Source organism: Harpia harpyja, chromosome 17 (genome assembly GCF_026419915.1).
Source record: "Harpia harpyja isolate bHarHar1 chromosome 17, bHarHar1 primary haplotype, whole genome shotgun sequence".
Lineage (NCBI taxonomy): Eukaryota > Metazoa > Chordata > Aves > Accipitriformes > Accipitridae > Harpia > Harpia harpyja.
In genome coordinates this window covers 21,059,833-21,120,816 of record NC_068956.1, presented here as the reverse complement: position 1 = coordinate 21,120,816, position 60,984 = coordinate 21,059,833, and the positions used below count along the sequence as shown (strand labels likewise).

The 60,984-nt window shown below is 41.2% G+C and overlaps 1 protein-coding gene and 1 long non-coding RNA gene across 2 annotated transcripts; one reads left to right on the top strand and one right to left on the bottom strand.

Annotated features, from left to right (window-relative positions):
- Nucleotides 1-686: 686 nt before the first annotated feature.
- On the bottom strand, nt 687-45,101 carry ZC3H12C (zinc finger CCCH-type containing 12C). Its single transcript, XM_052812771.1, has 6 exons — nt 44,822-45,101; nt 23,695-24,461; nt 11,138-11,277; nt 8,141-8,375; nt 7,096-7,202; nt 687-6,334 (listed from the first exon to the last, which is right to left on the bottom strand). The coding sequence occupies exons 2-6, from the start codon at nt 24,387-24,389 to the stop codon at nt 4,938-4,940; spliced, it is 2,574 nt and encodes an 857-aa protein (XP_052668731.1). The 5' UTR covers nt 24,390-24,461; nt 44,822-45,101; the 3' UTR covers nt 687-4,937.
- A 701-nt stretch (nt 45,102-45,802) lies between these two features.
- Nucleotides 45,803-54,578, top strand: LOC128153550 (uncharacterized). The gene is made up of 4 exons (XR_008239009.1): nt 45,803-46,169; nt 48,231-48,334; nt 51,816-52,373; nt 52,919-54,578. It is a non-coding gene; the product is annotated as an uncharacterized LOC128153550 (long non-coding RNA).
- Nucleotides 54,579-60,984: the final 6,406 nt, after the last annotated feature.

Below are 60,984 nucleotides of genomic sequence, written 5' to 3'. Positions count from 1 at the left end.
GAGTAGACAGAGTAATAAACACTTCACGCACAAGTTATGACAACCCTTTAAGATCTGAAAATGGAAGCTGGAAAGTTATTTAAAGTATATTTGTAACTATGAACAACACACTGTATTTGATAGTGCCTTTATAAAGATCTCCTACATACTTGACATGTACCAGTGTATTACCTTGTAATGCACTACAAGGAAAACCCAGCATATGGCAGGATGATTCACAGGCAAACAGACATTTCACATGTGATTAGATTACTAGATCACCAGTTTCTGATGAAACTTTAAGATATATGAAAAGTATTCAAAAACATCTAAAGATAAAGTCTGAACATCTCTCACATTACCTAGCAAAAGGTTAGCTAGAACAGTCATTTAACACAGATGATTTTAGGATTAGTTACATGGTTAGTCTAAACAATGTGCATACGCATATTTAATTTGAACAAAAGTCAAACTATACTTCTCTAAAATTTACAAAGTATATAAAACACATGATTTGACATTTATAAAACCTCAGCCCTTTTATAAAAAAACAAAACAAGGCCATAGAATTTTAAGTTTAAATCTATTGTTTTTTCCTCTTGGCAGTTTTAGTTCCTATGATAAATAAAAAATATAAACAGCACTCCACCACAGCCTTATAATGCAAGGAATAAATTAGCAAGAGTCACACTGTAAATCAAAATAAATAACTTCTAAATTATTTTTATTTTTAAAAATGGTCTCTTTAATTGCACAGTATTTTAAATTTTCAGTAGCAATGAAAAGTCAGTTGGGTATTTTTCTAAATGCTCCAGAGAGTATGAAAGCATTGTGTCTCATTTTTCAAGCTTTACACATCGAAAATACCTTGGTCAAACCATCAACTGATAAACGTTTTGGTAGTCTTTTACTGAGGCAAGACGCTGCGGTATCTCTCACCCAAGGCATTTAGTCCTCCGGCGCTCTCCTTGCTGCGGCAAACGTCTCCAGCTTCCGTTCCAAGTGAGGTACTCTGGTTTATACCGATAGCTTTGATTTTTTTGGAAAAGTGTTCACCATTAGCTATGACTTTCACAGCAGATCATCAACAGCTCCACAACAGTCCACATACTTTGAGGCTGCAAAAGTCCCCTTCGAGGGCTTCACCAGACTGGCACGCCTTCTTTTTGGGGCATCACACGAACATATCAGGCTTTTGGCTCTCCCCAGAGCTATTTTGCAGTGAATGACCAAGCTACAATTCAGACATTCCAAAGAAAATAGGACACCTGAAAAGATGTGATCTTACCTCAGACTATTAGCAGTAGTCTTAAACCCACTTGCCAAGTATATGTGTGTGTATATACATATATATGCACACACACCTGTTTAAAAAAAAAAAAAAAAAAAAAAAGACAACAAAGTGATGAATACTGTCATAGCCTGGGCATATTTAGCTCCAAGTTAGGTATCCATGGGACATATTTAAAAACTCTAAATATTGGCAACACGTTGTTGTATACAAAACAGTTGTGGGCAGGTGCCCAATGTAAATGCATTCAAAATACTGTGTATCTATATACTATTACTGATGCAGCTATAATAGCTTGCGATTGTATCTAAAAATACAGAGTTTCTGCTAAGTAACAAAACAACTCTCAAGTACTGAAGATAAGGGAAAGTGTTGCCCTCTTCTTTGCAGTGGGACAGGCCTAACTTGAAGGTACTTAACCCTTCACTGCAATTCTAGCACTCAGCTGGGTCAAAGACAGTGTCACTGACCTACCTTTACTGTTTCAGTAACACAGGATGTTACAGTTCAGTTATTTGCATCAAGGCAATTACATTGACAAATGTAGTATTTGACCAGTATCATTGCATTCATGTTTATTACTGGTGTCCTCTCTAAAGGCTGTTAAATATATAGACTGATCTCTTTATCATGGAGTTCACACACAACTCCACTCTCTCTAAGATCACAGCAAAAACAAAGGAAATATCAAGGCCAATATTTTGTCCACAGTAGATCTGCTTTACCCAACGTAAGAGTGTCTAAGGGGAACTAGCACATCATTGCACAACATTAAAAACCACCAAATTACCCCTGTTCTTGTATTTTTAAAGCATTTTTAGTGCTTGAGTACAAAGCACAGAACCTATTACAGGAATTTTCTAGCAATCAACACACTTTCAGGGATTTAATACTGCATTAAACGTACGCAGAGGCAATCAATACTGATAACCCAGGTCTGGGCGCTGCAGCACACAGTCCCACGCATCTCCTCGCACCGTTTGAACAACGTGGCTAAGCCTGCTGATCCAGTACTCTAGGCCAGACTGCTACATGTACATGGTAGGAAGCATTCTGATGCTCACGTGATAGGGAAAAAGACAAAATGCTTCTATTACATACATGTTTCTGTTCATGCTTAAAGGAATTCAATTTTTGGCAGACCTAAATTCCTACATAAAAAAATAAATGTAGAAACCCATTAAAAACACAAATAGAATAATTGCATTATTAAAACAGCTACATCTACACTATGGTGTAGTACTTAAGTGTAATTCAATTTAAAAAAATCTTAGCGTACAACTAAGATGAGACCCATTTCCCAGTCCAAACCTCAGCGTCAGCGCTGCATCGATCTCTACATTATAACATGCTCTACGGATGGCCACCAACCAAATCCAGGGAAATACTGATGCCACAGGTGAAGAGGTCCTCTCCCTAAACAGACAACGCAGGACAGATGGCGTAGAGCCCCGCCGGTATCGCCGCAGGGACAGGCGACGGCAGATCCCGCAGCACGTCAGCAGTGGAAGCTGCATGAGCACTACGTCCTGAATTGGTTTGCTGAACATGGTTCAGATTATTGGATATGTCTATAAGCACAATGCTCTTTAGAAGCATTTACTGTATACCCAAACCCTACTCGCTGCAACACACGGTGTCACACAAGTAGTGAAAACGTCTTCGTATTCAAAGGTGCTTGGACATCATTTTCAGGCAGCATTTTACCTTTATTTTAGTGAGTTCCCACTACAAAGATTTTAGAAGGAAGAAGATGCCAATAGTTTCCTTTTTCTTTTTAATATGTGAAATCCAGACAGACACCTAAATAAATACCTACTTTTACTTGCCTAAGTCTATTCTATGTCTGAAATCTCTAATTTTTAAATAAGGGATAAAATGTTGCCCAAAAGACTAGTTATAGTTACGCATTTCTGTTTCTACTAAATCTACAAATCAAAATAGTTCTCAGTTAAAAAGATACAATTTGTATCAACTGTAAAAGGTACTTTCTGGTTCTTCAGGGCCTTACTTTAAATTCCAGCAAGTGTACCAAAATTATCAGCAGTAATAGTGTAAACTAGTGATTTTTCTTTTTTTAACACTGAACATTGTTACAATGGATGGAAACCTAAAACTGTTGGCAGTCACATAAGTACATCTGACATCAATTGCAAAATCTATTTCTATTTTTTATATATATATATATATATATATATATAAAAAGTTTACGAGGTGCTAGTAAAACCCATGACTTAAAACCAGAAATATCCCTTACTAATACTAAACCAGACTTGGTTTGTCTGTTTCTAAAACTACACTATTTGTGGCAAGAATCAGGCCTATACGATGCAACAGGCCAAAACCTAACTTCAGGAACACATACAGTATCTTCTCTCCCCGCAACCCTCCCCTCACTAACCAAAACAGAAAGAAAAAAAAAAAAGTTTAAGTTATTATTTTGAGCTACAATATCATTACTATAGTGCAGTTAAAAAAAGTTGCATATCCTCAACACACAAAACCTTTTCAGGCCAGCCTTGATAAATAGCAAGAAAAATCAAACAGTATCTTAAATACAAAACTTGCATTGAGATAATTAAATTCATTTAAAAACAGGTAAATATTTTATGAAAAGCGTATTTTATCCAGTACACTTGTGCAGCAATACAAAGAAGAAACACATGAAACAACTAAACAGGGCCCTACTATTTCAGGCCCCCTTCTACTGACCAGAAATACACAAAGCTGGGTAACAACACACGGGAACTGAAACAGGGTGGCCTGGTTTAGGGACATTCTGAGTGTTTGCAGCTTGTGTTAGGTTCAAAGGGGGCTGCAAATCCTCAGCACCTGGGAAAAGCAGGCAATAAGGCTTTTACCTTATCCATAAGTTAGTTTAAAAAGAAAAAAAAAAAAAAAAAAAGGTTTTTTTCCTCCTCTGATTGCATCTGATCTTCCTAATCGACTGCATCAACAAACATGTAACTATTTAAACAAAACAAAGCAAGCAATGAAAAGTGCCATACTATAAATTACCAATATATTGTTACCCATTTCACTGTTAACTGGTAACTTAATTATTTGTTTAAAAAAAATGAAGTCAGTGCTGTAGTAAATCTTTGTTTCCTATAAATAGATTATAGCACAAAAAAGCTCACAATAACAAACAAACAAACATACATACATACTTATGGTGTTGTAAAAAGTTCAAAAACTTGGCTTGAAAATTGCCTGCCAGAAGTAGCAAAATCCTCTTTCTGCAGGTTGTTTTAATACCATGCAGCCCAAGGACAAACATCCAGCGAGTTAAAAAACGAAACTAAAAATCCCAACATGTAACAAGGATAGAAAGTGCTGCATATAAACCCCTGATGCACCAAAGATTATAACCAGAGACCACAGATTTTTTTTCTATATATATATATATATATATTAATTTAAACTGGAACATTCTCCAGCTGTGAAAATAGCCATTTAAAAATTTTCAAACTAGAACACAAAACATATCTGGTACTTCCGATGCATGGGGCTATACATACAGACTCCATGATACAGTATTTCACATAAATGGATTACTATATAACCTCCTTGCTGAGAAGGAGATCCCAAATGCTATTGTAGCAAACCTCCCTCAGCATTAGAGCTGAGCTGAAAACTACTAGACACCACAAAGATGCATCATCTCTCAATAACCTAGCTGAGATTTTTCCACTAAGATGGCTGCAGCGAGCTGCTGAGCGTCCGTCACGTGAGGGTTCTTCTTCATAACGATCCTCACAAGATCAGGGGGGAAGATGTTGCAGAGGTTAATGTAAACCTTCTCCCGGGTGTCTTGGTGCCTTGGAGGGTCTTGCGGGATTCCACAGTAAGGTACGCGCCAGGTCTGGTCCTGCTGTTCAGGTAAGCTTTGGAAGGCAAACTGCTCGTAACACGGCTGTGTGGGGTTACTTGGCAAGGAGTAGGTCTGGCGGTAGCCATATGCATCCATCCCATAACTCTGCCTATCCCAACTTCCAAGCCCATCTTGGCCAGAATAAGGCTTTCTGTGTCTTAACGGAGAATTATCATATAAACGCGAGTCTGAAATGCTGTCTATTCTCGTGGACACCAGGGCTCTGCCCAGATGCATGGTCTTTGAATGTGATGAACTCTGAGATGTAGAGTAGTCGTTCGGACAACTAGAACGAGCACCGACTGTTGGATGCTGTAGATGCACAGCCATGTACGGAATTGGAGGTTTGTGGTGATGCTTTGGTTCTTCATGACTATAGCTTTGCACTCGTGTGAGAGGCTCGTGGTAGCTCTGTAGGAAGGGCTGGGTGTTAAGGCGGCCATGGGGGTGCATATGTTGGCACTTCAAGTTCTCCTCTAGCTGTGGGTCAGGTGAACTCATGTAAGACCGATCACTGTAACCCACATAGGAATCACTACTGCCACAGCTAACACTCCCTTCGCTGCTGCAGTCGGAAGCTACAGAGCTAATCCTATAATCTGTGTCCACAGAGAAGCGCCTTTCAGGACTACGTGGACCAGATATACTTAGATTTGAATATGCACTCAGCATAGAGTAATACCCTACATCCACAGGAGACTCACATTTTGGATACCGGTCATAAGGCATTGGCGTTCCATGATTTTTGGTTGCCATCATCACTGTAGGATACTGTCCCTGTGGTCTTTGATCCTGAGGTGGGAAGTGAACTCCGGATGGAAGGCCATTAGTTAAAGGTGCAGTACTTTGGGGTTTTGCAGTAGTGGAACTTGGTATACTAACTAAAGAAGGTACAGACCTGGTTTCCAATTTGTTTTTGGTGGGAAGCTTTTCCTCCAAGTCTTGATAGACTTGAGTCCTTATACTAGGATCCGATTGCCTCTTTGGAGCAGCACGCTTCAGCTCAGAAGTGCCATCATTTTTAGTGCTACAGGGAACACTATTGCTTTTTACCAGTCCTCCTTCACTTGTAGTTTTGGCAGCTGTGCTTCTAGACATGGCACGAAGTTCATCAGCTACAGATCGCTGAGGCTGATTTCCTCTTTCTGGATGATAGTATTTGCATTTGTGTCCATAGGTACATTTCTTCCCTATTAATACAAACATAATCAGATAAAAAAACCCTTCAACCAAAATCTGCTAATCATCAAACAATGGAAATGCCCCTCATTTAAAGTTTTACTGATGATTTGAAAGATCTTGCAAATAGTTTTGTGTGATGCAGGGTGAGATTTAAGGTCTCCTCTCTTGTATTGTGGGGAAAAAGAGGCAGTGGTAGTGTGCTGCAGCTAGTGCTCCAGGAAGGCAGACCAACACTACCAGCCACATTTTGAGCTGAACATGACACTGTCAGTGTGTCTGTACACACCTGCTGTATTGGGCCAAGGAGATATACAGGCAGAAAACTTAACAGGAAAGTCCCACAGAGTCGTAAGACCAGCAGGTTTCAGCTCAGTCAAGATGGTGGTGTGCCTGTAGGGATGCTCAGTAGCTAAACTTCTAACAGCTCAGTCAATTTTCTGGAAGAAAACTTTGATGTCTTATGACCAAATCACATTAGAAAAAGGCTTTCTGGAACCTGCAGAATTTAGGTGCTGTTTTGGATCTATTCCTATGAACAATTTATGCTCCTTTAGTTCAGCTAGTAGACAGAAATGTTCTCTAACTAGCACATGAAAAAAAAGCACTTCAGTTTCCACCATCAGTTCATTATTTCAACCATTCTCAGGTTAAGACAACAATGTAAAAACCTCTGTTAAAAGGCTTTTATTTTTGGCAGTGTTAAAGTAAAGCAGGAGCTTGGTTCCCAGTCCCAGCAGTACAGAAAAACTGACAAGTTAAATCAAATTACCGTATGGACATGGTTGCTTCTTATGTTCTGGCACAATAGGCTTCTTCCTAAGAAAATTGTCCAGACTTGGACCATGGCGGCCAAGAGGATCATCAGGAGGCATAAATCTATAAAGCAAAAAAAAAAAAAAAAAAAAAAAAAAGTATCATGGAAGCAAGCAAGCCTTTTTATATTCCTCATGCAATGACCAAGAACCTCATGGCTGTGTCCTACACCATAACCTGCCATGCTGACATTTTTAAGCCTGGGTATTTTGAGAGCTGTTTTGAAAGGCCACCTTTCTGCTACAGGTACTGCCTGAGACATAAGTCATAGAAATAGACTGTGTGGACACTCCTAGTCTGCTTCAGACACCTTTAGTCTAGCTCTGCTGACTGCTCTGCAGCAAACCAGGGCTGCACACAACCCATTCCTAAGTGAAAGTAAGGGCAGCAATACAGGCAGCAATTTCTTAAAATGCCACAACTAACTTTGCAAAACTGTGCTGATTGTCTAGGACTCCTCCATCAGTATTTAGGCACTCAAATACAGGTGTCTGCTTGGCAGAGTACCAAGTCCCTCCCACTACAAGAAGCCATCAGTAGTAACTGCAGTTGATCTGTATGCCAGGGTATGAAGATACCCTAGATGGATCTAAGCAGACAGTTGAACTAGAGATCTCCTGAGGTTCATTCCAACATGGGTTTTTCTATGACTCTAGTATTTAGGAGTCTAACCACAGGCACTCAAAAACCACAGGCTGTCTCAGTATATCAAGAGAATTGGAATATTATACCATAGTATACATCAAATATAGCATATACATTGGCATACACCAAAAGAGTTAAAATTGCATAAAAAATATAAAAATATTGTTATAAAAAAGCTCTAGCAAAAACCAGATTTCGAATACTTTTAATCAGAAGACCAAATTATGATCAACTATTCCTCCTGTTTTCCTACATGTACCTAACAATTTGGGTGTAACATAAGAAATTCATACAAGTCTTCAAACTGTCCTTTCCTCAGTTATTTTAGTGACACATATAAAGATAGAATGACTTACTTGTCATTAACAAATGAATACATCAGCAAGCGTTCATCTATGAACTTCTTCCATTCAGGCTTTTCATTAGCTAGATCCCTGTAGTTATCATTAGAAACAATGATGCCATCTGAATCAAAGGCCAACTTCACTATAAATCGGTCATCGTAGCATACCACCCTTCTCCCTTGCACTCGGCGGGATGGTGTGAACACCAGAATCTTCTCCTTTTCTAATTTACGCAAGATTTCTTGATCTACAAGGAATAAGAATCAAAAGTTAAAAAAGAAAAAGAAAAGAAAAAGATATTAGTTTAATCTCCAAAGATATTAGATTTGGGGAAGAAAATCCAAGCATTTAGGACTAAACAAGTCTTAAATGGTTATAGTCCAGCAGAAGGTGTGTGATATATGATATTTGAAGTTACAGTCAGCAGGCAACTGGCAATACTTTCAAAAAAACCCACAAACAAATCAAAACCTTCTCCACACCATTTCTCTAAGACTAACACAGGGGACCTTGTTCATGTTGCTGTGGTTCAAAAGAAACACTACTTATCAAAATGTCTGTGAAAAGCTCTGTTTGAAGGGGTGGTTTTAAACATTACTGAAGGTTTCAGCGAATAGGACGACTACACCCAAGTACAGCCAAGGGTTTCCCGTAACTGAGCTCCTTGGTAGAGACAGACCTCTTCCACATCTTTGTGGTACCCAGCAAGAAACATCTTTTGAAATAATTCCAGTAGCCCATGTTAATGGGACTGTCTCATAAAGGTCTCTGCCTACCGAGAGAACGGGTTACTACTAGTACCCTCAAGGACTAGAAAACCCACATTCTGTACAAACACTCAAGATCTTCACAAACATTAACAGCATCCCCTAAAAAGACCTCTGATGCCATCTTGTAACCAACAGCAAATGTGGTTTTGGTTTTTGTTTTACCTCCAGTAATAGTTCAGCATGTATCTTTCCTTAAAAGGTTTACAAATTTATATACAAGGTCTTATCAAATCCAAACACATTTCTCTTTAATCCTGATAAATAAGCATGTTTAACATTTTATGTAATTCCTTCTTTTCCTACACAGTCTGTCAATCACCTATCCAAAAGCATTTTCTCTTTCTTTGTGTGGAACCTGGAGATCCCAAGGAGCTTTGAAAGATGGGCTCAGGCTACTAAGGAGGTTGTACCTAGCACTGAGGCACATACCCCTTGTATTGATTCTCCTAAAGCTAAGCAACATCTAAAATGGCAGAAGATGCTTGCGCAGTGAATATGAGTCACGGCTTTTAATAATGGTTGAGATCTCAAATAACTCAACTGTTTTGTAACACAAGAAACTTAACAGGGAACATGTTCCATCTCAAAAAAAAAAAAAGACTCCAACAGGAAGAAATACAGCATTAATATTACATATAAGCAATATATTTGATACAAGCATTTATCTGCTTAGTAGAAAAAGCAAAAGATTTTAAATGAAATCCAACCTTTTTGTATTCACACCCCACCCCCCGCCATGCAGTAAATGATGAGTAGGAGTATGATGGAGGGTGACTTTTTTTCCCCACTAAGAAAGAATAAAAAAATCTGCCATGTAATGATTGGTAGGTAATAATAAGAAAGATGCAGCTGTTGTTTAGTCCAAGAAGCTTCTCATGAATACTGACAGTCTAGAACCATCCTTACATTAGTCATCTAAGACTCTTCCAAAATTCCAGGTGGCCACATATTTCAGGTGTGTATCTCTGGAAATGGAGTGTCAGCACAATGTATTTCTCAAGGCTAGTAGCAAACAGGCTTCCTGCATCCTGATAAGAAAACTGAAGAACCTCTGTGTTACAGAAGATAACCTGCTTTGATCTTCCTCCCATTTTCAGGGTCCATGATGACACACGGCAAACTGATTTTTCATTGCTAGACAACTGGTCAATTCTAAGTCTTGCTACTTTCTTGAAAATCCTTTTGGGGCTTCTAGCCCTGTCCACAGCTCGGAGATGTCACAATTTATTTCTAAATAGCCAAATCTTTACTACTTAGCCAATGCTTTTCTCATACCTCAAACACTAGTACAGTGAAAGAGAAAGGCTCCAAGAGAAAGGCTGCACACTGTCTGTGATGAGGGGAGAACAGCAGCTTTCCAAATATTTTCTTGCATCAACATGATATAGTCTAGTAGCAATCAAGCAAATGAAATGAAGTGTTGTGAAGATCTTTCCAGACACTTGAAAATGCATGTGGTAATCAAAACATGCTTCCATACTCTTTTAGAAGCCATAGCTACTACTCTCAAAAGCTTCCCCTGCTTTCAAGGTAGCCAAGTTAAAAAAAAACCAAAACAAAAACAACCCAAAAAACCCCCAAACCCCAATCCCTTCTCCCTCCCTAAATTCTAGTTTTTTTTTTTTAACCCCAGATTCTCCTCTGCTTCAACTTTAGGGCAGAGGGAGGACGACTCTCCAGCCTTCACAGAGAATCAATTAGTTTGATCAGGAAATAAGTACCTATACACCGATTTTTTTTTCTAGAGAAACACATTCAAAATTAAAATTTTCAAAAGCTGTCTCACTTGTTAATAGTAACGATGAAAAGGGGAACTGTTCCCTTTCTGTCAGGACAATTCCTGTAACCCCATGCGTGGGCAGTGACTCACTGCAGGTGACCAGCAGACAGACTAGTCTGGCAGCATCTGCTCACCACTAGAAAGATCACCCAGTGAACCACTAACTTCAAACCTCTTCGCTGCCAATGCTACATGGGTATAACAGTTTTAAAAAACGGAAATTACATTCTTCAAGAAATAAGTAGCAATGTTAATGGAAAATTTATCAGGCAAGCAGAAAAGGAGGACTTGGAGAGAGCATTGCTTTGTCTTTTTCCTTCCTGAAGATCACAGTGAAGTTACTACACCAAAGATACTTTCTATAATAGTCTTTCATTTCTAAAGATTTATTCATTTGAGCAGTAGCACTCATGCTGTGCAAAGTATCAAACAAACCAGCAAAGGTGGAACAGAGCTTACCTGTGATAAGAGCATCAGGTCTTGACTGTTCTTTCCTCCATGCTGGCACAAACACAGTAACATCCTTGTGGCCTCTTTCCAAAAACCAGTCTACCGCCAATTTGATTCCTCGACATGAAAATACTTCTTTGTTCCCATGGCTGAAACAGACATTAAAATTCCTTATTATAGGACTTTTTTTCTGCTACGATGGTAAGCAGAGCACAGTGAAATGCGGATCTCAAAGCCATGCTCTTCACTTGCTCCTTGGTTTTGAAGGGCAGCTGGGAGTCAGTCTGAGCCTTGCCCAAACATTGCCATCACTTGCAAAATGGTGTGGGAGAGGCATACTAGATCTGCCAAACATTTTTAGCATCTGTACACAGATTTGACAAGTAAGGAAAAATACAAGTAGGGAGTGTTAAAAATCCTCATAGCCCAACCTAAAGTACTGGGTATAACAGGCACCACGGAGACTTGATGAGGGAAAGCAGGAGGCCTGAAATACCAACATGAAAGACTGCAATGTGCAGTCAGATGAGTACTGAGCACTGATGCGCATGGCGGCAGGGGAAGAGGCAGCAGATCCCCGCTACAGGGGCTCTGTGAGGTCCCGTCTGAACAGGGAGAGGAAAAGGTCTCCAAGCCCAAGGGGATAGCAGGCACACTGCAGGACAGACTAGGCAAACTGGAGAGACTGTCCAAAATCAACACGACAAAACTAAGAATTTGCTTAGTACTGCACTTCAGAAGGAAAAATTAATTGTGTATTAAGGAAGCTGTGGAGAGACAGTTAAGCAGAAACTGATCAGACACAAGCAAAACAAAAGATGTGCATCTGTTGTGCAATAACAGTCTGAGGTAAGGCAAGAGACACAATTATGTAATTTTCTAAAGGCAGACGAGTCCTCAGCCAACTTCTACATCCAGTTTCGGGCACGACTTATTACAAAAGACACAGATGAAGTGTAAAGAATCCAAAAGAAAGTGAAACGAGACCTATGGGAAAAGGCTGAAGGAAGTGCATTTAGTTAATCTGGAGAAAAAAGGCAGTGTGTGGAAGAAGAAAACAATCTTCAATATATAGAAGGTAATTAAAATAGAGGACAGCAATCAACCATTGGCTGTCCATAGAAAAGTTTTGGTAGCAGGGGGCTGCAGGGTGGCCTCTGTGAAAAGAGATCAGGGGCTGCCCCATCCCAGGCATGCCCAGCTCTAGCCAGCTCCACAACCGAGGAGAAAGGAATGAGGGAACACCAAGGCTCGAGGAGGAGGAGGTGCTCCATGAGGAGCAGGTACACCCCCAGAGGGACTTGCAGCCTGTGGAGAACAGGAAAAGTGCGAGAAGGAAGGAGCAGCGCAGAAAAACTGCGACGTCCTGGCCCCGACCCCCTGCACTGCTCACTGCCTCTCTGAAGGGACTGAGCGTCACCTGCAGCTCTGACAAGGCGCAGGAGAGGTGTCTGCAGCGGGGCTGTGATGAGGGAGCGGGGAGGACAGGGGTTTGGAGTGAAGCGAGCCTGGGAAAAGGAGAGATGTTTTTCCCCCTAAGTATTTTAATGTTTGTCTTTTTTTGTTTCCCAATACCTGAATCAGTAATTAAGTATTTGTTAACTGGCTATAAATTAAGTTAAATTCCCCAAGCCGAGTCTGTTTGGCATGCAACAGTACTTGGTGAGCGACTTCCCTGTCATTACTTTGACCCATGAATTTTCTTGCTCCTGTTCCTCCTGTTTTCTCCCCCATTCTGCTGGTGGGGGGAGCTGCGGCCGACCCACGATAGTCCCATTGGGTAGGGACAGGAAAGTCCTTAACTAGCGTAAGGAACGGTTAAGTAGTATCTTAGAAAAAGCCTTCTAACTGATCAATGGGCCAGTCTGCGCATGGATTTTGGGATCTCCTCACCAGATACTTTGCAGAACAAGTCGGATGCCTCCTCTGGGGCCAGTCTGGGTTCTTCATGCTCAGGAGGAGACGAGCAACTTTTGTGAGGTCTCTCCCAAGCCCACAGCTCTATGTAGCAGAAGAAACACAGGGGCATCGCAGCAAGCTGTTACTTTTCACTTGGCTGGCTTGTCGTGTATAGCAGGTATGCCATGATCTGCTTTCCACAAAGGTAAAAGACAATTCTTTCACCGTGGAGTGATTTGTGAAGGTGACAGTATGATGATGGACAGCCACAGCGATCCTAAAAGCTCCTACTGGCATGTTTCAAGGTAAACAAAACCACCAGAAAGTTGTTTGTTTTTTTTTTTCCAGTAGGACCATTTTAAAGTACCTACTACTTCCAGCTTTCTAAAACATAGCACTGCTGTACATTCCTTGATACTTTGAGGGAGCTTGAGTAATTCTGCAATGGATGAAGTGCCACAGTAAAAGTGAGAAAAAAATTGAAATAATGTTCAGATTCCAGAAGCATACAAAGGAGGTGGCATACATGTTCACCTGTGTGCACATGTTGAGAGAGAATGAGTCGCAGCTAACACCTCTCACAAAGCATCATCCTCAGCAGAAGCTGTGTTCAAGGTCACAGGCCCCAAGCAAAAAAATAAAATAAAAAAAAAATTAAAAAAAAGAGGGGGGGGAAAGAGCCCACTAACATTATCTGGATTTAAGTGAGGAACTCTACTACTTCCTCTTCTAATGATGCTGAAGAAATGACCTGGGAACATAACCATATACTAAAATATTGCAATTGTTGCTGGCCATAATAATCAAAGTTTGTATATTTTAGCTGGCACAGGGTACTCCAAGGATAGTTTAAGTCCATCTTCGGTGCCTATAGGGCTATAGTAGGAACACTGTCAGAAGCAAGACATCTATGTACCTCAATATCCTGTTTAGCTATGGTTATAGGCCTCTGCAGTAATACATTCCCTGTTTTGTATGATAATGTCATGTAATACACTATTACATTGTAATAACACTGTAATAATAAAACACATAGCGATGTTTTTTCTAGGCATTGTTCTATACTGTACAATTATTCTTGTACTTGTTTGGCTGAAAGAGTAGTATCTTTGTGTATTTCATACCTGCCCAGGAATGGGAAACCAAACCACACACAGATATGTCACATTTAAAATGCACATGCACATATGCATAGGAAAAATGGCCAACAGTATTTCTAGCCATGGCAAGTCTAATTACATCTCCCTGTGACAACACAAAACCAGGACACGTGGTGGGCATTCAGTACCCAGTGAGCAGCCATGAGGCCTCCTTTGCAAAGCCTGATAGAAGAAGTTACTGTTCATGCTATCAGCAGGTCATGTGCAACCATAAACATATTGCAATCCATTTTAAAACAGTCAGGAAGGGCTTGTTCCAGCTACTAAATTCCAGTGAAATCACTGTACTGTTACTACTCTAAACAACCTCCACGGTTTCAAATGGATAAACCCACTTTTCACTCCTGATGGCAAACAAGCGTTTTGTTAGACTACATTTTAGTAACAGTACATTTCTTGCTGTAAGTCTGAGAAATCATTTCTGGAATGAAATCCTGGCCTCCCTGAAAGAAATGGACATTCTTGCCTGTTGCTTTCCATCAGGTTGGAATTCAAGCCACATTTTTAAAGGCAGAGGGAGGACCAGGCAGTTCATCTCCTTAGTTTTCTCTTGCCTAATACAGACTATTAAAATTCTTTCATCCAGCACATAAATTTAAATATACTTAAACTGTATGCAACAGAAATGGGAAATGCATTACAAGGCATATTAGCTTTTCTGCACTGCTGAGCAAGTGGATTTATAGCTTGTATAAATCTTCACATTTTTTTCTGCTCCTTTTCAGACACATGCCTAAGCTGGTATCTGAGTGGATACAAATTCCAAGAAATTTAAATGATTAGTGAGAAAGTCTGTGAAAAAGATATGCAATTAAAATTTGTTCTTTTCTTCTGTTTTGTTGTCATGCAGATTTGATGCTCTCCTTTTTGTGATCTTTGTGCGTCATCAGCTTTAAGTTACATCATATGGTGAAAAGACTGAAATCATGCTGCTGCTTCTGACTTTTTTACAACTAACCAGAAGGAAAAAAAGAGAAGAAATGGTTGTATTTGTCATGAAACTTTTCTTTTAAAAATCTCTTCCCAGTTATTAGAAGTATGTGAAAGCTCAGAGCAGTCAGGATGACAGCTGTAGCCCTGGGTGAGACATTGGTGCATACTGCTTTGGTTCTGCTTGCTGACTATGTTTAATCTACCACTTTTAGTTGAAGGAAAATGAAGTATATTCCTTAAGAAGTATCTATTTCTTTCACACCATGCATGAATGATTCTTTTTATCACCACTTCTATATTTGGCCTGTTGATAGCTGTGGTTTTATTTTTAAATTAAAAAAAAAAAAAAATTAATATAACACTTCCTGAGCAAAAATCAATCAAGCATTTTCTAGGCTAGGAGAGTTAGTATAAAGTGGCAAAACATCTGATGAGAACATTTTCATTTTCTCTGTTACCGTCCTAGCCCCCAAACTAGATTTTCAAGTGACTGTCTTGAAAAGAGTTGTGGTATACACTCCTAAACCACTGACTACTTACAATAGTTGCAAGACTTCTGGCATGCTCTAATGCAATATTCAAACCAACATGGAGCTCTCAGATTTTCAAAGCTACAGAAAACATACACATTGATGACAAGGGACATTAGAGGTCTACCTCTAGATTAGATCTAGATTAGACATTGCTGAGGTCTACCATAAAGTCTGTTGCAATACCCATACAGGTTTTTATACAACTGAAATCCGGATACATCAAGGTACTTCCCATGTAAAAGCATATTGATTAAAAGCAAGAACAAAAAAACTAAAACACAGATCTGCCTGGTAAATTTAGAGAGTTACCAAACTATTTTCTTTTGTCATGTCATAGCAGGAAAACAGTGTTCAGTCCATAGCATAGAGAGATAAGAATTTCTACCCTGTATCATATTAGTGACTCATCGGTCTGGCAGCCTGGTTTTGTCACTAGCGTCATCCCTTTTCTTTTAATTTTTTTTTTTAAAGCTCTACTAATTTCTTAATCACAGAAATAATTTTTCCAAAGCATTTCTCAGTAACCCAGGCCTTCCATCAGTCCTGTATTTATTCCTTATATATATATATTTTGGTGCTGACACGAAGTGGATGAAAGTTCTCAAATGTTTTTTTTTCCATTAGCCCATGACAAATCATCCCAATGCTTTGAGGTCTTTGAAAGAAAAAAAGCCTTGGAAGCTGTAACGTCTTTCAAAACATCTTTTGTCTGTAAGGCTTCCAATGCCGAGGCACTCTACGGAGTATGGCAAGCGCAGTCGCCAGCCAGACATACATGTGGGTGTCTGATCGAGCAAGAGTCACGCAGTCAGCAGTCAGAGGTCAAAACAGGCAAAGAGAAGTTATACTCAAAGTTGCCAGTGACAAGCTCCTATCCACATGATCATTACTTGTTGGAAAAATATTTTTATCTATTCCTTAAAGTGACTTCTCAAAATAACCTAAGAAACTAGACAGCCAGTGCCACTGAAAGATGAATGTCTGAATCAAGGTACCAAGATACAATCGCATCTACCAAGCTCAGCAACATGCAATCTGAGAAGAGGCTAATGCAGCTAAATTGTTAGTTTGTTAAAATACATATACAATTAAATTGCCATATGAAAATGACAGATGGAATAGATAAGACAATCAAACCATCCTTTGGTTGACATAGTTTGCAGTTGTGGAAAATCTTCTATGTAGACAGGGTATCAGCGAACCTTTTACTACAGCCAAATGACCTGCCTCATGATTAAGGCACGGGGACAAGACTCAGTTGCCTAAACAGAGATGTCTAATGCTAGTTAGGCACCTTTGGGTATCTCACACTTCCTCCAGCTGAATGCCACTCCTGAATGGCACTGGGGTCTCTGTCATGTCTGTCAGGCCTGGGTGTATGTTTCTGATGCCACCAAGCACCTAGAACATCCATAGCTGAAGGGATAGCTGAGCATGAGAGCTGTAAGAAAACTAAAAAACCTGTCTGAAGTGGGAGTGCATTTAACTAAAAAACAATTCCCCCAAATCAGCATCTTCCTCTCACAAATAAAAATAAAGTATGCAATGGTTATCTCGCATTGTGTTTTCCCTTGTGCAATGAAGTACCATCAAGCACCATTTAAACATACAGGCCAAGGTTTTCCAAAAGGGGAAACTGAAGTGCATCACCTCCATGGCCTGGGAATCCTAAGGGTGAAGTTTTCAGAAGAATCTAATTGCTCAAAACAAGATTGACTGATTTCAACCTGCAAACCCAGATGGCACTTGATCAAAATACTTCAGTTCTTTTGCCTACATAATTCTGAAAGTGGTTGCCTAAAAATTATAATACAGCAAATAAAATATCCAATTATTTGCTTATAAGTGTTATCTTCATGTTGCGCGCTCTGTAAGCACAGCAGACTTCTTTTATGCCTATATGTTTTCAACATAATTTTATATACTTTTATGTAAAATTTGAAACTCATTCTTTTTACGTTAGCAAAGTCTGAAGGCACCCAGGGTAGCCAGGGAAAATTAACAAATATGGAACAGAAGCAAATGAATAATATAGTTAAAATTTTCCCATTGTCTTTGTAACTAACAACTCTGTTCCTTATTCCTTACTTCTTGGTGGCAAAAGCCTGACTTGGATTCCAGCAACGAGAAGTATCACAGCAATAACCAATTTTAGGCAATTCTCAGCATCCCAACCTTATCCTTGAAAAGGACAAGCAAAGGAAAAGGACTGTGCAAATATGCTGCAGTATATTTCTCTCTTCAGAAGGAACTCCCTCTCTCTCAACCTCAGCAGTAAAGGGAACCCTTAAGATGAAGGGGCAAAAGAGAACCTCAAAACCTTGCCTCTGCTGTCTCTTGGAGAAAGAGGACCTTCTCCCCTCCATTCCAGACTGTGCAGGCTCAGCTGAGGAAGCCAGGGAAGAGCAGGTCCAAGAACACACTGGAGAACAGACAGATGTCGGGGTGAGGAGCTGACGATCTGCTGTTGCTAGATGGGTAGAGATCACCGTCTTTTGTCTACATCACTTATGTAAAGGGAAAATTTAGGGTAGCTTAAATCTCATCACACAGGGATACAGAATTACTATTGACTGAAATGTGTTACCTGTCTATTACCTATGCTGTGCAGTTTACACTAAATAAGGTCCTGAGCACATTTTTATGTCTATGGACAAATGCCTACCTTAGTCATGTGGACTAAGGTTCTAAATGAAGATTTTGCATTACAACATCATCATCTACATGCAAAAAAATCCCCACCTTATGATGCGGGGTTAGAGCTACACAGTTCTCTGGAAAGCCAACACAGGTCACTTCTCAGGTATGGCATGACTGAATCCAGGTCCTACCCCTTAGTCCAGCCTCACTCTCAGCTGTGGGAAATGTCTATCGAGCTCTACAGCTGTTCTAGGGGATTATCTAATTCGCTGTTCAGCTCTGATTTTAAGTTTACACACACATGCACAGAGAAAAATCAGTCTCATCTGTAAGAGCATTCTAAAAAAAGACTTTCTGTGTGTTAGGCTTAAACGTGTAGTCATCTTTACTTTTCTGGAAAAGGATTAAGTCAACACCATGAAAGCTAGAATAACGAAAGAACAAGACCAAATCTGAAGTATCCCATAGAAACTAAATGGGAATTCTTTAAGTCATAGCCTGCAAAAGCCACCTTTCTGCTATTCAGTTGAAAGAGTGGGTTTGCTTTGTTTTTAAAACTTTAACCAATTCATATTCTTTAGCCAATATTGGAGCTTTAAACTTGAAATACACAAGATGTATCTGAGTAACGGTTTTCAGTTTAAGGCACAAAAGACAAGCAATGCCATCTCAAAGTATAAGAAAAGCTTTCCAAGCATTACCAAAAGGCAGAAAAATTGAGAGGTGGGTTTTTTTTTAACTACAGTTTGCTAAAACATCTTGTCTGGAACATGAGTAGTCACCATACATGCTGGCTCTGGCTGGCCAGAGGAAGTTATTCTGGCCCAAGCCTTGTTTTGTGCTGCCCTCAAGGAACCACAAATCCACCCATCATCAGTTGACTAGATGCAACCAGTTACACAAACATGAACATCCAGTCACGTAATCAGACATCCTTCCTCCTTTGTGTCAGACCTAGCTGTTTTCCCAACCACAAAAACACCGGGTTTCATCTACAGGTCTAATGGAAAAATAATCCTTTCTGATTTTTTTTTTCTCCAGATTAGGGAGCTGAATCAACTCATTTTGCAGCCACGCAGTCACTAGATGAGATGCAGGTAGGAAAGCATCCCCAGCAGTGAGATAGAGGCGAGACTGAAAGTAAGCCACTCTGTGTCACTCATTAGATGTTTTGTGAAACTGCATCCTCAATTAGTCATGCAAGTGAGACACAGGGAAGCACATGGATCCTTCCAGAAGAGGACAGCTGTCTCATCCTACTTGTATTATCAGACATCACTCACCTCAACCTTCTCTACAAAACTTCCCCCCGCCCCCACCAAACACATCCTTTAAAGGAAAATTAGCAGTTCTTATCTAGAATAATTCTAATAGTAAATGGTATCATTAAGTATGTGTATTACAACAACATGGGAGTAAGAATATAGATCACAGTCTACCCATTTCTGTGAGAACATGTGAGAGCGCTACCAAGAATATCTCTTGAAAGACTACCTACAGTCTTACTTAGGGCACAGACCCATTTACCTTTAGCAACTCCGAAGTGAACTCATTGGCCACAGCTTGGAAAAGCAAAGAGGAAAGAAAAGAATAGACTGTGCCAATTTATAGGTTAGTTACTCATAACAGGACCCTGGACATTTAGATACAGAAATTTGAACAAGATTGTCTGAACTGCAGGTGAACTCCCATATCTCCCCCAATGCTTTGAACATTGTTCTTTTACTTGTAAAAGCTGAAATCTTTCAAGTATTTAAAGTGCTTATTTACTATTACCTGTTTTCTTGAAGGGAAAAGGACAGATCCTGCCGGTAAACAACTGGTTGCACAGCTGGTGTCAGCAACAGGGACTCATCTTTTACAAACATGGGACTGGCTTTCATAATCAAGGACTGATTTCTAGGAAGAGGTGGGAACCACTTGACCAAGCAGAACAAAGTGTCTTTGCTAATAGGCTGGCCAACACAGCAAGGCATGAACAATCCAGGAAGTTTCTGGAGTGCATTGATGGTAACTTCTTAACGTGGGTGACTGAGGACCCAACGAGGGAACTTGCAGGACCTCATACTTACAAACAAGGAAGAACTGGTCAGAGATGTGAAGGTCAGGGGCAGCCTTGGCTGCAGTGACCGTGAGTGGTGGAATTCAGGACCCTGTGAAGAGCGAGCAAGGCAAAAAGCAGGATCACAACCCCAGACTTCAGGAGAGCAGACTTTGCCCTGTTCAGGAGAATCCCATGTGATATGACCCTGGACAGAAGAGGGGCACAGGAGGGCTGGTTGATTTTCAAGTATCACCTCCACCAAGTTCAAGACTGGTCCACCCTGATGTGCAGGACGTTGGGCAAAGGTGACAGGACAAGACTTTCCTGCAGCAGAGGTTAGGGAACACTGAAATGGGACATTCCCAAGCTGCTGGGCCCTGATGGAATGCACTGAAGGGTGTTGAGGGAGCTGGCTAATGACAATGTGAGGGCCACTCTTGGTAATCTTTGAAAGGTTGTGGTGACTGGGGAATATTCCTAAGGACTAGAAAAGAGCAAATATCCCTTCTATCTTCAAGGAAGGCAAGAAGGATAATTCAGGGAACTACAGGCTGGTCAGCCTCACCTTGATCCCTGCAAAGGTGATGGAGCAAATCCTCCTGAAAGCCCTTTCATAACAAATTATGTAGCTTAGGAACAATTAGCATGGATTTTTATGAAGGGGAAATACGCCTGACCAACCTCATGGCCCTGTGGCGAGTTGACTGGCTCAGTGGATTAGGAGGGTAATGGATGCTGTTTATTGTGGCTTTAACAAAGCTTTTTGACAATCTTATAACATCCTCACTGACAAACTAATGAAGTATGGGCAAGATAAGGGGACAGAGAGGTGGGCTTAAATCTGGCTGAACTGCTGCACTCAAAGGGTTATGATTAATGGCATTAAGTCTAGCTGGAGGCCAATCAGTACTGGTGTACCCCAGGGACTGATACTGGGGTGAGCATCGCTTAACATCTTTGTTAATGACCTAGATAACGGGACAGAGCGCACCCTCAGAAAGTTTGCAGTGGATGCATAACTGGGAGGAGTACACCAGATGGGTGTACTGCCATTCAGAGGGACCCTGGCAGGGTAGAGAAATGGGCCAACAGGTACCTCTGCAAGTTCAACAGAAGGACATGCCAATCCTGCACCTGGGGAGGACTAACACCAGGCATCAGTACAGTTTGGGGGCCAACGAACCGGAAAGCAACTCTTAAGAGAAGGACCTTGGGCTTCTGGTAAACACCAAGCTGACCATGAGCGAGCAATGTGCATTTGCAGCACAGAAGGCCAACAGGTGTTGCCAGCAGGTCGAGGGAGGTGATCCTTCCCTTCTGCTCAGCCTTGGCAAGACACATCTGGAACGCTGGGTTCAGTTCTGGGCTCCCCAGTATAAAACAGCCATGGACAATACTGGAGAGAGTCCAGTGAAGGACAACAAAATTAATCAAGGGACTGGAGCGAGCACCTGTCATAGGAGGAGAGGCCAAGAGAGCTGGGACTGGAGAAGAGAAGGCTCAGGGGGATCTTATTCATGTGTATAAATACCTGATGCGAGGGAATAAAAAGGACAGAAACTGACTTCTCACTGGTGTCCAGTGACAGTACAAGAGGCAATGGGCACAAACTGGAATACGAGAAATGTTGTTTAAACATAAAAAAAGAAAACTTTCTTACAGCGAGGGCATTCAAACACTGGCCCAGACAATATGTTGCGTCTCCATTCCTGGAGGCATTTGAAACCCAACTTGACATGGCCTTGAACTGACACTGCTCTGTGCAGGTGATTGGACTAGAAGATCTCCAGAGGTCCCCTCCAAACTGAATGATTCTGTGATTAAATTTGGTAGAAAACAAGTAAAGACCTATTAATTCAATTCTTGGATACAGAAAGACTGTTACATTAATAGATATAATCTGTTTTAAGGCCCTGTAGCATGCATTCATCTTTGGCTCATTTTATGTAGGTGGTCAAGAAAGTGAATTGAGCATAGGAAGGCAGGTCCTAAATATTTATGCTAATAGCAGAATAAACATTAAGGAAAAGCGACTGATCTGGAGCTGCTTCTGGAGTGTGTTCAGCGCAGTTTGTGGGAGAAGCTGATCCTAAGTCCACCCACCAAGTCTGAGCTGTGCTAACTAGCTAACACTTACACAACTGTTTTAGATTTATGTGAAATACAATCCAAGCCCATTTTAGAAGTCTCTGGATAACTTCTTGGTTGAGTACCAGAACAATGTTCGTTCAACTGGACATACTTCCTTTACAGTTCAATTTGAACAAAAAGATTAGGAATGACACATCAGGCAGAAAGAACTCACAGGAATACCCCATTTACAAAGAAGCATCCTTGCTTTATGGATTAACGCACCTACTTAAATAAACAAAAACTATCATATTGTCGTAAATAAGAGTTGTATTTAAATTTCATTTTTAAAAGCCTCATTTAAAGGTAATTGACTTGATTAGGAGCTAAAAAAACTTGTGCCTTTAGCCCAGAAATGTCTTGCACAAACTTTTATTACTAAGCTAATGAAAACCACATCAAGGCATCAGAAGACTAAAATTGACCTTCCAAACCATGATGCTAGTAATCAGATAATCCTTATGAGTTACCCAATTAGTTACTAATTAATTTGTCATTCAATCATTTATATAGCCATAAACCCCCATCTCTCAGCATGCTTCTCTCTGCCATCTCCTCCCTCTAATCACCGATGAAGCATGAACCTCAGTGCCTCCCCACAGACCAGTTTCTTGCAATGCAACTAGATGACTGGGATCAAGATGGGTGAATGCTGTAGGTTATCTGTGAGGATACGCCGTGGTATCTGTGGGCATGTAAGTGAAACTCTGAAGCATAGTAATCTCAGGAATTAATAGCAATAAAACCTAACTCCAAATCTGAGAACTAAGACCAATTTTACAGACAGACCAGTTATCATAGAATGGCCTACCAAGAATAAGTATCCTTTAAGCCACTTAATTCTAAATCACTATTTTATAATCATAAAGAATCTTACATTTGCTTTAACCTCCTGTATGTAACTGGATACAGCAATTACCCATAGCAATGGTGCCTACCAAAAATTAACTAAGTACTAGGCTGGCAGTGGGAAGGAGAGATTTGATAGTTGCCTACAAAGGGAGACTGGCATTAACCTATGGTTGTTTTAACTGTGAGTACAAACCACTGAACTCTTACAGACCTCTAGCCTGATTACAAGACTGGCATACTGTGGGGTCGACGAAGACACTTGCGAGAGAACCTGCATACAGTTTTAGGCAATTATACTGAACATCAGTGCTTGAATGGGAAAAGGTCATTCTGTTTTCATTTAAATATAAAAGCAAAAGCTTCATGGTCACGTACCTCATTGCAACATTGCTGCCATCAATAACTATAGGCCTCAGGTTGTCACCATCCTCTGTCACATCCTCCTGCTGTGGAGACTCTGACCTTTGAGACTCTATGGAAGACGCTTCACGTATTACACTAGTGTTAGCATTAGTTACAGTCTGATCAGTCTCAGTTTTATTCCCGAGTTTGACAAGTTCTCCCAAAATATCATTTATTAAAGCATCAGTACCAAGTTTATTTAGTACAAGTTGAACCTGCTCTTCAGAGTAACCCAACTTAAGTGCAAACTCCAGTTTGGTTTGATATTCTTTCAGCACATCAGGGGGCTTTTTGCCTTCCTTAGGTACTATCTGAGCCTCTTCTATCCTAAAGTCTTGCAAGATTTCGTTTCTTTTTAGTATATGAGGCTCTAAGCAAGGAGATCGGCACAGCTGTCGGTGAGTCTTAGGCAGTAAGTGTGATTCTGATGCAGAACTATTCAGTCTCTCTGAATCATTATCAGAATTTGTGCTTTCTTCAGAGTCACAGCTGGAGCTTCCAGAAGTCTCTTCAGATGCCTCCTTGTCTACATCATCTTTCCTAGAATTAACCTTATCCATTGTTGGCTTCTCTGCCATTGACCAAGGTACAATTGCATTTATTTGTGTGCCAGTGCTCCCCACATAAAGGTGGCCTAAGTCATGCCCCAGATGATCCTTCAAGCCCATGAAGCTGCTGCGTGTACTTGACTCCACTTTGCTGTTTTTCTTGTATTCCTGAATATAAAGTGTTCCGTATTCCTAAAGAGAGAACAAAAATGTTGCAACTGGTTACACATATTACTTGTTTTGTATTTTCTTGCTGCTTCCTCAGAACTGCATTTATTCTCTCCCAGCAGAGAAATACAACTTTTTTTTTTTTTTTAAAAACATGGAAAACTTTTTTGGGGAAAAAAATTTTCCTAAGGAACATCCATAGCTAAGCAAATAAACAACTGATCATCTGTTTTCTGAGTGTATCAAATGCTTTTACTTAAACATTTCTAGAAATGGGTTCGTGAAAGAATAGGAAACCAAACACTGCAAGTTTACCTACTGTAATGTAGAGACAGAAGTCTTGTCATGATTTAAAGGAACCGAGATATTTCTTCTAGCTTAAGACAGTATTGTAACAACGAAAAAAAAATATGCAGCTATAAAATACAAGTACTAGAAAAGCTTTTTAAACTAAATACCTTAAACTCTGTCGAATAGAAAGAAATTAGCATAGTACTAGATTATCTGGCTTATTAGGCAAATATAAGATATCAGAACACATAAAATGGATTAGTAACAGAAAACATGATTAAATAAAAACTTATTGGCCCTAAAAGACACTATCAGTTCAACTGAATACACTCAAACTATTTCTGAATTCCCTTGCAAAGTTATAATTAAGTCAAGAAAGACTAATTGGTCTCAACAGAGTGCTGCATTACTAACACAAACAGCATTTAGAGACATGGATTGATCTAATGGCCAATAAAGCCAATGGAAGCCTTTGCACTGATTGCAACAGACCATTCATCAAGCCAACAAGGCAACAAAATTAAAAGCTGATTTCAACTCCTGGACTAGACTTGTGCAAGCCTTTTGCTGAATCAAAACTATATATATAGATAGAAGTCATGGAGGAATTAAAGTTGCGGCTTTCTGGACTTCATACACTTGCCACATCTGTTTTTCTGGAGGAATTTTGCATAACGGTAGTTATACAGAAGTTAGCTACCCATTTCATCACAAGAATTACTTCCACAGTCTACATTTAAAAGCAGATTGCTACCTCTTTCCCTTATTTACACGAACCTTTGCTAACTGCTTCAAAAAAGTAAAAGATAAATTATTTCTCATAGATAAAAATGGACCATATGGACCAATTGTACTGCAAGGTTACCATGAAAAAGAAGAATTTACATTAAGGGAAGACTATGAAACAAAGAGGTCTTTCACACTTCCATCTTACAAGGCAGAAAATAAAAGCAAGATATAGAGGCAAAGGACTTCACTTGAACTTGACAGATACATTACAGATAAATTTCATCAAGGAGGACATACTGAGAAAAAACATTATGTCAAACAATCTCGTGATCTATACTAATACAAATTACAAGTATGTCTCACGAACAGCCAAAATCTCTCTCAGCAAATACATTAACTCTCCCATCCCCTTACAGGTTACCATTTAAGAATGACCCAGTACTTTTAAAATACGGTATACTTTACTCTTCTTGGGATAAAGGTCTGAGAGTGCACACAAGGGAAATTCATCCAGGCTTAAGACTAGAGAGAATCAAGCAAAAAACTCTATCTGTGGTTCAGTAAAAGCAGACTCTGTAGGCACTGAGTGCCAAGACATCACTGCTGTGGTGGAGCTTTTTGGTTATGGGGCACAAAAACTTCCTTTACCTAAGCATTTCTAGTTAAAATAAATAAATAAATAAGTAAATAAATCTATCATCAGCGTTTTCATCTCCCAACACCTTAATCCAGGCAAGGCTGATAGGAAAGAAAAGAAAGTTTTATTTAGATCTGATCTTGTTAGAAGGCAGCAAGGCTGTAATTTTCAGGCAGTGTATCAATGAATATTACTTTCTCTTAACTCAAAGCTTTAGGATTTCAAGCAACACCACAGATTCAACACAACGAGAATTTAGGAAATGAACCTTTTCACACAGTGATTTATTAACTAACGTAATGCACTTGATAGCACAGCGCTAGTAACAAATCACAACAATATCCCAATAAAAGGATACAGTTAAAAAACCAACACTGTGGTCTCCACAGAACTGACACCAAAAAAAAAAAAAAGAAAAAAAAAATCTCAAACAAGAAACCCCTATTGGAAGTGAGGCTGCTTAGCAACCAGCCTTTAGTTGCTAGGATGCGCTCCTTTAACATACCATCATGAATACTAGCACAGCGAAAGAATAATTTGGTATGAACAAAAGCCCATGAAAGAGAGTGGGACTTAAGTGCGTCTGGTTTCCCCTCGGAGAACAATGCAGCTGCCAAACCGATCTGGAAGCCCCGACATCATTGTTCCGCCAACCCCACAATCTGCTCTGACTCGAGGAAGTCTAGTTAATGGGCAACACTTTTAAGCTGGACTGAAAAGTTGAGCTGGCTCATGTACCGCTGCTGCAGAATACGGGGAGATAATGGGTCACTGCCTAAATCCGTGTACTGTGAAATGTCATTTTAGTATTGAACTAAAAGTAGAGGGAGGGTTTGTTTTTTTTTTTTTTGGAAGGAGGGAAGAGGAGGTTGCATATTAACAGCATGGAATAAACAAAGCTTTAAGCGCATAGATCAGAAAGAGGATTTTTTTTTCTTTTTTTAGTGTTAGTTAAAATAATACTTAAGTAATTCTCCAATCACTTCTTCCTTGACGTTTAAGTGCTTTACAGCAACTACAATTGTAACACCCTCCAGTGGGATTCAAAGAAGTCACTAGCATATGAATGTGTCTGAAGATCAGGCATTATATGAAACATACTTTAGATGATTTGCACATTGACTGCGTATGAAAAATGACCGTAAACTGGCCTTTGTCCATTGTTGGGAGTGTATACATAATCAGCCTTGCATCTATCTGCTTTAAGTCTCCTGTCAATCTCCATCCTGCTCCAATATATAATTGTTTCTTTTGCACAGAACTCTACTGCTTTTCAGAAACTATTTAAAGAATAGAGTAATAAGAGCAGCAGCTTTAAAATCTGCCACAGATAATATATAGTCATCATACTATTGCTTTAAAAGGGTAGTTAAAATGACGTTTACACTGTAAATCCAAAGCTAAAGATTTCTGAAATAGTTTTGCATAAGCAGTACACTATTCCTGGCATGCAAGCTGTATTTATTTTCAGACAAATTTTTACAACGTCTGTGAACTTTGTACACTGTATTTGTGGTCAGCAGCATCTCTTAGAAACGCTAGACTTTGGAGCGCCCAACATGATGTCCTTTATGAGATTCATTGATTAGAACCATGAAAATCAGATGTCATTGTTGAACGCTGCTGGAATTGATTATTTTATCTTGATTTGGTTAGTGAAGAGCAACATGCCAGCCAGTCTATTTGAATGAATTTGTATTGCAAATAAACAGTAGTATACCTATATTTAGGACAATGAAGCTCATGAAAACCAGAAAAGGTCACATTACCCAAGGAGTAACATCAGATAAGAACAACTCCTTGCACTCTTTATTTACAAGGAACTCTCATTATGCGCATATGGTTTTAAAGTATGTTTACTAATACAACGCAATATAGCCAAGAAAAATACCTCCTATGAATTCTGACTCAACTGAGAGCCAAAAAACCAAAAATCAGCCAAAAAATTCTTGTCAAGAAAGTCTTCAACTCTTGGTTATGCTCATCACAGCTGAGTAACAGAATTTGTATTTATGAAAAAGTTAATAAAACAGGTAACTCCCAATTTAGACATACTTATGACAACATAAGTTTTAAACTATAGCCTGTTTAAAACTACAGTATCTCACACTAGGTTCACTGTTAAAGGCCTAAAATACTGTATTACTGAGTCAAAGACATTTATCAAGTATGAATGTAAGACTCTGGATGAGCACTGTGCTACTACATTGTAGAATTGTAATCTTTTCCCATTTCTTAGAAGTCACCACTATTTATTTTCCACTAACCATTAACAATAATGAGCCCATTAATTCACTTTAACACAAAACAAATATTTCTCAAAGGGATGTGGGCAAGGAGATCATTTAATCTTTTAATATGTATTCAGAATATTTTCCACTTACAATTGAGCATAAGAAAAGCAATTTAATGCAAATTCAGTTCACAGAGGAAAATAACAAGGAGTAAAATAGTGTGTCATGTGGCACAGTATAACAGAAATCGTGTATTCTCAAAAGACCGTCAAAAGTTTCTGAAGATACATTCTACAGTGAAATAGTTCAGCATGTTTTCACACAGGCAGACTTTTTCTAAGTCTTCTAAACACAAAATGGAAAATATTGAAATCAGTTTGTTGAAACACTGTCATTACTTGTCACAAACAGAAGTGTAGAGCTGATCAGAAAAGAAAAAAAAAGAATGTATCAGTTATCCAAATGATAAAGATACTGCAACAATGCAAATAAAATAATGAATATGTAATAAATACCTACTGCTGTAGTTTCTATGTATTTAATTACCATTGTATTTCAGCGAGTGCTGTTGTCTGCATCATTCTATCCAACAAAGGAAGGATGTCCCATTGAACAGATTGGTTAATGCTCTGGGGCAACAGATGTCTACTGGAACTGCAGGAGACCAGCAACTGGTGGCCTGCCCATCTTCTGAAAACTTTCAATAGACTCATGCATATGTTCACACAATAGGGCATGTGGTAGAAATGCAAACCTCTTTTTAACCCTTTTATATGCTCTCTTTCCCTCCCAACTGATATATGAAGGTCTTTGTTTTGTTTTTTTCTTTACAGGATCCTTGGAACACAGGTTCATGGAGTATACAGTGATTGTTCTTCAGCCTAACATCTGAACTCAAAACATAAAACAAAACAGATTAGAAACTTTACGAAAATAGCCAGGCTAGATCTGACACACTTATGAATAGCTTCCAAAGCACAAAACTTTTGACTGGAACATATTCCCATCTGAGAGCATTCTAATGCTCTATCTTGCACTACAGTATCTTCAGATAGCCCACAATGGAGCTCTTCTTATTTTCACAAACACAGGAAATTTTACCTATTGTATGGTATAATGGAAAAGGTGTTTGATTTTTTTTTTTTTACTTAAAAGCTTTTTCTACCAGTCACAAATTAAAGTAAATAATAGCTTATTTGCAAAAAGGGTAAATACTTATAACTTAAAGTTGAAACCTCCCCTTCTCCCCAGAGGGCTAGAGGGAAATTTGTTGTTCTGTTGATGGCTACTGCCTACTTTTTTCAAATTCTGGGAAATACACCATTACTGATGCTTTTGAAAGTTCCTTAATAGAACACACTGAGTGAGATCATTGCTCTTTAATATACTTAGTCTTCAGACATAACTGTTTTTCTCTCCCTCTTTTTCCAAGAGACACCTAAAGTGTGCAAATCTCAGCCAACACACACGCTAGCTACGTTGTCCAAATGCAAACTGATACGCTGCAACACCAGAAAGGTGAAACGTCCCATTTCTGCAGAGAGAAGCCCATATACTTACGTTCGCTGGAAAACACACAGACATTGGTTTCTTGTAGCTGTTCCAGAAGCAACTCCTTAACACGATTTCAGCTGCAGACTTCAGGCAAGCAAGCAGAACAATGAATGGACGAACAGATGGACCCACGATGTCTTTGCTTAACCTATTACTGAGCGGACGCGGAGCCAATCACAACCCACAGAGCTCACAATTAGTTGGCCGGGCAGATGCAAGGCAACCTCCCCACCCTGCATCAGGTTTGGAGGTTTCTAAGATAAGCAAGTTGATGTCATTCTCAGGGTCTGCCCCGGGCAGCATGTGTATTAACGAGGGGTGTGCAGCAACAATAGGCCATACAAAAGAGACTAGCAGGCAGCTGCTGTATGAGAGCCAGAGTCATTAGGGAGCAGGCTGCCAACAAGAAACACCTGGCTTGGGCAGACTTCAGCTTCTCCTCATTGTTTCTAATTCATGAAACAAAGAAAGGAATTATTTTTAAGTAGTAAAAGTTGTGAGTTCCTATTAAAATGTATCAGTCTTAAGGAATATAATCCCTTCTATTACGGAAACAAAAAGTTCATTGTAACAAAAAATATTAAAGAGAAATAAATCTATCAGTAGCTATTGTAGACCCCTTTTCTTGTTAGCAGAATTAATCATATTGGTATAAAGTGCAAGGAGGTATGAAAGGAGCCCACACTAAACACTGAAATGTATTCAGAAACCGCTTTCTGAATTTCCTGACACTTTTGTACATCATTCAACAAATGTAATAAACTTGCATTTACATACAACTCTAACAGAGTACTTGTGGGTAATTTCACTGGAAGGTGAAACTGATTAAAATAAAACCACGTAATGTTAATATATGGAATAATGGATATTTTTAAGCAGCGGCACTGAAACATTACAGCACTCAATAGAAAGGAACTATGAACCACTCTTTTGTTCTGGAGTCACTCATATTTGTTTGCAACAGAACTTCTTTCCCTTTTATTTCACAGATCTGTTCTAGATGCCAAGATCTTCCTGTCTCTTTGCAGTGACGAAATATTTGAACAAAACTCAGGAGCTAGGCCATAGCCAACTTTTTATTATTTTTATTTTTATTGAAGTAAGCCACATGGAAACACAAACTTCAGTCCACACCTCCCCTCCCTGCCCAACATTTCCAATACCACCAAGCCCTGCAACACACATATTTAGCAATGTAACAGTAGCAAGGTTTGATGCTTGATAAAAAAATGTGGAGCAATGTGGACTTTCAAATAAAAAGCTGCCACTGCTGGTAACTTCAGTGAAGACAGATCAGCCAGAGAAGGGGATTCTACATTTGCAAATGCTCATTGGAATGACTACTAGAAAAGTGTATTTACTGAACTTCAGCATCATTACATGACTAAAAGCAATAATGAGAACCACAGAGGCAGCTGTCCTCCTCTGCTTGGGAGGACAGGCAATCTGCTGGGAAACATCTACTGTGATTTAAAAGTAGAAAAGAACGAGAATAGGTTTGTTAAAACTGCTTTGAGTCATTTCCCAAGCTTTATGTGGATATTAAGTGATTCAACTTGGTAAATGAAATCACATACCATCATGCTATTACACTGATGCACTTATCATGTGCCCAGATATTAAGCTGCAAAGCAGAAACCCCAACTATAGTTTCTCTACACTGTCCATTAAACACGCCTAAGAACAACTACTAACACCACTATTTTGGAGCTTTTAAGTCAGAGGCAGGAGGAGACTCCTCACTAATTTCTGCCACTGTGAACACAAAGGGTGAGAGAAAGCTACCCACGAGCACAGTGGGACGCCTGATCTCCAGCACTGGATTAAGCCTCTTTGCAAACAGCGAATAAAAGCAGTGATCTGAAAAAGCTAATCAGTCCCTGCTGTGGTATTTAGACTACCTCAGTTGCCGGTATTGGATAATGTTAAGCATATTAAAACTTCTGTAAGCAAAATAGGAAGCCAGTCCAGTTCACCTATGTCCAAGAACCGCCCTTAAATGCAAGCAGGATCACTTGGCTAGTCATAAGTTGGCTATCTCCCTGATTAAAGCCAGGCACTTCTTTTGTGATACCAGAAATGCTTGTTTTGCAGAGGACAGGTATGATACCCTTAACGTACATCCCTTAATGTACATCTGTAACAAATTGAGAACTCTGTAGCACAAAAGTGGTATACTTAAGGCTCTACAAGCACAATGAGGGCAAGCGTACGATCCAGCTTAAAAATCTGCCTTAAAAATAAGGTTGTAAGAAGTTTACTTGCAAAGACCTCCCCCCTCAATGTCTTCTACAGTAACAATAAGAATACCACTCCCCCCAAAACAACTCTCCATACTCCAAGTGCATGTCTTCAGGGAACCAGGTCTAAACTTTAGCTGCAGATTAATGTTCATGCTAATGCCATGCTGCAGCACTATGACCAAAGTCAGAACAGATACAATCTGAAGACTTATGTCATATTGTTTAATTTACAGAAAATATTCTAGCAAGCTGTAGTTGCATGAATTAAGAAGACATTTTCTAATCCTACCTTGTGCACCATGTCAGTTGCTTAAACCAGCTACCTGTTCTGGAAGCAACTTCTCAGCTCTTCCCTAAAGGAAGCTGGGCTGTCCGAAGTTTACAAGGTGGCAGATCGTCCTATTAAATCATGCTTGTGATGACAGAAAGGCATTCATATTACTGTTTAACCAGTACACGAGGCTTCCTTCTGGGAATGATGACCACAATAAAGAAACCTTAGTAAGAAACACTGTGGCTCTCCCATCACATCTGTGAGAAGCTATAACAGCATCACTATAAGGCACACATGCAAACGGACAAAGCAAGTTCTACTTCTTGTGCTAAAACCTTCAAAACCAATAACCTGACTAGTTCAGCAATCTCCCATTACCATATCTAAAATACATAGAGTCAGTAAGTTAAATCCAGTCACCAAAATACAGCAAACATAACAGCTCTTCAAATTTCTGGTCTTGCAAGATCAGTAAGCTATAAAAACCTATTTTTGTGGCTCCTGGAGATCGGACATTGTGTACAGTGCTCGTCAGGTCCCTAATGCTACTTGATCAAACAGCAGGCCAGCACAAAATCCTGAATTGGCTGGTGATGATGGGCTCAGGGACACCATGGTGGAAGGAGATTTCCGAACAGCACACAGCAAGGTGATGGGATGCTGCAGGGACGCAGACCAGGGTGAATCTCTCAGCTGGGTGAAGAGCAGGAAGGGGAGCATCCCCTCCCCTCCACTGCCCAGTTTGGTATGAAAAGCACGCATGGGAGGATCAGAAAGACCAAACGAGGGAGAGCTAGAGCAGCTGGGAAATTCAGACAGCGTAGGCTAAAGATATTAGGGAAGCACTACTATAAGGGGAAAAAAAACAACCCTAAAAAAAAGCTGCTAGTTCCAGCCAACTTTTGTTGTTTCAAACACACTGAAAACAAAGCCTTATTTAAAAAGAAATTATTTTATGCAAGCATACAAAATGGTCATTCTGTAACTCAAGTGGTACTATTGCAGCAATTAGAAAGACAATTTGTCCCATTAAAGTATTTCATTACCTTTTATTGTAGAACTTTATGCTAAGCCTCCAGTAATAAACGATGCATTTGCAAGAATACACTGCACAAGTTAAATCAATCACATACCATTGCATTTACTAAATAGAAATGAAGGTTGTATGCTACAGACAAAACTCACTGCTGTGCCGTTGCAAAATACCCTATATTTACTGTTGGACTTGGAAGCTGCAAGGGAGATGCTTATCTTTAAAATTAAGAGGTGACAATACAACAGAAATTCTTCTTTTCCAGTTAGTATGTTAAGAGATGCAAACTATCTTAAGTGGAACACTTTGAAAGTTTACTTAGTTTTGAGGAATAGTAAGTGGTGCTCTAGACTGTATCTACACACAGTCATAAAAACCCCCCAAAACTACCACCACTCTACAGCCATACAGAGGAGTGAACTAAACAACCAGTAAAAAGTGCCTACAATTCAGAAAAATTACTGATATTATGATAAAGATGAGTAATGCTTTGCCTAGAGAATAACTAGCCTTTAAAAAAACATATTTAAAAAGGAACAACTGTCTTTTCAAATGCAGTGTAATTTCTCTGTAGAAAAATATGCACTTTCAAATGCATTAAAACAAAGCAGCAAAGAGTTCTTTCACTCTTTCAAAGAAGACTCAGCTGTCTGTATTTATCCTTAAAATTCAAAAAAGCAGAGATGCATATTCCAGCAGACCATCATCCTAAAAGAAGGTTACAAGGTCTACAGTTTCTAGTATAATCCCATTAGATCACCAGTATTGACTGCATGCAAGACTTAAGCGAACCATTGCAACACTTACCATGACGTCCTCTAATATGTTTTGAAGAGGAAAACCCTAAGTTTTATAAGTAGTGATTACTTTTTTGCTAACCATGGGTGTAAACGGATCCAGTCTTTCCTTGTCTGTGGGTAGACAAAGGCTGTGACCATGAGCTGTTTGTCATGAGACGACAAGGTGTCCGCCTGCAGCTGTGCCTAACTGCACAGTCTGCCTGCATTAGGAGCCCAACAGGCCTGAGCCATACCAGACAACCACGCAGAAAGCATAAAGCAGCACTCTGTAACAGCAAAAACACTGGCATCACCTGTCAGCACCATACTGAGAAGTAGCTCCTGAAATGAGATACGTTTTCTGAAGCAAAGACTTCCATTTTGAAAGTGAATAGTTTTGATCACGTGACAAAATAAAAACCCACTATGCTTACCTAAGAGGATAATGAAAAAGTAGTTCTCGGCACCGTAACTTTGGATATCCACTGTAGGCATGGATCCCTAAGCAACGCTCCTTCCACAGTATCACAGAATGGTTGAGGTCAGAAGAGACCTCTGGAGGTCATCTGGTCCAACACCCCTGCTCAAGCAGGGCCACCGACAGCTGGCTGCCCAGACAGCTTTTGAGTATCTCCAGGGATGGAGACTCCACAACCTCCCAGGGCAACCTGTGCCAGTGCTCGGTCACCCGCACAGTAAAAAAGTGTTCCCTGATGTTCAGAGGGAACCTCCTGCATTTCAGTTTGTGCCCGTTGCCTCTTATCCTGTCCCTGGGCACCACTGGGAAGATTCTGGCTCCATCCCCTTTGCACCTTGCCTTCAGGTATTTACATATGTTGATGAAATCCCCCGAGCCTTCTCTTCTCCAGGATGAACAGTCCCAGCTCTCTCAGCCTTTTCTTATAGAAGAAATGCTCCAGTCCCTTCATCATCTCCATGGCCCTTCGTTGGACTCTCTCCAGTAACTCCCTGTCTCTCTCGTACTGAGGAGCCCAGCGCTGGACCCAGCACCCCAGGTGTGTCTCACCAGTGCTGAGCAGAGGGGAAGGATCACCTCCCTTGACCTGCTGCACCCCCCCTCCTAACACAGCCCAGGACACGCTAGCCTTCTCTGCCACAAGGACACATCACAGGCTCAAGGATTTTCCCATCTTTAAGTGGATGCTCCAACTCAAGTGTGGTTAAACCCAGCACAAAGTCACTATAACCATACCTGCACGAGTACACCAGGGCACGTGCACACAGATGGCACGAGATGGCATGATCAGAGAAGTCCTGTTTCCAAGGGCAGTAAGTCATGTGGCCAGAAATTCTTGGGTTTTGGGGGGAATAGACACCCAAGAACACTCCACCAAATGTGTTTTCCTTCACTAGGCACATAAGCAATGTGACCGTTTCCACAGTTTGGCTGGTTAAGGTTCAATTTTGCAACTATGTCTGTGTTCGTACAGGTAGATCCCTTCACTCCCTGCTCTGATACAACCATGTGTAATACCCGCCCCATTCTGTGAGTCTTCCTTTAAGACCAAGGCCACAGTTACCGTTTCCTGTCTGAAAAAAAAATAAGGTATTTTATTTTAAAATGCAAATGTAAGGGAAAAACACAACTGCCACAAGCTGCCACTAGCACCAAGAGTCTAATAGTCTTTTTAGCTTTCTTTAAAACTGCACTTAATATAATATCTTGTATTTGTTTCTGCCCTTTTGGGGGATGCAAGAGCCTAGAACACCTTAAGTTATTAAGAAAATTACTCAAATTAAAACTCCTTAAAAAGAAAAAAAAAAATAAAAATCACCTGCCACTGGTTTTCAAATTCCAGTCTAGAGACACCAAAGGGTCTACTTTTTTTTTTTTTTTTTTTAACACACTTTACCAAAGAAACTCACAAAAATCCAACCTGCAGTTCAGCCTCTTTGACGCTGGGCCTACCAGCTCTAGCAACAAGTTTTCAGGGATTTGCAAGCCAGAAAACATTGAAAACCCATGCCATGCACTAAGATGGCTGTTGAGCAACTGCTCTCATCAACACCACAGCAGCACGGAACACGCTGCCGATTCCTGCAACAAATGGGGGAACAGTGTTTATTTTAAGATTATCACTGGAAGGCACTCTGTTTAATTCTTTCTTAATTTTATTATTTATGAATTGAAGCAGAGACACTGAGATACAAAGCACTCTAGAAAAAAAAAGTTTCCAGCAATACACGTTAGATTTGATCTCTTCCCACTTCCAGAATGAGTCACGCTGTCTGGATGCTTTCTGAGCATGAAAATTTGAACTAATTAACTTTCCCTGTTACAATATTGGGCGGCCAGACAATGCCTACAACTGTACAAAGTGTACGCCGTCATGCTTAGCAAAGTACTTTTATTCAAATTTGTTCTGTCAGAAGAAAATCCTCTAACAAAACTAACATGGTTATGTGGAAAAAAAAAAAAGTATTCTCGTCATTTAAATACAAATTTAAGAGACTTAGCTAGTCAACCTAACATCTTTTATCTGTGCCACAGACTATTATTAAGAGTTTGAAAGGCTCGTCAGAGGAGAATGGGCCTCTCAAACTGTCTAGTGACATGGCCAGGTTGTGTTGCAGGTCGTGCTGCTGGCAACAGAGCTCCATAATCTCCAAGGTTCCTGGACAGAGTTCAAGGTGTTGGTTGGACTCTGCATTGCCCTAAATGGCTTCACAGGGTTACGCTTATTTGAGAGACAATTCCTGTGCCTGTACCACACGGCTGCAGTTGTCACTTTGGACTGGAGCCTTCTGCGAGAGAGCTGCCAGCAGCGGATTTTCTGCAAGACTTTCAGCCTTGCCATTTACTCTCTACTGGGATGAAAGAGCCAGAGAATACATTAAGGTCCAATTTTTTACCCGGCTTTAGTAAGTTAAGAACCAGGGAAGAGAGAGATGCTCATGTGGTTTGTCGAGACACACTTAGGGTATAATTATTTCTTACTTTCTGGGGAAGCTTTTAATAGACCTGACAAGTAGCAACAATAGCCAGATCTTGCAGAAAGTGAGTTACTGTAACTGCAAATCCAAGTCCAAAAATAAATAGAGAGAAAGTAGCTACAAAGAAGTCTATCTTACTACCTGTCATTTAGGTATGGCTTTTCTTCAGATTTACTATATCCCTGAACTCAGGAGAGACCACCAGGAAGTCCCCACACCTAAGTATGTATGCCAGGCTTTGAAATCCTAGTATTTTATATGTTAATAAAACAGCTTGCTCACTTTTGTTTAATAACCTAATATATCAAAAAGAGACAAATCATCTGTCAGTGATTCCACATAATTTTTGTAGGTCTTCAGAGTCTCAGAGTAATTTCATTCTAAGCTCAGAAGTTTGCAGCTTTTAAAGTAGAAATTAATATTGAAGACCAAATTTCCTTATGTTTAGTCTCCACTTTATGAATCTTTTTTCTTCCCCCCCCTCCCTTTTTTTTTTTTTTTTTTTTTTTAAGTTGGAGAGCTGACTAGATTTTAGTCCTGTCAATACCTGCACAGATTACTTCATTAAGGTTAATATTTCAAGCCCTTTTTGGCCTCCAGAGCTCACATTTTGATTTTCAGAGTCCCACCTTGTCATAAAGTTAGATCTGACAATGGCAGATGCAAATGGCAAGGCTTCATTCAGAACTGGTGAAGCTATTAACATATAGAATTAAATAATTTGGTTTGGAAGGGATCTCCGGAGGTCAGCTAGTCCAACAAACCCCCACTCAACACAGGGTCAACTACAGTAGGTTGCTCAGTGCCTTTCCAGGTCAACTTCTAAGCATCTCCAAGACTGGAGATTCCACCACCTCCCCAGGCACCCGTCCCAGTGTTTGAGTATCCTCATGGTGACATTTTTTCTTCATCTCCAGCCAGAATTTTTTCACTCTAACTTGCAACTGCTGTCTCTTGTCCTTTTGCTGCACGCCTTCAAATAGAGTACTTTGTCTTCTCTATAACCTCACATTACGCAGCTGAAGACAGCAATAAGATCCCCCTTAGTCTTCTCTTAGTAAGGCTGAACAAATCCAGCTCTCCCAGTCTCTCCTTGTACGTGATGTACTTCAGCCCCCTAATCACCCTGGTAGCCGTCCACCGGACTTGCTCCAGTAAGTCAGTGTCTTCTCCTGTCCTTCGGAGACCAAAACTGGACACAATGCTGCAAATGCAATCTCGTCAGTGCCAAAAAGAGGCAAATGATCATTCTCTGCTTGATCTGCTGGCTGTGCTCTTGCTAATACAGCCTATTTGGCCTTATTACCTATTTTTTGCAACATCATGTTGCACTTATCAAGGGATGAGGCTTTACTTCCCACAAAAGCATTCCATGTCAGCAGATGAAATAAACTCTATTTACAATGCCTGCTGGAGGCATCTGTTTTCAGTCTGCCCGCTACAAACGTTTTCTCTCCAGAGCTCCCACAGGCATACCGATGAGCATATCCAAGCTGCAGATGAACAACTCAAACTGCTCACAGAAGTACGTGGAGCACAGCAACAAAGATCAACCTTAAGATGATGATGCTTGTTTTCACACTAATGAGTTTGCTTATCTGAGGTCTCCCTTGCAACAGCTACATACATCAAAAAGTAACCAATTTGTAACATACTGATGTCTGAAATTTAGTAAAGTGTCCGGTGTGAAATAGACTGCTACCGCAGCCTCACCAAACTTTGGAGCCGCCAGTTTTATGAAACAAATCAGATGGAAGACCATCACCAAATACGGAACAAAACCTTACGGAGAGATCGTGCATGGTACCAACACAGTCAAACTTATCAAAGCCAATTATTTTGAGTCTTTTTCAAAAGACTGGCTTCGTAATTCCACAAGGCAAACACACACTAAATCTCTGGAGATCCGTAGTTTAGTATCTCCTAATTTATCAGGCAAGGGTGGTTTACCAAGTTTCACTTATAACATAAGCGACGGTCAATTCAGAGAAGACAGAGAGCTCGCAAGAAAGAAAGTGACAACTTTGAATGAGTCTTGGTAATAAGGTCAAACTCCAGCTAGTGGGCACCACCTAAACACATTTATGAGCCACACAGTCTTTTGCTGGAACCAGATAAAAGTCGCATCAATGTATGCATGATACCAGATGTTATTTTCTTCCACACAACGGCTACAATAAAAAGCTATTAACAGACAAACGAACAAGTGGCTGGGGAAACAACAGCTGAAGCAGAAAACTCTGATTTTAATCTTTCAGCAGTAAGCATGGGCTGTAGCTCAGCAGCAACTTCAAGAAACCCAGACTGCAATCCCAACAGCGACAGTTCCAGAAACACTAATGAGTCCAACTCACAGCTCAGCAAGAGCGGCAAAAGCCCAGTTGGCAGCCCAGCAAGAATGGCAGCAGCAATCCCAGAAGCAGCTGCTACAGAGACTCACGAACGCAGGTGCACAGCCCTGGGCACTTGTACATCATAGCTGTTCCCCAGCCAGAACAAACCGTTTCCAGAGGTGTATATGGCATTACAAATAGTATGTATTGGAATTATTGCTGAAGGAGAAATCATCCGAGGTTTTCAAATCAGTTGAATGTTTTAGGTGGAAAGGCCTTAGGGGATGTTGCTGCAAACTATGAGGCTCTCAGACCCTCCACTTAGATAAAGTGGAGATCTCCATGAAAGTGCTGATGGTACTTTTTACAAGAGAAATGTCTCTCATCAAGGATGAGGCCATGCACTGATGCTGGAAAGATTAGATAACTCAGTGATTCAAATATTAGCTTTACAGATGAGGAAGAATTGAAGAGACCTGTCAAGAGTCAGGGCACCAACGATAATGGTGACTAGGAAAGTACAGATATGAGAATTTATAGATACCAGCTACTCATGTTAACAGTCTGCAGAACAAAAGGAGACTAGGAAAGTAGCTTCTGTTAAAGGAAATACAATCTGTCCCTTTTCCAGCCAATCTCTGCCAAACCTCCAAATCTCATTAGTCCTAAGATAAAAGGTCTAAGTCACAGCACAATAGAAATTTTCAGCTCATTGCAAAACTTCAAAGTTTGATGGGACTGATTTATCGATTTCACAACTTAACACATTACTTTTTACAGCTCATAGGGGAGGACGGCTCACACAAATGGTCATTTAGGAATTACCACTAGAGTTTTTGTCAATTAGTAAAGGACTCGAGGATTTAAGACTCTTCCCAGCCTCTGAGCTTTACCCACTCGCAGCAAGCAGACCGCTTTTCAGGTATTTGCAATAACGTGTGTCACATTTACTGCTGAACACCTCCAGCTTCACTGACTTCCCCGATCTCTGGCACTCCTCTGCAACTTTCAGCCACCTCCCAAGACATTCTTTTCATACCAAAAGAAATTACAGTACTTCTTCCATTGGGAGGATTATTAACGTCCGTTGAACTCTCCTGCACTCCCAACCACTGAATGTCTTGCTTTGCCTCTCCCTCCTCTCTCCCCACTCTTTTCTCAAAATAACAACTTCCTATTAAGTAAAATCCCTCCTCCTGAATATAGCTTTAGTTTCCTCACTATCCACCCTCAAGAAAACTATAATTTTAACACAGAACACATTTTAAATACTTTGTATAGTCTTGCAAAAGTTTTATGCAGAGGACATATTTATCCTGAAAGAATTCAGAACCAAATCACTTTGGTCTAAAACAGAGGTATATTTGTGAGCACATAGGAGCTTTCTACATTTAAAGGGCGGCAGACCCTGGGATGGTCTAGCATTCTATTCTGTATCTATCTACCCATATACACACACACACACGTACACATATATACGTAAACAGACATCTCCCCTCCCAGGGAGGAGAGTAACTTATGTCAAATTTTAAAGTGTTACACTGGTATCATAAATCAAGCAAATACAAACTTAAAATGGCCAGGCAGACAGAAGAGGTAGTCTGGCGCATGCTGTGAGGTAAGCCTGGAAGAACGATGAATCTCGGAGTTGCAGAGGGTGAGCTTCGTTACTCCCCAGGGCAAAGTTGAAAAGGTCTTGTCTGGACCTTTCCAGTCAGGACAGCAGAAGCACAAGTCTTTAACTTTTTCAAAACATTCTCATTCTGCAGCTATGATTCAAGAATGAATGGAGCTTGAGTTTACCACAAAGCTAAAATAATTCCGTAACTGGGGAATACAATATCCTTGCAGAATAGAAAAGTCAGTGTCAAGTGTCAAGCCCAGCACTTCATACTAAGCAAAATACAATTTGGATTTTTGGTAGCGCAAGCTGAGCCTTTTACACAAGAAATGTGATCTAACCTGGAGTAATCAATCCTGATAGGTAAGAGAGAAATGCCTAGTTCATCTAAGCAGAAAGCCCCAAGGTTATGAAAACCTCCCTCAATTTCTGCTCATCACTAAACGACATGGTAAGGAACATGCTTTTTGACAGACCCTCAAGCTGTTACACAAAAACATTTAAAGATGCAGAGCTTTACAGGGAAAAATATTCGTACAGTATTTTTCTCCTCTAACTCTGGAGAGCTACCTATTCCACAAGACATATAGAAAAAAAATATGGAGAGAGAAAAAATAATAATTTTAAAAAAAAAAGAATATTAAGAAGAAGAGGAGGAAGAAGGAGAAAAGGAGTGGGGGGGGGGAAGAGATAGGGGAAGAGAAATGCCTCATAGGTCTACCAGGAAGGCAATTATGAGCAGATTACAATTGATTTTCTAACTATGTGCTAACTGGAAATGACTATGCTTTGAGACCAGGAGGTAAGAAAAATTACTCTGCTTCTTGTTACACCATCTAACCTCTGCTTTTGTTATATTCTACCTTTAACATATAATTTAGTAACTAAAATGAAGTAAGCGTCAATTCTTTCAAGCATAAAAATACAGGCTTGTTCAATTAATGGGTTTCTTGCTTTAAACATATGGTAGAAGTAGTACATTCATTGTAAATATTTAGCAAGCTTGAAGACAGCAGGCATTTTAAACATAACTATACATAATAAGAGATGTAAAGCATCACTATACAGTAACTTCAGTCCGAGGACAGAAACATTTCAGTCTCTTCACAGAAACAACACACTGCAGTCTTTGTATAACATCTGTTTCTTATGGTACCTCAGATATAGTTTCCAGTACCACAAGACAAAAAATGAAGTGTAACCACCTTAATCACTAATAAGGCCACTGGCTAGCTGCCATGGCAACAAACACTACGGAAATGAGTGAATGATGAAATCTCTCTTGAATAACTTAAAAAAACCCTTATCCATGACTTCCTAGCTACATGTGGGACACTGTTTCACAGAACAGCAAAAGCAGCAGAATAATATTTACAGAACAGGAAAAAGAGGAGTTTTACACCATAACCTTACACATCACACATTTTCTAACCTTCCTCTTCGTTACTATAATCCCCTCCCCTCCTTTCTTAGTATTGCCTCTTTCAAGCACTTCAGTTTTTAAGAAGTATTTAAAATACAGACTATGAAGACATCCATGACTGGAAGCTGAGGCTAGCGAAATTCAGATTAGGATGTGTTTTAATTAAAAAATAAAGTGCAACCAGTGAAAAAAACTACACAGACTTTAAGTGTTCAAGGGCTGATTTTTTAAATTTTTTTTTAATTTTTTTTCAGATTACTGGTTCAGGCCAGTATGGGTCTGATGCAGAAAATACCAAACAAGATTTTATGACTTCTGTAATGAAAGAAGTCAAACTAAATCACACACCTCCTTTCTACCGACCATGGAGTTGCTTAGCCATAGCCATTTCTGAGTACAACAAAAACTGACCTGAGCCAAGCAAGTTCCTCATTTCACTTCACACTGACTTTGAATTGTCTTTTTCCGGCTCGCTTGAAAAGTATTTTCAGCTGCACATAGGATGTATAAGATCTCACAGAAGAAAATCTCATAAGGTTTTTGACTTACCTAAGTAATACGGAACAGTAAATAGGTTTCATCAGATATTGAACAGAATCTCCAATCTTTTCAAGTCTCAGTGACTGCAAGCCTAGTTTTCTTCACAAGAATAAACAGCTCTGGAACACCAATAATGTTTTTAAAGGTTGGTACAACCCAGGGAAGCAGGCAGTGAAATCACTCCAGCAGACTGTTGCTCAGCTCAGCAGTCAGCCTGAAATGCACAATCTACACAGATGAGTCAAGTCTGGATAATCCCTTCATGCTCTGTCAGGTTGAGAGTATGAGGTTTGTTTTTAAATTGCATACCTTCGATAAACTCCACTTCTCTTTACATTTACATTATAAGATGACTTTTTTTTAAGGCGTGCTTTGATTTGCAGTTGCCTAAAAATATTGTTAGTGGAGCTCTATCAGGACTTCATAAATAACAACTGCCTTTTTAAAAGGATCACAAACGGTAATGGTAATTATAAGACCACTGAGTGCTGCCCTGTGGAAGTCTAGTTTAGTCATAAAGGTGTAATAACCGTCTTGGACTAAAACCATAAATACGGCAGGGTTTGTGGAGAGATGAAATACCTTGAATTGGTTCGACTGCCTCCACTAGGATAAAAAAAAAAAAAAAAAAAAGGAAGTTCCTGAATTCTGAAGACTAATTAGTCTAATTAATAAAAAAGAAGGGGGGGAGAGAGAAAACACAAAACCCTTTCCCTATTTTCCTAAAATAGTTGCAAATGTGTTTTATGCTGACATAACAAATTCTCTTTAAAATGACAACACATCTGAATTTTTATCCATTTGCTACAGTACACTCTGTTGAAGTGTAACCTCACCCTGGAGCATCACCAGATAGAAAACTTAGTTCATTAAGATTTATCTAATACAGTACTGGAAGAAGTGTTATCATGAACTCACTGGCTTGCTATATGGGCAAATGCCAAGTGGTAAGGAGACAGTGGAAGAGGAAGTACCCTGCCACTTTGAAAAGCCAGACACACTTCAATGGTTTATTTTCTTTCCAGATCAAAAGACTACGCTACTGCTATCTTAAGTATGCTGTTAATTGCATAACCCCAAGAGCCGCAATTATGAATTATGTCTCTGCTTTGCAAACGCAGACCAAGAGGACAAGACACAGTAAACAAGACATTTCAATACATCTACTGCTAAAGAAGTGTGGTCTACTGTTCAGTGCGATGGGTTTACTTAACCCAACTTTCAGCGACACCATCGCGTAAGGGCTATCTGGCCCTATCAAAGCTACCAAACCAGAAACGTGGACAGGAGTGCCAGACAGAACCAGGACCAGCTGCAGAAGGTGCTGCACCAACACAGCCCAGCAGAGTTTCCTCCCCCGGGGGCATTATAAAATAACGTCACCGCTCCACAAATACAACCGTACATGCCCAGCGTTACTCAGACATGCCTGCAGAATTGGGTCCAAAACACACAGGTGAATGAAAATTAATTTTTAAGAGAAACTGAAACTTAAAAGCCACAGCTGGATCCGAGAAAGGTGCAGCCAATGCTTTTAGAGGTTTATGCCTATTACGGTTTGGTTAAACAGAGCAAGCCAACTTACGCAGCTGGCTCCCTCACCCCAAGCGTGGAGAGTAAGTCTCCACTGTTCTCCGAGAATTACTAAAAAAAAAAGAAAGAAGAAAAACCCACCCACCAAACCCAACCCCCCCAACCAAAAGTTAGAAGCGGGGGAACGGCAGGGTAGGTAGAGTACCTGAAACAACTTCCAAATTCCTTCCCAGGCTCCCGGTCCTCGCGGGTACGTGCCTCCCCCGGGACAGCTGCCGCTCCCGAACAGCCGCGGGACCAGCCGAGCCGGCGGGCCAGCCCGGCGCTGCCGGGAGGCACGGCCGCTCCCGCCGGCTCAGCCCGCGGCTCCCGCCGGGGTCGGCAGCCACCGGCTCGACGAAAACTTTCCGCAAGGACGGGGCCCGGCCCAGGGGCCGGCCGCGGGGCCTGCCGAGGCGCGGGGCGGCCGGCGCCGGCCCGCCGGCCCCCCCGGGGCGGCGGGGCAGAGGGACGGGGCTGTCTCCTACCTCCCCGGGAAGCACCGAGAGGCGCCGGCGGCGGCGGCGGCGGCTCCTCCCCGCCGCGCCGCGGCCTCCGCCGCCCGGGCGACCTCCGCCGGGCGACCTCGGGGAGGCGCCGGGGGCAGGGCCGGCGCCGCGGCCCCGTGTTGACACACGCGCCGGCTCGGCCCCGGCAATGGGCGGCGCCGGGGCGGGAGCGCGGAGCGGGGCAGCCGCCGCCGGCCACGGCGGGGCAGGGCCGGGCACGGCACTCCCCTCGCCGCCATCGCCGGGGGCAGCCGCGCACCCCACCCCACCCCACCCCGCCCCGCCCGGGGCCGGGTCTCCCGCGCCCCCCCCCCCCCCCCCCCCCCCGCAGCCACCCACCTGCAGCCTGCCGGCAGCCGCATGCCGTGAGGAGGGCGGCCCGCCCCGCCGCCCGCGGGCGGGAGGAGCGGCGGCAAGGTCGGCTTCACCTCGCCCGCCGCCGCTCGCCTCATGCCCGCGGGGCCCTGCGGCCGGCCCGCCGGGATCCCCGCGCCGCCGCCGCCGCCTGCCGCCGCGCCGCGGGGAGGCCGGGCCGGGCCGGGCCGGGCGGCACCTGCTGCCGAAAGCTGACGGGGGAACCGCCCGGCCCGGCCCGGCCCGGCCCGGCCCTCGGCGCCGCCTGCTGAGGGCCCGGCCCGGCCCGGCCTTCGCGGCGGCCTTCGGTGGTGGGCAGCTGAGGGACACGGGTCACCCGCCGCGTGGTGGATTCCCGCCGCGGGCGGCGAAGGCCGCCGTAGTTAGCACCCTCCCGAAACACCGAAACGTTACCGTCTGCGGCTGGGGCTAGAGGGGAGGAGGCACCGGCCTGAAGCCGTCTGGCCGGCGGCGGTTGTGCGGTCTGGGCAGCGGGTCCTCCCGGCCTGGCAAAGGTCCTGCTGCCATCCGAGGAAATCTCCGTGTGCTTATGGACGTTTACTGTGCAAGCCTCCCCACGCCTTACTGCCCCTGCCTTTGCAGACGAGGAGAGGGAGGCCGGAGAGCTTTTTGCCAAGGATAACAAACTCGGTCTGTGGCGGAGTTGGTAGAAACCTTAATTTCCGTCCCGCGTTCTAATTATGAGATGTTTCCTCCCACCCCGCAGTTACTTTTATGCAGATGAAGTAATCTACCTCTCGCCATCCCACCCTGCCTTCTGTGCTCCTGCCGAGGCGGCTGGTTAGAAGATATGAATGAAACTCCGGTGGTGTGATTACAGCTTGTGAGCCGACTGAGCGTATCGTATACAACATACAGCTATTGCTGCTCTCAGACTGGAAGTGTGTATTTATGATTGTTATTCGCTCCTATTCTACTACTGAAGTTTATAAAAAACTCTTCTGGTACTCAGCAGAAAATGAGCTAAATTTTTTTAAATTTTGCATCTAATCTATGCAAATCCTACACAGAAGTACGAGCCTGAAGGGCCGCTCTGCAGGGCTTATTCTTCCAATAATATGTGATCCTTGCCTGGACGAAAGATTGTAGAGGAACAGGGCTACGTTGCTTTCCCGTACATGTTTCAATAAACCCTCCCTCTTAGAGCTGACATAGTCTGTGAGAGCGATGGCGTGATTTTGTCCGTTCAACTCATTCGGGACAAGGTCTGTTGAATTTCTCAGTGTATCTTATCCCTGTCTTGGGCATGAGTTTGGAGGGTTCAGCTCATGATGTAAGAGGCTGGCTCTCTCCCCTGGTTAGTTACTTAGCTGCGCAGAAGGAGTTCGAGACCTCTGCTGAAAAAAAATAAAATGCTTGTTCCCTCAATCCCAGATGTGCTGATGCTGTTTCAGAGTCAGAGTGGTGTCCAAATGCGACTGTGAATATTAATTTAATAGAGGAAATTGGTGAAAGCAAGACTGAAGAATTAGACGCTTGCAGTGCTACTTTTCTGCTTATTATGGAAGCCTTTGCCGGTGATTGAGGAGCATATGAGTCAGTTAAAAGCACTGCAGTGTTGGAGAAAATGATTCTCAATTATCAGAATAAGAGAGAACAGAATAATATGGAGTGGAATTGATTTTGGAACTACTTAAAGTCACAAGAGAGTTTCACGTTAACTTTTTTTTCCCCTTAGTACTCTATAGTTCCTGCTGAGTTTGTCTAAAGGATCTTTTTGACCTCATCTCCTGCTTAGAAGAGATTGTGATTCTGTAAACCTACAGTACCTTAGTAATTGATTAAAATGTGCTAGTTATAAGCACAAGTTAAATCTGCTCAAATGTGAGGTTTACTGAGCTGCTTGATGTCACTGCATTGCTCATTGGTAAAACATCATTTCCCCTCTATTGCCTTAGGAAGTGAGTTGCTGCCCAATTAAAACAGATGTTTGGGAGTTGGAACCCAGGATTTTTCTGTCTTGTGACCACAAACACCAAATAGGGCAGTAGTACCTTGGAAAGGGAGGTTGTAAGCGTTCAGAGACTTTCTCTGGGTATGACAGTCAGGGGCTGGGGATTCACACGCCTCCAGAACTTCCCACATCTCTCTCTTCCTTGGGGTTTCGTTCCCTATTGTATGTCCGCATTCTTTCCCACATCACCGTTTTTCAGGTTTTGGCTGAAACTCAGGATTTCCGTAGCTTCTCTGGGACTTTCACACATTGCACAACACTTCCCTGGTCAGCAAATGGAGGAAAAAGTTGTTAATAAATGAGAACACACTCGTGGGATTAATCAGTACTTAACAGCAAGAAGAGGGAAAACAGGACCAGCTGCCCCATTCTGAAACCAGAACCTCCTTTGTTTCCAGAATCTGTATTTGCATAACTACAACATAACAATACAGAATAGCAGAAGTTTATAAACAATACTTTTTCTATAAAACTGGCCTCCTATACATATAAACTCTGATTTCCTTTCTGTCTTCTTTATGAATCTGTCGTCAGACTTGCTTTAGCAGCTTTGCATCAGTTACCTCTTTTTTTAATTAAAAAACTGCACATTCATATTTTCAAAATTTCTTTACCTTCTCAATTATATTGTGCATTTAATCTGCTATTTCCGCTCTCCCCTTATGAGCTACAGCTGATTTCCATGACTTGAATATTTTCTGCCTGTAACATAGAGAATGCCTCTTTTATTCCTGCAGTTGTCCAATGAGCTGGCCAGCCCCTGTAATTGAACCTACTCCTCACCCTCTCAGCCTGGGAAACCTGCCTTTCGTGCCTCCATCCACAACAGCCCACTTCTCAGGTAACCCCTGCCCAAAACTCTCTTGATCAGCTTGTTCTTGAGATTATCAGATATGCCAGAGCAGATAACTGATTTCAGCAGAATGTCATCACTATTAGTGCCTGTTGCTTTTGTCTTCTTAAATAACTGCTGCTTTACTTGAAGATCCTAAACATTAAGTCTACTTCTTGCTGGCTTTCTGCTTCAGTCCTTTGTGTACCTTTTGCAGGTAGACCCTCATCCTTTCCTTCCACTTAACCACAGTTATGGTCCCTGGTTCCAAACTGACATCCTTGAAATGTCTAGATGATCTGTCAGCTCTTTGTTTAGCCTCCACCTGGCATTATTTTCCCTTTTCACCCACCACATTTTGTCCAGTTACTCTTTCATCTCAGAATCTTGTGCTGCTTCTGCTGTTATTTGCATGGAAAAGCCTACGTACTTTATATGACAAAGCTGCTATGACAATGTACATTTTGTTAATTTATGTTACCACAGCAACATAAGTCATGAGTCATGCAAAAATGGAATGTTAACATTGTTTGATATTGTACCTTGGTATTCTGATAAAAAGCTAGGGAAATGTAGTCTGTGTGGAGCTACTATGGAGCTGGGGCTTAACTAGGTAGATAGCTGTGCCTACAGAGTAGGTATCAATGGCTGGTGACAAAATGGGTTTACCAGGTAGGATCCTCTAGGAATCTAAATCCAGTTCTGGTGAGTTCTGGAAGGAATTGTAAGCATGTTGGAGGAGGGGATTAGGATCTTGACAAATAGAAAACTGGTCTAGAAAACATAAGGCACAGGTTGGGGGGACAAAAGCAAGCTGCTGAGCCTAGACAGGTGTAAAAAATTGCACAAATTCAGGAAAAGGAACAATTGGTGAAAAAGTAATCTTCCAGAAAGGAATCTGGAGTCTACCCTAAGTCACAAGCTGAACATGAGTCAGCAATGTGTTTTCATGGCAAAAATAGTAAACATCCCAGGAAGAAGTATGTGTGGGAAGCAGTCCGTGGGCTCTATGCAGTATTGGTGGGACATCAGTGGAAGGGCTAGTTTTGAGCACCATAGCTCAAGAAGTTCGTGAACCAACAGGAGACAGGGCAGGTGGCAACAAGAATGAACAGAGGACTAGGAAGACTAAAGGAGCTGGAGTTGTTTGGGCTAAAGAAAAGAAGGCAGAAGAAAGACATGCTAAGAGTCTTCTTATACCTAAAGGGTCATTGCAAAGAGAAGGGGAATAATCTATCGTTGGTGGGTAGGGTAGGTAGGGTTTTGTAATGGGCTTAAATTGCATCAAGGAGAAAAAGCTTTTTTAATGGTAACATTACAAAGGGTATAATAGTGTCTCCATTACTGGATGTCTTTAAGTGCATACTGGACAAATAATAAGTACTATTGATCTGGCATTGGAACTGGAGGATGGACTACATGACTAATCAAGGTCCATTCCAGACCTATTTTTCTGTGATTACATGTAATCTGAGGCTTCTCATTAATCATCATTCCTTTACCCAGTCCCATTGCACATTCTGTTTTCTTTTCAAGTAGGATCCCTAGTCATTCCTGTGTTCTTTGGAGGACAAAAAGTGTTTTGTCCCATTTTTCTCCGAGTGTAGTTGAAGACCAATGCCTTTCTCTTTTTCCTGGCAGCCTGCAACGGACACAGGCTGGTGAATTGTACTGCATTGAGCTGCTGAGAGAACTACGGTAATTACATGTGAGTCAAACATGCAATAAAAATCATTTAGATGACTGTCAGACTGATGTTGTCAGTCTATTCAAACACATTCTCCATAGACCCTACAAAATGTTAACATAAATCTGAAATTTTTTAGACATATACTAGATAAAATTACTCAAGTCATAAAATGTTGCTGTATTCCAGGCCTACCTAATGCACACAATCCTAAATTCTCCAATCTTCACTGCCAGGAACCCATGGAAGTTTTCAATGTGAACTGTACTATGTTACTTATTTTCTAGGCTTGGTTTGGTTTTGCGAAGTCTTGTATATTTAAAAAAATGTAGTTTAACATTCACTTCTACATTTCAATTTAAAATAAATAGCTTATACCAAGAACAATTGGCATTTGTTTACTTGGCAGATCTGATCAACAGACAGCATTCCTGATAGGTTTTCTATTTTTCCAACCATGTTATCTATTCTAATTAGGTATTACTCCTTTCTACAAACTTTTGCTGTTATAACCTTAAATCAGCATGTCTCTGAGAGCAGACCCATGCACATCTTGGGCACCCTAGAATAAAAAAGCTATTGCAATAATTGCCAATGCTGAATACATTTATTTGCTGAACTTTTAAAGACAATGTTCATCACGAGTTTAAACCTACCCCTCTGCCCCTTAAGGACAACTTTGGCAAATTGTATAGTCATTTTATCCTTTCAGAGAATGAGGATTTTCTTCCTGTAACTGATTTCTTGTTAAAGATTAATAATGTGCTTTTCTACGCAGAACACGTATTGCCCATATACCTGTGCTGATCAACATATTCATAGGTGATGTGGAAGAAGAGGCAGGGAATAAAGTGGGAAGATTTCGTGATAATATTGGGTTTCTCAAGATCATAAGAACTAAAATCCAACAATGAAGTACCATTGACTTCATGTGAGGCAGAAGACATTGGAGTTGTAATGAAAATGTCAGTGTTCAGCCGTGGCTGAAAGAAATAGATATTAAGAAGAGAATAGGAAACAGAAAGCATCATTATGCCACTGTTCATGGTGCTTCAGTTTTTTGAATGCTGCAAGCAGCTTTTGCCTTCATATCTCAAAAGAGATACGGTGGAACTAGAAAAGAGTAATATGGATGATCAGGGATATGGGACAGCTTCTCCATGAAGTGTGGCTGAATAGACAAGACTCTTCAGCCTGAAAAGGACAGCCAAGAGAGGGTATGAGAGGGATCTGTAAACCATGGATGGCACAAACCCCATGACTTGAGTACCTGCCTTTCTTAATATAGGAGTTAGGGAACATCAGATTAAATTGTCAGATGTCAGGTTTCAGAGAGACAAAAGGGGAAGTTCCCTGAAACTACCAGTGTTGTCAAAAAGCAAGTGGATATGTTCATGGAATAAAAATCCATCTAGAGCCGTTAAAAACTAAAGTGCAGAGACCTCTGCTTCAGCAAATCCCTAAGATAGCTCCAGCGCCAAGTTCCAGCCCTGCTGGAGCCTTTATACATTTGTTTAATTCTTGTGTTTGGCAGAGGATGTCTTCAGCTGGCCACTGTCAGAGAGAGGTCCTGGGCTGGACCAAGACACGTGTCCCAATGTGAGCATTCTTACTTTGTTGTTTATTAGCCTGCTCACTGAGAAAGCTCTGAAACCCTTTGCCTTGTCTGGGGCTGTGCTTCTGCAACCTTGCAGCACTGCGGGAGACACAGCCTGGGAGGTGATCAAAAGAATAAGCAGGAGGCAGAAATCTGCCTTTGATAAGTCAAAGCTTTTTTTTTTATTTTTTTTTTTTTTTTTTTAGTAAAAAGAAGAAGATTGTCTCCCACATTCATGGACTCAGACAAGCATGGACAGATGCCTGACTCCATTATCACCTTCTCCTTCATCATGAAAAAGCCAAGCAAAATCCTAGGGCACTTTAAGGCCACAAAATGGGTCAGTAATGCTGGGGGTGGGGGAAGCAATGAAGAAATTCCCTTGCTGTGCCTGCTGGAGAGTGAATCAAGCAGATACAAACCTACTTTCTGCAGCTGGGAGACATCACTTGAGGGATCCCTGAAGTGGTTCAGGGCGGGGGTCATGCTGTTCTCAAAATTTCCAGGGCATCAGCAAGAAGAAGTATCCTCTGTCAGCATATCCAGAAGTATGATTGAAAACTAGCATGGGAATCTTCTTCCCAGCAGAACACAGGAAAGCAAGAATTTGTTGTTTGAAAAAGTCTGTCCGACAGGAATATTAAACAGGCTTTCACTTAGCAGGATATGTACATGTTGGCTTCTAGAGACCAGGAAGGAGAGAAGTCACCTCAAGCAGCAGCTTATTGGAGAACTGTGAGACGTTGTATAGCCAGAGGAAGAAGGTCAGTGCTGAGGGATTCTTCATACCTATGATCCCCTTTAGGCTGGGGAGAGCACTGGGAGAGGGTGATGGAGAAACCCAATGTTAGCATAAGAAAAAGAATTTTGTCCCTGTTTTAGGAAGGTCTTTGTTACCCCATATATTCATCTATTGCTACTGTCATGCTTTGGTTTAATGAATAAGGGAGACAGGGACATGGGAGTGTAAAATGCCTTCTTCCCATTTGTTTACTATTGGGTGTTTGTATTTTGAAGCAATGAAAATTCAAACAAAAGTAGTTGCTACAGCATTTCAAATTTTGAGTAAAAAACCTTAAAACATTGAGCACTTCCGGATGCATAAATTTTACAGAATTTTCATTACGCAAAATGAACCCATCCTTAGTTGGGGTTTTTGATTCCTTGATTAGGAAGAAATTTTCACTCTGAGATTTCGTTTAGTTTATCTGAAAATATTTTAAATGCCAAAAATTAAAATGAAAGAGCACTTGGGTGATAATTTTCAGATAATCAAATGCTGACCTTAGCTCTTTTATTTTCTTCATAGCTGGCAAAAATTGGCAGAGCCCTACAGAGGAACAAGCTCTTTTCTGTCCTTCAGCATCCAGTATGGCTCTTAGTTATATTCTGCTGTTTCACCTGACAGTATTTTTATTATAAAGCCTTGGCTGCAGTGACCATGAAAGGGTGGAGTTCAAGATCCTTTGGGCAGCAAGGAGGGCACACAGCAAGCTCACTGCCCTGGCCTGCAGGAGAGCAGACTTCGGCCTCTTCATGGATCTGCTTGGTAGAGTACCATGGGATACAGCCCTGTAGGGAAGAGGGGCCCAAGAAAGCTGGTTAATATTCAAGGATCACCTCCTCCAAGCTCAGGAGCGATGCATCCCAACAAAGAGGAAGTCAGGCAAAAACACCAGGAGGCCTGCATGGATGAACAAGGAGCTCCTGGACAAACTCAAACACAAAAAGGAAGCCTACAGAGGGTGGAAGCAAGGACAGGTAGCCTGGGAGGAATACAGAGAAATTATCCAAGCAGCCAGGGATCAGGTTAGGAAAGCCAAAGCCCTGATAGAATTATATCTGGCCAGAGACATCAAGGGCAGCAAGAAAAGCTTCCATAGGTACATTGGTGATAAAAGGAAGACTAGGGAAAATGTGGGCTCCCGCCAGAAGGAAATGGGAGACCTGGTTATCCAGGATATGGAGAAGGCTGAGGTACTCAATTACTTTTTTGCCTCAGTCTTCACCAGCCAGTGCTCCAGCCACACTGCCCAACAGATGTAACAACAGATGTAATCTGCCTGGACTTGTGCAAAGTGTTTGACATCGTCCCACACAACATCCTTGTCTCTAAATTGGAGAGACGTGGATTTGACGGATGGACCACTCGGTGGATAAGGGATTGGCTGGATGGTCGTACTCAAAGACTCAACAGCTTGATGTCCAAGTGGAGAGCAGTGACGAGTGGCGTTCCTCGGGTCGGTATTAGGACTGGCACTGTTTAACAGCTTTGTTGGCAACATGGACAGTGGGACAAGTTTGCTGATGACACCAAGCTGTGTGGTGCTGTCAGCACGCTGGAGGCAAAGGATGCCATCCAGAGGGACCTTGACAGGCTTGAGAGGTGGACCCATGCAAACCTCATGAAGTTCAACAAGGCCAAGTGCAAGGTCCTGCACATGGGTCAGGGCAATCCCAAGCACAAATACAGGCTGGGCAGAGAATGGATTAAGAGCGGACCTGAGAAGAAGGACTTGTCGGTGTTGGTTGACGAGAAGGTCAACATGACCCAGCAATGTGTGTTTGCAGCCCAGAAAGCCAACCATATCCTGGCCTGCATCAAAAGAAGCGTGACCAGCAGGTCGAGGGAGGTGATTCTCGCCCTCTACTCTGCTCTCATGAGACCCCACCTGGAGTACTGCGTTCAGCTCTGGGGTCCCCAACATAAGAAGGACATGGACCTGTTGGATTGAGTCCAGAGGAGGGCCATGGAGATGATCAGAGGGCTGGAGCACCTCTCCTATGAAGACAGGCTGACAGAGTTGGGATTGTTCAGCCTGGAGAAGAGAAGGCTCCAGGGAGACCTAATAGCAGCCTTCTAGTACATAAGGGGTCCTACAAGAAAGCTGGAGAGGGACTTTTTACAAGGCACTGGAACAGGTTGCCCAGAGACGCTGTGGATGCCCCATCCCTGGAAACATTCAAGGTTGGGCTGGATGGGGCTTTGAGCAACCTGGTCTAGTGGAAGGTGTCCCCTGCTCATGGCAGGGGGGTTGGTCCCTTCCAACCCAAAGCATTCTATGATTCTATAGTAAGTTTTATAGCTCAGTGCCATGGGTGGTTGGTGCTTTTGTAAGGTGAAGTTATACCATTTTGTTTCCTTCATTTTGGTGAAGTCTGATCTTACTGACGCAAAAAAAGAATCAATGCTTGTGCTTTTTTTTCCTGGGGGGTGGTGGTATTATTTTGTATATAGTTCTGCTTCACGATGGCTCAGAAGTGAACACAACAGTTTCCACAGATGAACAAAATGACTTTTGGTTGCAGTGAGAAGTTGTTTTTTTCAAGAACTGTGCAATTTGGCCAAAAGCTGCTAACTACACACTACCATTTTCTTAGTGGTTTTGTGTATCATTAATGAGATAGCAGTAATACCGTCTCTCCTAATGGTTGCTGTTCTTTATACCTTATCTCCTGGGATATGAGAATCTCTACTTTCTTTATTCCTTCCATTTATATAATTCTTCTGCCCCCCTTTTTTGAACAAAGTCCTGAAACAAACAAGCATTAAATAGTCTCAGTATTTATTTATTCATTGTGTTTGAGATAGCAATACTATGATAGCTGGGACTGCGCATCCATGTTCTCAGATTTTGGTTCACTTCGATTTCAAAAACTGGAAAAGGTTTTGAACCAATAGAACAGTTTCCAGTGTCTATATTTTAGTTGGGAGGCAATAATGACTATGCACTCACCTTTTAATCCGCTCCAGTCTTTGAGTCTCTTGAGGCCTATTTTCCCCATTCCTGGCCACCCTTGTACGTCCTTATAAGCAGAATCATAGAAATCATAGAAAATATTATGAGAAGAGACATCATTTGGCCCATCTTTATACTCCACAGCAGGATCATCTCCACATAAATTAGTCCTGAAGGTGTTTGTCCTATTTATTCTTGAGAGTGCCTGGTGATGGAGACACCATATACTCTGTAGGCAGAATGCTCCAGCACTTACTGGTCTGTACTGTTTGAATAATTTCCCTGGGAAATGTCTTTCAAATAGTCATCGTGGGATTAATTCTCTAAGTGTAGATGTCTACAGGTATATATCTACAAATACTATAGGTTTCTAAGTTTCTGCTGGAAGAAGTGGAGATCTGGATGTTGATTCAGTTGTCTACAGATAGGTTTTTAGAGCCATCTGAGATGGAAAGAGCAACCCTAATGTCTGACCTATATCAAAAGCCATTTCGCTCTCTCCCATCCATAGGACAGGTAAAGAGTGCAATTTATTCCTTTCCTCTTTGTTGTACCCTTTACCCTTATTTATCATGTTGCCTCTCAACCTATATAGGCTAAACAAGTCCACTGTTTCTTTAAACACTGTTTATTCTCAAATCATCCCTTTTGTTCCTCTTTGCACTACTTCCAGCTAGTTCACATAGTTCTTCTTATAATAAGGAACTCGAAACTAAACATGTGGTGGAAGAGTGACTGCATGGCATTAAATGTACACTGTGTGAACCCCAGCTTATCTTTTAGGGCGGTGGGTGGGGAACTTGGAGGAAAAGCTCTCTTCCGTTACATCACCATTGAAGCAAAAGTAGTACATGCAGCTGTGTAGTGCTCGCTTCAGGCTATACTTCCTGTAAAGCTGAGCGCTGGATATCAGTGAGCCACAAGGCCTGGTAGGAGAGTATCAAAATCAGAACGCATCACGTCAGCAAAAGTGTGCTGGCCGTTTCTTGATGATTTATGTCTACAATGCTTTAAAAAAGATGCTTGCAAAAATAAGATGCCAGAAGTGCTCTTGAGAAACTTTATTCCCTCGATCGCTAGTTTAAGAAGGTATTGCCTTCAGTCTTGAAGTTGTGGAGTAAATTTTCAAGTTCATGTGTGGGGGAGGAATACTGAGAGGATTTTTTGCATATATCTAAAAAGCAAGTTGATCTAAAAATATGCTCCATTGTAGCTCAGTGTTCAGAAATATTACTCTCTTCAGTTCTATTTTTATAAACAGCTTCAATGATTTATAATAGTTCCTTAAAAAAATTCCTTATTACTGCAGTACATCTTATGATGGAGGATAATTGTTTCTGAATCTTTTAATTTTTCGTGTGTCAATCAATCTACAAGAAACTCAGAACAGTTTTTTGAGAATAACGGAACAAACTTCAAGTGGAGAGAGTTGTCTGAGGTCAAAGGAAATACAAAGAAAATACAAATGACCAGACTGGCAATAGGACTGTGGGAGAATGCAGGAGTATCTGCAAAGAGCATTTGTGGAAAATCCATACCACTTTGATCATATCTTGATTTTAATAGCATTGTGATACTAATGATAACCATAATGCACATGTAACCTGGGATTCTGAATTTCACATGAATATCATTGGTTTAGAGAAATCATCACATTTTGAAAGATAGAAACCAAGATAGAAGATAGAAAATTTACTTCACATGCTGTTGCCACTGTTCATCTAGAAACATCATATTTAACTCCTGCTACTTTGATGTTCTCGGTTCAAAATCATCTGAGAGGAAAGATAGGACATTCTCTTATCTGTGGAGATAGAGCTGAATTAGTTTTTCAAGTCTGAACCGTTCTTGCACCTCGAGATCCTCAGGGCAGAGCCCACTGGAGGTTTGGAGTGGGCTTTTTGATCTGTTGTTCTGATGCAGAGTCAAGATCCTGGCTGTCCCAGCTATGGCATGTGACTTGACACATGGACCGAAGGCTTTTGTGTTAAAAACCTTGTGAGAATTAGTTGGGTTTGTGATTCTGAAATTGAAGACCAATCAACATCTTGACTGGATACCCTCTGCTTTATGATACTGTATAATAATATGTAAAATTTTCCACTCACACCATATATTGCAAAGTACTTTGAATTCATATTGTTATTCATTAATAAACCTCTCCTGGAGTATTCTTTTACTATTATTACTGCTACTTGATATCATTTTAAAATTAAATTATTGGCAAATCAGAATCAGTTTATTATGATGTGCTAACTGCTTCTAAGTTTCTCCATGGCCTTTCGGGTATGAGTTTTGTCTTTATAAAGCTTTACATTGTTCAGGACTTGCTGACATAAAGGACAACCTGCTTCTTCCAGTTATTCAATTATTATTTATTGGTTTTATTATTGTTACACTTAAAGGCTTATTTAGTAGTAGATCGAGGACTTGTTCTAGATGTTGTACAAACACAGAATGAAAAGAGTATCTCTGTCCCATCCATAGCACATAACTTAGAACAAGAGAAGATAGGTGGATGCCAGAGTCAGAGGCATGTGATCTGAACAACCATTGGTTTTGGAGATATGAAATGAGATATATCAAGATTTATATGTAGACAATTCCATTTTTGTCATTTGAAAGTGACTTTTCTACTGAAACTGTATGGTGAAAAAACCAAAATAATCCAAACTGAATTGAAATCTCTTTTTAAACCCAAGTAATTTCTTTTCCTTTTTTTTTTTTTTTTTTTTTTTTTTAGATTGACATGAACACTTCTTATCCTGATTTGGGGTGGAGATTTTTTTTCAGTTCTTGAAAATTTTCCCCAGGTGGGAAAATAATTTCCCATCTGCCTCTTCCTCAGAGGACAGTGGGATGAGGGAAGGCTCTTTGGGTCTTGTGGCAGAGCCTGCACTAACACAAGGATGTATACAGCAAACTGGACAGCTCACTTTCTATCAACATCAAGCAATTTTATAGTCAATCTCCCTGATTTTGACTTTTTCCAAGTAATACTTAATAGCAATTACTAAGCATGCCACTAGTGCTTTTCAAAATTTAGAGTTAACCATGTTGCAGGTGACCTGTGTTAAAGGACAGCTTCTCTCTAGGAGCACCATGAGAAGCAATGTTATGAACAAAGTGAAACCATGGCTCACTGCTTAGCCATTTGAGAGGTAGGATGTGGAAAAGGCCCTGACACTGGTTCTCTTTTTCCTCTTGTCAAATGTCAGGTTAATTTTAGTTACCGCTATTGGTTTTTCCTTGGTGTTTGTTCTGTCTGTAGTTGGTCTGAATTTGCTTGAACGTTGCAGGCTGCTGAACTTAAGGCAGAGTGACACTAAGTAGGGTTGATTCTGTGTTAGCAGAAGATTTATTATTATTTTGACACACTGTTGTGGGGTGAAATCTCACCATCTATTTAAAAGTGACAGTGTGAAAAGATCAACACGTTAGAAAGGCATAATGATTTCTGATATGATGTTTTAATATGTCCTACTGCAAAATTTGCTGGCTTGATTGCTGTGTGTGCAATTTGCCAAAATTACTTATGAAAAACACATTCTGAAAGGGTGGCATCTTAGGCAGAGGTGAAAAGACAGCTCAGAAATGCTTTCCTAACCCAAATACACTTGCCCCATGCTAGATCTACCCTAAAAAGGGATGGTTAATCTTTTAAATGTCTTGCAGTCCCCCAAAGTATTCCTGCATTTCACTGTCTATACAACACATTAACTACAATATACTGTGATTGCCACCCTGGTTCAAATAAAAATAATACTGCAATTATTTATTACAATCCAAAATTAATTTAGTGCAGGTCTAGAGGAATGTACCTAATGCCGGGTGGAAAGCTGCTTCTCTGTCAGCAGCAGCATGTGGGTTTTCAGTAAACGAGGACATTTGGTGATTCAGCTTTCACAGATGAAAGGTAAGAAAGATTTACATTTATACATAAACATGCACAGCATGTGGGAGGCTCGTCTGCCTCACTGCTTGCAGCAACTGTTCAAACGAAAATGAACACTCGTTAAGAGTACTATTCTGGGAAGTGCTAAGAGTCCATGCTGCGCACTGTGCCAACAGCCCAAAGACCAACACACCTTAGATGTATGCCACAACATGGTCTGGCTAACAAGCATAACCTCAGCTTCAGAGGCTTATGGAGTTCAATGAATTGTTTGTTGATCGTACATGAAAGAGCTGAGCAGCTAGTGGTGGAGGCTCCGCCGTATACCAGAAACATCCATACCGTGTCCTAGGGAGAGCTACAAGTTGGTAATGTAACAGCATCAGTACAATTACTAACCCAACAGGAGGTAGGGAGGTGGGAAGAGTCTGGGACATGTATCTGCCTTGGTACCAGAGCACTTGTGTTTCTGCTTTTAATGAAATCCCAGCCGATTTGGGACAGGCCTCTGTTGCAAAATCCTCAATGGATTTGTCTTACTGGAGGCAAATCTGTCTTGGTGTTTTCTGAGGGGATGAGGGCAGAGCCACTTTCTTCCTGGGATAGATGGGAGAAATAGTGAGCTCCTTGGTGCACCAGTTCCATGTGATGCTGTAGGATCCTTCTTGTTGGAGATGGCAGGAATTGCTTGATGGCAACATTAAACAGCTTTGATTTTAGCTCTTGTCTATTTGTGGGTTTTGCCCCTGCTAACAGTCCTACGTAGTGGGTGTGTTCAGGGTTCTGGTACCTAGGTGTTCTGCATGAGCTTTATGTTCGCTCTGTATCTATCCTTCGGTAGTTTCTCTCCACTGGGATTTTGGTCAGCAAAGAACCAAACTGTGCTGGTTTGTTGAGCAGAGGAATGGTTCCCTACCATGGAAAAAACAGTTCCCCAGGCTCTTCTTAGAGCTATAACCTGTTACAGACAGAGCTGGGTGTTCCTGGGACAATATCTAATGTCATATTAGAGGGAACCAAGAGAGTACTGAAAAGAAATCACAAGGCTACTGTCTTTGCCTTCTCTAGATCTTACTCAAAAGAGAACCACTTGTTCTCATATTTGCTGCTTTTTAGTAGGTAGCAGTGAGACTTTAACATAAGAGACAGTTGCCTGACATCAGTCAGGCCATTAATTTAGTCTTACCTCTTTCTGCAAGAGGCATTACTAACCAAAGATTAGAACCTTGCAGCTCAGGCTTGGCTCAGCTGTCTTGATAACAGTTCATGAGCATCTTGCCAAAATATTAGCGTAGTATGTACCAGGACTGGCTCTAGGCATATCACTGCATGAACCAAGCCTCTTTGTACGCTTCTCCAAATGTGTTCCTGAAGGCTACAGTTGCAGGAGGATGATACTCCAGTAATGGTTTGCGTAAGGTTAAGTTTGTGTCCTGTTATCTGAACAGAGCTTGCAGCAAGCCTGAATGAAACTTGCTGTTCTTGCCTCATTTTCTGTTAATACATTTTCAGGATCAGCTGCTAGTATTACTGTGTGTATATTTGCATCACACTTAATCAGTATGATTAATCTGCCATTTTTACACAGGCAACAATCTTCTATATTAGGAAAATGCCAGGTCCTTGCCTTAGATGTCACAACAGCTTTCCCCATATCAGTCCTTATTTTGAGGACTAATTAAATTTGATTGAAATGATGTCATACCCTGGGATTAACCCTCTTTTTATTTGAGAGTAGAT

Excerpts from the sequence above, each read along its gene's own strand:
- ZC3H12C (XM_052812771.1), bottom strand. The coding sequence starts at position 24,389 with ATGGGCTTGAAGGATCATCTGGGGCATGACTTAGGCCACCTTTATGTG. Across the intron at positions 11,278-23,694 it reads GGCAGCAATGTTGCAATGAG|CCATGGGAACAAAGAAGTAT; the intron begins GTACGTGACCAT and ends TGTCTGTTTCAG. Across the intron at positions 6,335-7,095 it reads GAAGCAACCATGTCCATACG|GGAAGAAATGTACCTATGGA; the intron begins GTAATTTGATTT and ends TTGTATTAATAG.